The sequence below is a fragment of the Rattus norvegicus genome, chromosome 7 (genome assembly GCF_036323735.1).
Source record: "Rattus norvegicus strain BN/NHsdMcwi chromosome 7, GRCr8, whole genome shotgun sequence".
NCBI lineage: Eukaryota > Metazoa > Chordata > Mammalia > Rodentia > Muridae > Rattus > Rattus norvegicus.
This window is the reverse complement of record NC_086025.1, coordinates 136,116,942-136,177,889: the sequence shown is the minus strand read 5'-3', so window position 1 is coordinate 136,177,889 and position 60,948 is coordinate 136,116,942. Positions and strand designations below refer to the sequence as shown.

General features: G+C 50.1%; 1 protein-coding gene and 3 long non-coding RNA genes across 8 annotated transcripts; 2 read left to right on the top strand and 2 right to left on the bottom strand.

The window, feature by feature from the left end:
* Nucleotides 1-216: 216 nt before the first annotated feature.
* Nucleotides 217-11,733, top strand: Smug1 (single-strand-selective monofunctional uracil-DNA glycosylase 1). Of its 4 annotated transcripts, none has more exons than XM_008765749.4 (5): nucleotides 221-427; nucleotides 2,070-2,234; nucleotides 7,240-7,341; nucleotides 7,546-7,841; nucleotides 8,806-11,733. In XM_008765749.4, the coding sequence occupies exons 4-5, from the start codon at nucleotides 7,557-7,559 to the stop codon at nucleotides 9,355-9,357; spliced, it is 837 nt and encodes a 278-aa protein (XP_008763971.1). In that variant the 5' UTR covers nucleotides 221-427; nucleotides 2,070-2,234; nucleotides 7,240-7,341; nucleotides 7,546-7,556; the 3' UTR covers nucleotides 9,358-11,733.
* A 6,147-nt stretch (nucleotides 11,734-17,880) lies between these two features.
* Nucleotides 17,881-39,910, top strand: LOC120093746 (uncharacterized). Its single transcript, XR_005487437.2, has 3 exons — nucleotides 17,881-19,111; nucleotides 19,572-19,742; nucleotides 35,728-39,910. It is a non-coding gene; the product is annotated as an uncharacterized LOC120093746 (long non-coding RNA).
* LOC103692988 (uncharacterized) lies at nucleotides 22,799-28,157 on the bottom strand. The gene is made up of 3 exons (XR_593737.3): nucleotides 27,643-28,157; nucleotides 26,827-26,895; nucleotides 22,799-23,682 (listed from the first exon to the last, which is right to left on the bottom strand). It is a non-coding gene; the product is annotated as an uncharacterized LOC103692988 (long non-coding RNA).
* A 15,854-nt stretch (nucleotides 39,911-55,764) lies between the features above and the next one.
* LOC102547478 (uncharacterized) lies at nucleotides 55,765-60,721 on the bottom strand. Of its 2 annotated transcripts, none has more exons than XR_005487430.1 (3): nucleotides 60,583-60,721; nucleotides 58,222-58,487; nucleotides 55,765-56,582 (listed from the first exon to the last, which is right to left on the bottom strand). It is a non-coding gene; the product is annotated as an uncharacterized LOC102547478 (long non-coding RNA). The 2 variants fall into 2 exon arrangements; XR_010053539.1 differs by having other exon boundaries at nucleotides 58,222-58,470; nucleotides 60,583-60,716.
* Between the last annotated feature and the right edge of the window lie 227 nt (nucleotides 60,722-60,948).

Sequence of the window (60,948 nt, the reverse complement as noted above, 5' to 3'; positions counted from 1 at the left end):
CATCAAATAGTGACAATCTGTCCGTTGGAAACATCTGGAGGGTCTGGAGACTAGGGAAGGGCAATGCCCACCTCTCACCTCTGGGTCTCATTTCTAAGAATCTTTAGCAGAGCTCCTGCCCACAGAGAGAAGGCAGATGCTGAGGGGGTATAAAGACTAAATGGTGGTGGGCCTTTAATTCTAGCAGATCTCTGTGAGCTCAGTCTGGTTTAGGCTGTGAGTTAGGCAGCCAAGATGAGACCTTGTTTCAAAACAACAACCACCTTCTAGCTTATTTTTGTTTGGAGACAGGAAAATGGCAGATAACAGAGACAGGGAGTCCTGTTCTAGAAGTTTACTTTTATTCATTGCAGAGGAAGTAGAGACATTGAGGTACACCCAGGGGAAGACAGAGGCACCTGGAGACAGAAAGCAAGCTATGGAAGAGGTGAGTGACAAACTGTACAGAAAGAAAACAGTGACTTGGAGAGATGGCTCAGTGGTTAGGAGCACGGACTGCTCTTCCAGAGGTCCTGAGTTCAATTCCCAGCAACCACATGGTGGCTCACAACCATCTGTAATGAGATCTGATGCCCTCTTCTGGTGTGTCTGAAGACAGCTACAGTGTACTCATACATAATAAATAAATAAATCTTTCAAAAAAAGAAAGTGGCAAGACACCTAGGGAAGAGGCTGTTGAGTACTACAGCTCAGCAAATAATGGGCAGTCTGACAGGAATGCTGGAGGGTCACTCCTCACGATGGCTGCAACCACTGCTTTTGTCTGGATGCAGGAGCTTAGGAAAGGGGTTGTGTTCTGAGTTCACTGCTCTTCTTAGCACCCACTGGGGACTTTGCTTTGGTGATGAGAGAGCCCTGGCTCGCTCAGGCATGAGTGTTGCGGGAGGCAAGGGACCCAGAAGATACCATGGAAGATTCCAGTTGGGTGAAAAGTCACGCAGAAATGCTTAGTTAGACAGGAACAAAGCAGGGGTCGAATGGCTTTGGAAGTCGGTTCTGAGGGGATAGGCAGGCACAACTGGGGATTAGGATTTGTTGGGGGAAAGCTTCCTGGGCAGACTCTTCTAGGAGAGTTTGGAAAGATAGAATGTGTTATTTTTATATGTCTACTTATGTGGGCCAGGGGACACCCATAGAGTTAGTAAGCAAACAAAAATCTAAGGTGTGAAAGGGCAGACCAAATCAGGAAGATTCTCCTTACCAACCTGGGTGGGCACCACCAACTTGTTCAGAGTCCAGTGCAACAAATGACTGAGGAAGAGCTCTCTCTCCAGGGTCTCACTGTGTAGCTGAAGGCCAGTGTGGCCTTCAACTGATGGTCCTGCTTCAGCCACCCAAATGGTTAGATTGCAGGTTTATACAACCATACAGGACATACTAGCCTCCAATTCTGCCTCTGTGGACTGGGCCATCTACTCTCTCCCTTCAGACAACATTCGAGCCTTGTCTGGAGGCCTTGGTTCTCAGATCTTTCCATTTCTGAGGCTTCTATTAGAAGCGGATCTATAGAAACACTTTGGACTCAGACCGAACTACACAGAGGGCTTTCCTGGTTCTCCAGCTTACAGACAGCAGGTTAAATAGGACTGTGAGCATATTTCCACAATACATCTCACATAGATAAAAGGATGGTTTTGATTTTGCTTCTCTGGAGAAACCCAATCCAGGATACAGGCTGGCAGATGTCAAAGGAAGAGAGAAATAGATTAAAGTGGTGAGGCTGTGGATTTGGATGCTAATGTTAACGGGGATGTTCACTGTCCAAGAGTTGGGTGCTGAGAGAAATGCCTTCATGGATATTTGTTTGGTTGTTTTGTTTTGTTGAGACAGGGTTTCTCTGTGTAGCCCTGGCTGCCCTGGTACTCACTCTATAGATCTGCCACAAGTACCCGGTTGCCTCCGCAGATGTTATGCACACAGTTAATGGCCCTTGGAGGGCTGCAAAGATGATGTCTTATAACTTGGGGCAGCAGGAGGTCTGGGAAAGGTCTCTGGTGGGTGAAGGCTGGATGAATCCAGATTGCTGTGACGTCTTGAGGTAAATCATAATATTAAACTACAATCCCCAGCGACCCATGGAGCTCTTTTCGCAAGCTTTCCGGGATTTGGCATTTCCGGCGGAAGCGGACGCTGCTAGCCATTCTCCTTATTCAAATGCTGTTGACTACGATTCCCAGTGTCCTCAGCGCCAGGACGAAGAAAGGAAGCGGAAGCTGCATGGGGAGCTCATGCAGGTGAGGGAGTAGTGGGCTGGATCTCTGCACAGGGCGGTGGGGGCTTGCGGGACCCTGGAGGGGTTGCCGCGCTGTGACGCCAAGGCCCACAAGGGGCCCCTATGAGCCCTGCAGCTCTGTTTTGATTTAAATCCTGTGGTTTACGGTCTACAAGGGACAGCAGCAGCTAGAGGCTTGGATTCTTAATTTTATTTTAGGTTTATTTATTTATGCTATTTTATACATATGGGTGTTTTGTCTACGCACCAGAAGAGGGCATTGGATCCTATAGGACTACAGTTTGACTGTTGCAAGCCGCTTTATGGGTGCTGGGAATTAAACTCAGGACCATTGGAAAAGTAGCCAGTGCTCTTACCTAAGGAGCCTCTATTCCACTGTGGCCTGGATGCACCTCAGGATTGTCCTTTGCTTTTAAATGTAATCTTAAATGCGTGACATGTTTCTTAAACTTCTTGGTGTTTGCTTTTTGAGGGAAAAAATTGCACATAGTCCAAGTTGCCTTCACCTTTGCTATGGATGGACAAACGCCCCTGATTTCATCTTTCTGCCCGAGTGCTGAGTTTATAGGCATGTGCTTCCATACCTGGTTTATGGTGCTGGGGATTGAACCCAAGGCTTCATTCATCTTTGGTAAACACGTTACTGAGTTGCAGCATCAGGCATTAAGCTTATGACTGTTGATGACTTTAGGGAGGACTGTCAGACTTACCGTTAGGGCTCCTTTCGCGTTTCGTCTGAGATAGTAATGCTCAGATTACATTGTATTTCTGCATTGTATTTCTGTATGTTTACCTCTCCCCCTAGCTCTTCATGGCTTACCCAAAGCCTGTCTTACATTTTATTTATTTAGGAGTTATTCCCCCATGCAAGAAAGGACTCATAAATATTTAAGAAATAAACAACTGCTGGTGGTAGGTCAATGAACTATGTGGTTCCTAGAGAGAAGAATCTTAAAAATGACGTGTGCAAGAGAACCTTCTGTGATGTTTTGGCTGATAGGGCTCTTGCCACCAAACCTGATGACCTCTATGTACTCCTCAGAGCCTTGGCAGTAGAGGAAAACCAGCTCTCAGAAGTTATCCCTTGCCACATGAGTGCTAAGGCATGCTTGCTCTCCCTACTTAAGAAAAAAAAATGTTAAGAGAAAGAACATTTTAAGAGAGAAAAAAACCAGGACTAGCATTCAAGTCAGCTGACTTAGCCTGTGGTACTTGCTATCAGGTGAACGGTGAAAGCAGGCTCTTGTCACTTCTGTGCATGTCCATCCTTGCTGTCTTTAGCCCAGAGCAGACCCATCTTAGACCTGAGAGAGATCACTGTGCTGCTTTTTCTAGCAAGTACAAAGCAAGGTTCCGGAAAACCCAGTTCACCACACCATCCTCAGCTTTCAGAGCGTCCTGGGAGCCCATGTAGACAAACAAGCTGAAGACATATGCAGGTCCCTGCACTCGGGAGACTGAGGCAGGAAGAAGGCCACTAGTTTGAGGTTAGTCAATTGAATCTCAGGACAGGCAAGGCCATGTAGTGAGACTTTGTCTCAAAACACATAAGATAAAAAAGTCTAAAAGAAAGAAGAAGAGGAAGAAGAGGAGGAAGAAGCAGCAGAGGCAGCAGTGGCTATCGATGTGGCTTAGTGGTATATTATTATCATTCTCTCATACTGGGTGGTAGCGAGGGATCCATCAGTAATGGTTCATCAGGGCAGCTCAGTAGTAAAGTCCCTGCCTGCTTGGCTCCAGGGTTCTACCCCTAGCACAGAGAAACAAAAATGCTTTGTTTGAAAGGTAGCTGTAAGCAAGACTGCTAGAGCTGGTCAGGGGTTGGTGATAAGATCTAGGACATTATAGGTGTGGTGGGGATAGTCTAGAACCTGGCTTCGAGTCTTCTTTACTCTGACTGGGGAGACAAAGGGTGAATTTATGAAGAAGTTACTAGTTCAGGCAGTACCCAGTGACTCAGCCATCACTTGACATCTGAATCACTTTGATTGAGATACATATGTCTTGGCTTCACAGCCAACCTCCCTTTGTGTGATATGCCAGGCCGTTCTTTGCTCTGATAGATATCTGAGAAAAACAGAAATTCAGAGAGAGGAAGAGTAGAACCTGGATCACAGTTTCAGTGGTTCCAGTCCCTGGCTGTTTGACCTCATGGCTTCTGCTAAGGCTGAATATCATGGTGGAAAGGTGAGTGTAGGGAAAAGTTCTACATATGTTAGCCAGAAAGAAGAGGCTTGGGGGTGAAGGGACCAAGGCCAAGATACATCCTTCAGTGACACACCCCCAGGGACCTACTTCTTTCAATGAGACCTGACTTCCAGTAGCCTATGGGGCTAGCATCTTCATTTATCCAGACATCTCTTATAGCTGGAGACCAAGCCTTCAACATTTTATAATCCTAGCTTGTGGGGTGTGCTGGGCTCTGAGGAACGTTTCCGTATACTGAAGAGGCAAAGCTTACCAAGGAGGTGGTTTGCACTGCCATCTTGAAGGGTGAGTGGGAACTGGATGTGTTGGGTTATCCTCCTGGTTGGCTGCTGTTTGATGTCCTGGTTAACTCAAGGATCATATTTGGTTGGATTTATAGAAATGACCTGTGTAAAGTTTTGTGAGTTGGGGTAGGAGAAGCATTTTGAAAGTGAGTGGAATGGCCAGGGACAAGCACTGGGTGTGCATAGGAGTGTGAGAGAGCACAGCTGTTGGCATTTAGAAGGCTTGCTGCCGAGCTCCTTCCCCTCTCCCCTGCATAGACAGCTTTATGAAGTGGGTATTATTATCCTTAGTATTCAGATGTGAAAACCCGAGGCTCTGGCCATGGTTCCGTAGCTTGTAAGAGTCTATTCAGAGACTCGTAATCATCCTACTTCCTTCTGAGGATTCTTGAGTGTGGGAAAGGGGGCTAGAGGCTTGTAGAATTAGTAGGGTGGCTCATAAAACCATCTAAGGCGGGTGGTTAAGAGCATAGTGTGATGGGTTCAAATCCCAGCTTCATTACTTGCTAACTGCAGGACCCTAGGCAACTTGCTTGATCTTGTTAAGCCTCAGTCCCCTGGCTTGTAACATGGGAGCAATAATACCCACCTCATGGGGTTGTTATGAAGATCAATGAGGTGTACCTGGCGTAGAGCAATTGCTTGCCACCTGGAAGCTGCTGTAATTAGCCTTCCCGAGTCTCTGGGCTGTGGCTGTGCACCTGCATCCCATTTGTCAGCACGGTGTTTCCAGGACACGCTCATCCTGGCTGGACTGGTTTTTATTAAGGATGACATTGGAGAGAAGGGATAACAGTAGATGTGTCCTGATAGTGTAGTCTGGCCTGCTGTAGACTGTAATCCCAGCTCTTTAGAAGTGGAGGCAGGAAGATCAGGCGTCCATGACCAACCCTATCAGCTTTCTACCAAGCTCGAGACCATTCTGGGTTGCCTGTGACCCTATAACTAAGAGAAGGGGCTAGAGATCTGACTTAGTGGTTAAGAGTGTGTACTGCTCTTGCAGAGAACCCGAGTTGAGTTCCCAGCACCCACCCTAAGCTCAACAACTTTCTGTAACTGTAGCTCCAGGGGATCCAGTGCCTTCTCTGGCCTCCTTGATCACCACAGATATTTATTGTACACACATGCACAGGTACACGCACACACATAAATAAATATAAATCTTTTTTTGTCGGGGTTGTGTTTTTTTTGAGACAGGGTCTCTCTGTGTAGCTCTGGCTATACTGGAACTCACTCTAGACCGGGCTGGCCTTGGAACTCAGGGATCCAACTGCCTCTGAAAGTGCTGGGATTAAAGGTATCATCATGATGTCTGGCACAATTTTTTTTTAAAAGAGTTGTACCCCCTCCCCCACACACAAACACAAATGAGAGAGGAAAGAAATTATGTTAAGCAAACACGCCTGCTTACGTAGGTTGTGATTCCATTTATTTCAGAGGCTGTGGCAACAGGATCACAAGTTCAGGGCCAGTCTCCAGAGTAAATTCAAGACTGGCCTGAGGAACTTAGTGAGACACTCCCTGTGCACCCCACCCCCCAACCCATCAAAATGTGGAAAGGGTTAGGACTGTGGAGCAGTTGCCTAGCATGGTCGAAAACCCAGGTTTAACTCTTAGTACTGAAGGGGAAAAACGGAGAGAGGGCAGAGAAAGAACGAAGACAGAAAAGGTTCTGTGAGTTCAGCGTGGCCTAGGAAACAGTGGCTCTGGCCTCACCTGATGGAAAGTTTGGGATGGGGTTACTGCTGTGGCTAATATCCGTGCCAACTCCACAGATCTGGGATCATTTTGAAGATGGATCTCTGGGCATGTCTGTGAGAGAGTTTCTAAATTAGGTTAATCGAGATGAGAAAACGTGAACTAAATGTGTGTGGCACCGCCCGTGAGGTGGGGTCCTGGACTGTGGTAGGGTTTCTCTTGCTGCGATAACACCATGACCAAAAGCAACTAAGGGAGGAAGGAGTTTGTTTTAGCTTGCCGTTCCACCTCGCAGTCCATTATCGAGGAAGTCAGGACAGGAGCATAGAAGCAGGAGCTGAAGCAGAAGCTGTAGAGAAGTGCTGCTTACAGGTTAGCTCCCATGGCTTGCTCAGGTGCTGTCTTAGAGCAAGCAGGCTCAGCAGCTCAGGGCTGGCCCTGCCCACAGGGAGCTCTCCCATGATAATCATCAATCAAGGAAAATGCACCATAGGCCAGTCTGGTGGGGGCGTTCTCTCAACTGAGGATCCATCTTCCAACATGGCTTTAGCTTGTTGCCATAAAAACTAGCCAGCACAGCACAAAGAGAAGAACTCTAGCCAGGGGTGATAACATGCACCGTTAATACCAGGTAGAGACATGAGTTCAAGTCTAGCCTGGCCAGCATATCGAACTCCAGGCCATCCAAGGTTGCATAGTGAGAACCGGTCTAATAGAACCAAGGGGAGGTTGTTCAGAGAGAGAGATCTAGTTGGACATAGGCATCCATCACTCTGAGTTTTGACTAGGGCTGCAATGTGTTTTGCTTTCTTGCAGCCATGACCCACCATGATGAACTGTACTCTCTGAGAGCTGAGATAAACCCTTCCTTCTCCTGCCTTTACGGGTTGCGTTGTAGCCACAAGACCAGTAGCTAAGGTAGGATGCTTGGTGTATCAGAAAGAGGGAGGACTCTGGAGTTGGGAAGCAAAAACATCATTCCATACCAGGTGAGCTTGTGGTGACTGACAGGGTTTCCTGGGGTGTCTTCCGAGCCCAGGAAATGGCAGTAGGAGCTCCCAGCAAGTACAGATCCTAACGTTCTTTTGGGGTTAAAGGAAATGCTCCCCACTTCTTTTCCAGGTCACAACGGCATGGCTGTGTCCCAGACTTTCCCACCGGGGCCTGCCCATGAGCCTGCCAGTGCCCTGATGGAGCCTTGCGCTCGAAGCTTAGCTGAGGGCTTCCTGGAGGAAGAGCTTCGGCTCAATGCTGAGCTGAGCCAGCTGCAGTTTCCAGAGCCTGTGGGTGTCATCTACAACCCAGTGGATTATGCTTGGGAGCCACACCGGAACTACGTGACTCGCTACTGCCAAGGCCCCAAGGAAGTGCTGTTCCTGGGCATGAATCCAGGACCTTTTGGCATGGCCCAAACTGGGGTAAAGGCCTGGCTTCCTGTGTGGATGTGTGCCTGGGTGTGCTGTAGAGGAGGAGTATGTAATTGGCTGGGACACGGGTGGGTCCCCCTGCCCCATCCCCTACAGGACGCACACTGGCTCCTGTGGTCTCAAGCACTTCTCCCCTCATAGTTAACCAAGCACATTAACAGTAGTTCCATTTCCCCTGTGAGCTTTCCACTAATTGCCTCTGAGAGCCCTTCCTTCCGTCCTCCTGCCCTGTGCCTTACCTTGCCGGATCTCCCTTGTCCCTTGAGTGTGGCTGGCGTCAGGAGAAGGGCTGGGACTCCTGGGAGCCGAGAAAGACTGGCTGGGGGTGGGGGGGTGAGATGGGTGTACAGGAACTGCAGGGCACTCTTCTGGCAAGTCCCCGGGTCTCCAAAAGGTTTAGAGCGAGGCGGGCTTAGGGCTGCCTGCTCTCCCTGAGGGATCCGGATGAATGACTGCTGTTCAGCTGGGGTTCGTTGCAGATGGGGGAGGCAAAGAAGCCTCAGGGCAGGAGGCTCAATCGCTTTTATTGACCCCAACTGAGTGATGAAAGGTGATCAATGGTGGTCGATGGAAATGACAGCCTGATGCCTGGGGCAGGGAGGGTACCCAGAGATCAGTGGCCAGCCTGTCCCATCTCCTTTTACCCTAGCGTTCTGTCTGTCCACCAGTATTAGAATCATCACTCCCTCTGTAGGGCCAAATGCCCCAGTGTCGTTCCTGCCAGTGTTTGACCCCTGTGCCTGGAGAAAGTGGAGGCACAATTTCTGCTGGTCATGGTCCATGGTGGGAAAAACTGGAGGGAAATGGACAGAGGCAAACCACAGGGCGGAGAGTCCTTAACAGATCGTCGGTTGACTGTGGGGGCAGTTGAGATCGTCATGGTAGGTGGAAAGGTAGGTAGAAAGGCTCAGGTCTCCAGCCTGAAGCGCCTTGTGTCTCTCTCCTTCTCCCACAGGTACCTTTTGGGGAAGTGAATGTGGTCCGGGACTGGTTGGGCATTGGGGGCTCTGTGCTGTCCCCTCCCCAAGAGCACCCTAAGCGACCAGTGTTGGGACTGGAGTGCCCGCAGTCAGAGGTGAGCGGAGCCCGATTCTGGGGCTTTTTTCGGACCCTCTGCGGACAGCCTCAAGTCTTCTTCCGGCACTGCTTTGTCCACAATCTGTGTCCTCTACTCTTCTTGGCTCCCAGCGGGCGAAACCTTACCCCGGCTGATCTGCCCGCCAAGCACCGGGAGCAGCTACTGTCGATCTGCGACGCCGCCCTCTGCCGGCAGGTGCAGCTGCTAGGGGTGCGGCTGGTAGTGGGAGTGGGGCGGCTGGCAGAGCAGAGAGCTCGAAGAGCTCTAGCAGGGCTGACCCCGGAGGTGCAGGTGGAGGGGCTCCTGCATCCATCTCCTCGAAGCCCGCAGGCCAACAAAGGCTGGGAAACAGCAGCCAGGGAAAGACTCCAAGAGTTGGGGCTGCTGCCTCTGCTAACGGATGAGGGTTCAGTCAGGCCTACACCATAGAGACCCAGTCAGTGTTGCACAGCTGATGACTGCACAGGTCTTGCTGGGCTCCATGCTGCATTCAGCTTACTGGGCCATCCTCTAATGGCCCAGAGTGGGCAGCTCTCCTGCTGTCTTCCCCTTCCCTCGAGCCTCACCCTCTTGTCTCCAGTGCCTGGTCATGCACAGCATCGGCAGAGGGTTGGGCTTGTGCACTCCACCTACCACACATCCTTGCCTGGGGATCCCCCTGTGTGCAGAAGGTCCCAGATCAGGATGTCTGAAGTCATAGTCACAGTTTTGGAGGAAAGAGAGTTTTCGTTTTAATCTTTCCTGTTTTGCTTTTTATTGGCATTATGTTTGGCATTGAGTCATGCACACTAGGGAAGTTCTCCAATGCTGATCTACCTCAGCCTTTTTTTGACACTAATTGTGCATACTAGTGGGGTTCAGTGTGATGCTTCCACACACTGATGGAGTCCAGCCTCCCTTATCAGTCCTCTTCCCCAGTCAGTGGGTGATCTTTTCAGGATCCTTACTCATCCTTACAGAGCACCTGGCAGACTCCTGTCCTTCCAGGGTCTAGGACAGACATCATGTTGAGAATGGACTTCTTAGCCAGGTGTCTGGCACACTCCTATAATCCAAGCACTCAGAGGCAGGAGGATCAGGAGTTCAAGGCCACCTCCAGCTACATATTGAGTTCAAGGCCGGCCTGGAATATATTAGTCTCTGTCTCAAAAATAAGTAAATAAGTAATAAAAAAGTGAACTTCAGGGAGACTGAAGCTGTATCTGAGGGAGACTTCTGTGTGGTGGACTAGGAAAGATCTAGATTTTCATCCCTCACCCCTTTTTCCCCTCCCTATAAGGCCTGTGAACTTTTTAAAAAAAATTATTTATTTTGGTTTTTTGACACAGGGTTTCTCTGTGTTGCCCTTGCTGTCCTAGAACTCACTTTGTAGACCAGGCTGGCCTCAAACTCAGAAAACTTATATTTTAAAAGAAGAAACAAAAAAACACAACTCCCTCTGTTTGGGTTCTGTTAATGTTGTCTGTTTGTTTTTAAATTTTGAAACAAGGTCTCATTGTGTTGGCCCTTAACTCATTATGGAGACCAGGTCCACTTTGACCTCTGCCTACCTCTGCCTCTTGAGTGCTGGGATTAAAAGGAGGTGCCGCCCTGCCTGCCCTGCTTGTGAACAACCTCTCTAAGCACCAAGATCCTTTTTTTAAAAGGGGGTGGGGGATTGTTGCTGCACTGGTGTGAGGTGAGGATCAACTGAGATAACACTGCAGAGTGCTTTGCAAAGGACTGTCTTATGGTCCTCACTACACACTCCTGCTCCCCTCCCTTTGAGGTGGGGCGTATCCGTGCTCTACAAGGGAATTCCCTGTCCATGCTGAACACCTTTGCCTATAGCCCCACTGGAGAAGGACCAACGCTATGCGAAGCTCGGCCTCTGATTTTTTTTAGACTAAGCATTAAAGACTCCTAAGCCATATGTTGGTTCTCTCTTCCTGCACTTTATTGGTGGGAGAATGATGGTTTTAGGATATTTCCTCCCTTTTCCTACCTACTCACTGCTTGCAAAAACTTTTCTCAGGTAGCTTGGGGAGGGGTGACAGAGACCTCTGTCCTAGCCAAGCTACAGGGGTTCTGGTAGTGGCCTGTCCTGAAGTTCATCAGGACACTGTTGGGCACTGTTGGGGACAGTGGGGAACCGGTGTCTCACCTGTCTCTTTGATAGTTGGTTGGATGATCTGTGATAAGGGCTGGAAAGTGAGCCACAGTGGGAGCAGGTCTTGGGACCATCTTAATGAAGACATGTTGTCTCCCTATCTCCTGGGATACAAGTCATCTCCAACATTCTAAACATTAGTATATTTCTATCTCAGCTCTAGAGAGGGAGACTAAATCTTCAAGGATTCCCCAGTGATAGAAGTGTTGTAATTATTGATGTTGGAGTCTCAGAGTGTCCCAGGATTTGTCGAGGTCTGGCTCAGGATGGAGGCCAGCCCTCCAGAAAGACCCTCCGAGTGTTGGGGCTCAGCCTGAATGCCAGGATGGGACAAGGATAGAGATTGAGTTCAGCCTCATGGCCAATGGTCTCAACCAGTTATACCTCCACAGTAACCCTGACCAGCTCTCTTCTAAGCTTGCTGGTTGGTGAGCACATGTATATGTGTTTCTTTTTGGCTATTTGGTGCTTGTTTGTGTATTCATTCATTCATTCATTCATTCATTCATTCATTCATTCATATGCTCTGTATGTCATTTTGGAATTCTGAGTATGGAGCCCAGGATTTTGCGGGTGAGTTTCTATGACTGAGCTACATTCCTTGATTTTTATTTGTAGTACATTTTAATAAATAAACATAGTGTTTTCCCCCCTGAGTTCTGTTGTGCAAATTACTGAAGCCAAAGGGTTTCTGGGAGCTCTTGGTCAGAAGTGCAGCCGGTATCTGAAGTGAAGTCGGTCATACTGGGGGCCTTCCCCAAGCTGGTAGAGTTTGTGCAGACTCCACTGTCATAACCACCTCAGGGCATCACACCATCACACAGTGGTCTCCTTGGTGTGCCTGCAGTTACCGCCAAGGATGGTCCTTGTGGTAGCATTGTGGATGCTAGAGAGGTGAAGTTGCTGCACCCTCGAATGTTTAGCTGAGGTGGTGAGGAGCTCTGGTGGGGGTAGCCTGGAAGACTGGAAGGTCAGAGCGTAGAAGGGGCATCATCACATTCAAGGGGGAAAGGCTTGGCCAGGTGGGAAAAGAAATGTAGAAGAAGTTAGAGTCCAATGAGGAGAGTCAGAATACACATGCGGAAACATCTGATAGAAGCCCACAGCTGAAGGAGCCCAAGCCAAGCTGGCAAACATCACAGAGCCACATTCCTAGTCTGGAAGGCGTACAACTTGAGCGTTCCCAACCCATGGTTGCTCATCGAGTTGCTTCTGCCCTCAGCTGCATAGTCCATCCATGTTAGATGTGCTTTGAAGAGATCCTGCTTGCATCATGGCAGAGGCGGGGGGCAGGAGTCCTACAATCCCCTCTGAGGACACACCCAGTGTCATCCTCACTTCCTCCCACTAGGGTCTGCCTCTTAAAGGTTCTACACCTCCCTGTAGGACGATAGACTAGTGGAGTCTAAAAGGCATGGGTTCTGGGGAAACACTGAAGATCCAAAGTTCAGCAAAGGGAGTGAAGTCAATAGTGGAGGTGAGGCTGCAGTAGGGAAGGTGTGGGGAAGTGAGGGGATTAGCATGTAGTGAGAATATGCAGAAGGCTGGTAGAGACCAGTGTGGTGCATAAGGCCAGCCTATGGCCCAGTCACTACATGCTCTGACTGTAGTGGGCTAATGCCCTCAATTCCTCCAGTATGACTTGTCAGAGACTGGTTAGAGTCCTGTGCCTGCTAGGGTTGTCATAATAAAAACACCCAGTCTAGATGGCTTAAACAATGGAGTTTATTTTCTCATAATTCTGGCCGCTGGAGGTGCAAGATGACAATGTTAGCTGCTCAGGCCCTGCTCAGGCCTTTCTTCATTGCAGCAGCTGGCCTCCGTATCTTTATACGCGTGGCTCCGTGGTGTCCCTCTTCTTTCCTAGAAGGATACCAATCAATGGATTATTGCTTTACCCTCCGGATTTCATTTAACCTTTCTTTAATGCTTCTTCACTTATTTAAAGGGTCTATCTCCAAACATTAGGGCTGTAGCATATGAATTCTGTGGGGGCATAATTCAGTTCATAGCAGCAAAGTCGTTTTATCTGTCACCAAGGTTAACTTCAGATAAGATAGTGCGCTCAGGAGAGAAGTGTCCCTGTCTGTCTCCCCCCCAGCCCCCCAAGCCTCCCTCCTCCTCCTCAAGCTTAGAATCTGGTCTGGGCACTTACCTAGCTGTCCAGACTTAGTTCCACCATGCCAGTTTTTATCAATTAAATCAGAGGAGGATTCCTCAGTTCAGATAAGAGTATCTTTAAGGGGAGGAGGCTAATCCCTGTGCCCTAATCCTAGTGCGGGAGACAAGATCCCTAGAGCTTGTCAGTCCACCTGGATAGCAAGCTTAAGTAAGGACAGCAATAGAAGAAGACACCTATTGACCTCCTGTCTCCACAGACATGCACACACACATGCACTTGCATGCCTTCGTTCACATACCCTCATGAATACTTACATACACCCATCTGCCCCCACACACATGCAAAACTGTGGAGGGCGGCTGAGGAAGACACCTGATGTCAACCTCCATAGGCATGTACATACATAGAGACACAGTCATTCATACACACGTACAAACACACATGCAAAACCTGTTACAGACACAGTCATGCATACACATGTACAAACACGCATGCAAACCCCGTTACCATGAGAAGTGAAGTCTTAAATCAAGCTGAGGGTTTTCCAGATGGCTCACCGGGCAAATGCACTAGCCACACAAACCCGGCAGTCTGGGTTAGAGCCCAGGACCCATGTAAAGGTGTAAGAGAAAGAATCGATTCTACAAAGTTGTCTGTTCACCTGATCGCACTCATAGGCACATATCAGTCCCATGCACACATCAGTCCCACGCACACATGTGATAATGCGTTTGTTCGTTTATTTATTTATTTATTTATTTATTTATTTATTTATTTATTTATAGACAAGGTTTCTCTGTGTGGCCCCGGGTGTCCTAGAACTCATTCTGTACACTGGGTTGGCCTTGAATTCAGAGACTGGCCTGCCTGCACCTCCTTAGTGCTGGGGTTAAAGGTGTGTGATACCATGTCTGGCCTTAAATTTTTCAAAATAAATGAAACAGGGGGCTGGAGACACGGCTCAATGGCTAAGAGTATTTGTTCTTGCGGAAGACCTGGGTTCAATTCCAGTGCCCACATGGCAGCCCCCAACCGCCTATAACTCCAGTTCTAGGGAATTCAAAGCCCTCTTTTGACCTCTTTGGGTACCAGTCATATATGTGGTGCATAAACATATAAACGCTCAAACACATAAAAATAAATGAATCTAAAAAGAACATAAGATGTGTAGAACTTAGGGTCACCTAGAATTTTGTGGTCCGATACAACAATCACAAGCCCTGTACAGCCAACTTATTTACTGATAATAAATCTCATGTGTCGTGGGCTATCCTTGAACCTGCTATGGTGCTGAGGGTTCACTCTTTGAATGCTGGGATAGCAGGTATGTGCTTCCACGTCTGGTCTTTTATAGTACCGGGAATCGAACCTACGGTCTGTGCATGCTACGCTGGCAACTTACTAAATGAACTGCATCCCCTGCCCTGCCTGCGAAGAAGCCATTTTAAATTAATAAGAATTAAGTAAAATTTCCTCCTTTAGTTCACTAGCCATATTTCAGGTGCTCACACACACATGACTGGTGGCACTGACAGGACAGATAAAGAACTTCTCCATTACTGTGGAAGTCCTGCTGGATAGCCCTAATGTAGAGGTCAACGTCTTGCAACCCTGCTGTGAATCAGAATCAGCCACGGAGGTTCAAAAAAATTCAAGTCCCTCTGCTTTACTTCGGGAGATTTTGATTTGAGAGACTCAAGGAGCCTCCTGCTGGGATTTTAACAGAGTCTAGATCTCCAGATGGGGGTTTCCCTTATACAACCCAGGTTAACTCTCCAAGGTACTCAAGAGGCCCTGAGGCCAGGGAGAAGGGCTCTTCTCCCCCTTTTCCCTGTGCTTAGCCTTAGTGCAACGTAGGTCCTCACAGGAACATGCTAGTAAGCATGAATCTAGTTTGGGAGGGTTCATGTGCCAATCCATGACCATAAGTTTATCTAGTGTCATTGTGTTTGCTCTGTGATAGGGTTTAGGTTCTGATTTTGAGGAGTGATAGAGGCTTAGAAGTTCTTACTAATTCATTCTCTCTCTCTCTCTCTCTCTCTCTCTTTCTCTCTCTCTCGGCCAAGCTGTGCTTGGTCTCTCTTCTGAGACTGAGGGGTCTCAGGAAAGAAAGAATCCACTCACTTCTTCCCGTCTTTCCCCAAACAGAATGTCTTAAAGGGAGATTGGATGAAGCCCACTGCATGGGCTCTCACTTCCCTTCTCACTTCATCAGATGTCCGTTATATGTTCTGTGTGTTATTGTGGATGCTAGGCACTGCAGGAGTGTGTGTGTGTGTGTGTGTGTGTGTGTGTGTGTGTGTGTGTGTGTGTGTGTGTGGTGGGGGTGCTGAGATGATCCTTTATCCTCGCAGTGTTCACTGTCTAGTACTGGAGATACAAGCATATACTTTATGGGACAGATCAAGCATGTTGTCGTCCACACAGTGTTCTGGGCATTCCTTAGACAGATGGGTTTGGGTGTGTGGAATGACGGGACAGGGCGGCTTAACAGTAAGAGAGACTTGGTAACTTCCCTTCTCTGTGGTCAGATACTTTTCAGCCCTGACTGCTATGGGCTAGGGGAACCGGTTGAGGGGAGGGGCTCAGAAGGAGTCAGGCAGGAGCCAAAGATTGGGCATATCTCCATGGAAGATGGGGAGAGAGTTTGCTCTCTATAAGAAGACCTTGTTCAAGTGGCTACTGGGGTGGAAAACTTCGGGACACAGTGTCAGAGAGTGTTATGGTACTAAATTAAAGGCTGGGTTGCGGTCGTAGACTGCCCCCTCAGCATGTATAAAGCCCAGGGTTCACAATCCAGCCCTCTCCAATATGTTCTGGAAATGCAGCTTGGCCATAGCTGAGGCCAAGAGCTAGTTAGTAGTAGAGGGGAAAAAGAATAGAGATTAGAGATTATGGCCTATCCCAAACCAACTCTCTGTTTTTCTAGCATTCCTATTTAGGATGTCAGTCTCCCCCAACACCCTCCACCGCCCCACTCCTGATAATTCCCCAAAGAAGTAAGTAAGTTCAACTGGAGCATAAGACATTGAGGTTAGACACATGGATAGACTGCACAGCAGTGGTCATCGGGCGAGGCAGAAATAAGTTGCTCAGGGGGAAACCGATTGCTTTCCTTTTCAGAAGCCTCATTGTCAGCCTGCCTGAGCATCATCCTGTGTGTGAGGACACTTTCTCCTCTTCCAGTGGGCCTTCATGCTCAGACAATGCAAACAGGCCAGCTGCGATAGAGTCCCACCCTCACTCCCCCATACATTTCTCCCGTTCTTCTTGTCCCCACAGCCGGCTCAGATCCTCAAGTCTCTGGCCCTGCTTGCATAAGGGATGGCGGAGAGCCCAGAATGGTCCTCTATGGGGACCTGGGCCAAGCCAGGTTGTCATTTCCATTTTCATTAATTGAAGTGGTGTAATCCTGATCATCTCAGGTCAGCAGTTAACTGTTGCTGGTTGGGAGCATGTGGAGGACATGCCCCTGCAGGACATGCTGTCCTCCCATGCACCTCGATGGTGCGGCTGACTTCTTAGCTAGCTCCCTATGGAGATGGGAGAAACCCACCTCACACACATGGCCAACCTCACCTCTTGGGGGTTCCAGCTTCTATCCTCTCAGGAAGGCCCTCCTGGTGTCTATCCACCATCCTGCTTGCTGTAATCGGGACTCGATTTTGTTTCTTTGTTCAGTTTAAAGAACTTCCTTACAAAGGCAGTTGCCTCTTGAAGCTTTGTGTGCTAGGGTTTGGGAGGACAGCATGTCACTGAACAAAAGGTTTTGTTTTCCAACCCTGAAAGGGTACAGCAAATATGTGATGGTCTGCCTGAGTGTAAGCATGAACACAGGCTTCCCTTCTTACCCAGCTTTGGGGAGGGTCTCTGCCTCATCCTATGTGGATCATGCTTTGCCATCTCCTGCCCGTGCTCGGGAATGTCGCTTTGTGGATGCCATTATCCCGGGAGAGGTTAGGTGATGTTTTGTTTTGCAGCACGAGCTCCCAGTGTGTTAATACGCACTTGTGTACTTCTGTGGTCCCGGGGACCATCTTTGTATGCCATTCTTAATCTTCCAGATGGACACTCGTATAAGTGAGTGTAGCCAATTTATGCTGCTGCTATGTCTTTGTGCGTCTTCAGGGTGTGTGTGTGTGTGTGTGTGTGTGTGTGTGTGTGTGTGTGTGTGTGTTCGTGTGGAGCCTCTGAGTTTTCAGTCTTCATAGGCTGATGTCTTTCTGAGTGTCCTCTGGCCGGGTTCAGGAGGGAGGGAGAGAAGCGTCGGAGGCAAAGGATTGGGCAGGAGGGGGTGCGTGGCAATCTGTGACTCGGAAAAACAGACGTGCAGCGCGTGCGGGGCGGAGGCGGGGGCACTCTGGCCCCCAGCTCCTCCGCAATCCAATTAAATAACATTTAAATGCATAACCAGCCCGCGCGCCGATGAGGCTGGAGATTGGAGCGGGCGCGGCGGCGGGCTGCGCGGGCGGCGTTTTGTGGAGCTCAGCGATTCTGGCGGCAATTTCCCCGCGCCGCGCGGCTTTTACGAGCCCGCTCCCGGCGCCCGCCCGCTCCGCTGAGCCCGCCGCCTCCTCCCGCCTCCGTCCGCCTCCGTCCGCCTCCGCCCGCGCAGCCCGGCAGCGCGTGGTCCTGCTGCCCGTGCCGCCCCTCCCGTTCCTCTTTTGGGATGTTCCTGGCTCCTTCCCATCCTGTGGGTCTGTCCCTCTGGACAGAGCGCCCAACCCTCAGTGCATGGCTGTTTTTCACCTGCTGCCTGCATCCACCTCTGACCTGGACTCCTTTTGGCCTGTGCAATTCCCGTCTATCTCTGGGTCACTGGCCCCACACAGCTTGTGTTTCTCTGCGTCAGTTTCCTCTCTTAAGCCTCCTGTGCCCTTTTCCCTGAGCCATTCCCTTTCCTCTTCAAGCCCACATCCTAGCATCAGAGTAAGAGGCCTGAAGGAGAGGCTGGAGGTGGTGGTAACAAGTGCATGATTGAAAAAGGTGGCTTCTCTGTATCCTCTCGGCACAGAAAGGACCGGCCTGTACATTCAGGACCATCAGACAGCTCCTGTCCGGAAATCCTGAGGTTGATAGACACGGGCCCATCAGCCTTGTGATTAGTACAGAAAAGGGTCACTTGCTGAAGAACCAAGAGCAGACCCACCCGAGATCCCTGCTTTTCTGAAGACAGTGTCCCAGGGAGACAGCAAGACAAGCCATTTCACGTCTTGTGAGGGACCCAACTCCCCTGTTTCATCTTCCCGTTCTCTCCCTAGCATATCTGTGTTCTGTCCCCCCACTCCCAACATATGGAGCCTGGCATTTACCAGATGCTGATGGCCCAGGCAGATTTAGGGGAAGATCTTTCCTGGCAGACAAACAGCAAGGGGGAATCCTCCTGCGAGCATGTCTGGCACGCTGGAGGAACTGCATTGAAGCCGATGTGACTGGAGTAGGGAAAATAAGGAAGGGAATGAGCTGTGGCTTCTTAGAGGTCACGGGAAGCTAATCACGATCGTGTTGGGGACTAATGAGTCACAGCAAAACTTCCACTCACACTCTGAATGAACAGGGAGCCATTGGAGAGTCAGGGCCTGAGAGTGATGCCGCCATGTTGAGAATGCAGTGGGGAGCGAGGACGTCCAAGAGAGCACTGTAGCAGCGAGGAGAGAGTGGGGCCTGGGCCAGGAGGATGCAGTGGAGCATCATGGAAAGCACAGTCTGGATGGATTTTGCAGAGTCAGCTGTAGGGGGGTTTGCGGTGAGTCAGATGGGAACTATGAAAGCAGTAAAGTCAAGCATAAACTAAGAGGTGTTTTGTGTTGTTTTGCTTCCCATCAGTGACCAGAATATGGAACTTGCCATCACCTGGTGTCATGGAGTACCAAGAAGCTGGCCTCAGGAGACATGCTTTGGACACATTTAGTGTGAGATGCCTGCTAAGTATCCAAGTAGAGGAGGCTCGTGGGTCTTAGATTCCTGTGAAGACCAGACTGGGGATAGAGATTCAGGAGTGTTCAGTGATGCTGGGTGAGATCCTTAAGGAGTCCAAAGACAAGAGCACAGAAACTTCAATACTGCAACAGAGTGAAAAAACAAAACACATGCTGAGAAGGATTTGGGGAAGAGATGTGGGATGAGGTCTTTTGGTCGTTCCTCATTCTGAGCAACCCTCATTGGCCCTTATCTACATGGTCCTGGCTACTTGCTGGCTCTACTTCATTCGCCTGGGAACTCCACACAACAGACACTCTGGACACCTTGTGCCGCTCACTCTTGACAGGGCCTGCAAGATTCCAGATGCTCAGCATTCTGGCCGGTGGGGGGGGGAAAGCACAGATCAATAGGGTCTGAAATCCTGCCTTCTCTTTACTGCTTTGCCAATAGGGAAACTGAGGCCTTGAGAAACGATTTGCTTGGGGACTCCTGCCAGCAAGTGACCAGGACTGACTGTTCCTCATGTACCTGCCCTGCCACAGGCAGCAGAGGGCTACTGAGCACAGGACTATGCCCATCCATGAGACAGAGGCTCGAAGGAGACAACAGAGGTACACAGAGGTGTGTCATCTACTCTTTCCTTATTTCTTTGCTTTTGTTCTTGGTGACTCTCTACCCTAAGTCCTCTGTATGCTACAAACCTTACTCTGACCAGATCTTCCGGAACCAATCCCAAGATCCTCTTGGATGGCTGATCCTGTCAGCTGGCTCAGGCCCTGAACCCAACAGCCAGCCATCTTCTTCCTTTCTCCTGAGTTCTTAATGGCCAGAATATATTTATACTGCTCAGCCCTTTTATCAAAATGTAACATGATTCTGAACCTCAGACTTCACTCTCTCCACCTGAAGAATTTCAGACAAAGCCGGTTTTGCTCACCTATGTTGCTGACTGCTGCAGACTTCTAACTGATTCCCCTTGCTGGTCCCATTCTGCATGCAGCATTTACTCTCACCCAACCCCTGAGTCTGTGTGTTCCTTACTTTTCTTCAGTGTCCTTCAACCAGTCCCAACCAGTCTCCATTGGTCTCCTATCCCGTGGTCACCCTGTTAGGTGGACCCTGCCTTCACTGTCTCAGCTTCTGGGTTAAAGAGAAACTGGCATGATGTTATCCATGGGAGGTTTCTGTCAGGAGACCGTTGTGGGAGGTCAGAGTGGCACCCTGGAGGGGTTCTAATAGAGAGGCCAAGGGCTGGGGTATAGCTCAGTGTATAGCGTCCCCTCTCAGCACTGGGGGTGGGGAAACAAGCTTTAGTGTGCCCCTGGGATGGTGGGGCACATTCAGGAGTTCCCACCTTTTGCTCAGATTCTGATTCTCACTGCTCCTAATCCTATCTCCTTTTTGATCCAAAGGGTGGATCTCATCAGCCACAGGGTTGAGACAGCCTTCCGTTAAATAAGGCCCTGTTCTGCAGAGCTGGGGTGCTGGCTAGGCTTAGACAACTAGGTGAGAACAAACCTGTTCTCTCAGCCTGGCCACACAGACCTAGGCACCCACAGGTATCTGTGTACCAGGTGACTGTCTGGTGCCCATGCAGGCTAGAAGAAGAAAGTGTAGGTTCCTCTGGGACTGAAGTAACATCGTCACGAGCTGCCATGTGGGTACTGGGAACCAACCCAGGTTCTCTAAAAGAGCATCCAGTTCTCCTATCTGCCGAGCCATCTCTCCAGCCCCCGAGTAATTCACAGTTTTATCCCCAGTGCCTGGCATCTTTCACTCAGCAGGTGCTTGTTTATCAAATAGGAGCTTTAATGAATGAATGGCTTGGGCACTCTGCCTGTGGGGGTCCCTGGTCTGCCTTTCTGGAAGTGTAGGCTACAGCTTTCAACTCTAATGTGTTCTGAATCACCTGATGATCACACGCTTTACATGGGACTGAATGGGTCCGGGGGCAGGGCCAAGAGCTTGCATTTCCAGCAGTCTTCTGGACACGCATATGCGGATGTTTCTCAGGCTCCATTTTGAGAGACCATTCTCATGCACAAGGCACCCTCAACCTAAAATTAAGAGATTACAGACTGAGGGAGAGAGGCAGTGAGAGAAGAGCCAAACAAAGAAACCCCAAAGCTCCCAAAGGTCCCCAGAAGTCCCTAGCTGGACAGTTTGAGGAAGTCCGGGAGCACCTACAGCACCCACCACATCAAAGCCTCTTTCTCCAAGGCCCTACCCACGATGGGGGACAGGGCTCTTGAAGTGACTGCCTCCCCCTAGTCTCTAGTTGGTCTCCTTACTCTGGGAACCCTGTGAGTCACAAAGAGAAAACTGAGCTGAGCCCAGATGTGCACTTTTTATTCTCAACACTCAACTGTAGGCCAAACTGCCTCTCAGACCAGGCACACTGAGGTATACACAGCTGCAATTCCAGCACTCGAGAGGCAGAGGCAGGAGGGTCAGAACTTCAAGGGTATCTGGGCTACATAGTGAGTTCTAGGGCAATCTAGGATATGTGAGATGCTGTGTGTGTGTGTGTGTGTGTGTGTGTGTGTGTGTGTGTGTGTGTGTGTGTGTGAGAGAGTTTGGAGCAGGAAACACACTGAGGAACTGGCCTTCTCCTTGGATTCAGCTTCCCTGCTCTGGGAGAGCTTTTGTGGGGCACCATGACCTCTACTTTCTCAATTTCTCTCAGACCTCAAATTCTTTCAACCCAGCCGCCCTCCAGTTCCATAACAAAGGTTCTCTGCCTCCCATCTCAAGGAAAAAAGTCTAGAATGTGTGTAGTGATGAGAACGAGCCAAATCCTTGTTATTATGATCACATTTTTTTCTTACTTATTTTTTTAATTTTGAGAGAGGTTCCTTCTGTTTAACCAGGGCTGGCTTGGATCTCACAGGAATCCTCCTGCCTCCACCACATCGAGAATCCTTTAAAATAAAAGATTTTTGATTTATTTTGGGTATGCATGTGTCTGTAGGTGGGTGTATGTATATGAATGAGGCCAGGGGAGGGACCTGAAGCTGGAGTTACAGGTGTCTTGAGTTGCCCAGCATGCTGGAAGTAGAATTCATGTCCTCTGCAAGAACAGTGGCTACCCCTCAGCTGATGAGACACGTTGCTAGCCCTTCCTTTCATTGTTCTTTAAACATTTTAAGAAGAATATTTGTTTATGTTATCTTATATGTATAAATGTTTTGCTTGAATGTATGTCTGTGTACCACACATATGCCTGGTGCCCTTGGAGGCCAGAAGAGGGTATCAGATCCCCTGAAGTTGGACTTGAACCACCACGGTTGTGAGCTACCGTGTTGGTGCTGGGAATTGAACCCAGGCTCTTCGAAAAATCAGTAAGTGCTCTAACCACTGAAAAATCTCTTCACTGTTTTGAGTGTGTTACATCGTGTACGTGTGTTCCTTTAATTTCATTTATAGGTTGAAGAGATGTCTAAGTGATTAAGAGCACTTGCAACTCTCATGGAAGACTCGATTTTGGTCCCCAGGACTGATATGGTGGCTCATAACTGTCTGTAACTCCAGTTCCAGGTGATCGGACACCCTTCTATGACCTCAATGGGTACCAGAGATGCACATGGTGTACATACATACATATATGCATACATACATACAGACAGACATACAGACACGAATATATCCGTACAAGCACTCATGCACATCAAAGTAGATACATCTTTAAAATTATTTATTTATCATTGTGTGTATATATATGTGTATATATATATAGACATACACATGTGTGTATATGCCATTGAAGGATCATTTGAAGGTCAGAGGACAATTTTATGGAACCCACTGTCTCCTTCCACCTTTACCTGGATTCGGGGATCTAACTTAGGTCTAAGTACCTATACCCATCGAGCCATCTTGCTGGCCCTGCCTGACCATGCTTTGATGGAGGGCAAGGAATTGGTGCTGGGAACGGGACTGATAAGCCTTCTGGAATGGGGGGAGACTTGTTTATCATTTGAAACAGACTCTCATGTAGCCTAGGCTATATTGGTTTATTATTTGGAACAGTCTCGTGTAGCCTAGGCTATCCCGGAACTCATTATGTATCTGGGGATGACTTTTAACTCCTGATCATCCAGATTCCATCTCCAGAATGCTAATATTGCCGGCAAACACCACCCGGTGTGGCTAGTGAGATTTTTAAAGCTGCTATCTGTTTCCCTTTATTTTTATGTTAGGAATCTGTGGATTAAGTTTCAGGTTCCTCTTCGGTAGCTGTACATTCTGGGCTTTTCTGTCCAGGAACACTTCTCATTCTGCTTCCTTATCTGTTCCGGTTCTTTCGTGGGTGGGTCTTAGATGGCAGGCCATCTCTGGTCCTCTAGGTGTGGAAACCGGGAAGACTGAGGTCCTGAAGGTGCAACGTGACAGCGGTCCCACTGTGCCGCAGCGGCTGTGTGATGTGGTTTCAGTTGAGTTGTTGCCCTTCCAGCTCATTCCCAAGTGAAGGGGCTCCAGGTTCTACGCAGCCGCACCAGATTCTGCTGCAAATGCCTGGGACGCGAACAGAAGGCCAGCTTGAGGTTTGCGACGTGGCCTACTAGGAAGAGAGAAGTGAAGATTGGACAATAGAAAGAGGGTCAAGGAAAGAGGCACAGTGGGGCAGGGGCATGGGGTCTCCTGGACTCGCACCACCAGGCCTTAGCGTGCCTCTGTGGGACAGGTATGACAGGGCTGTTTCAGGAATCAGTCAATCAATACCCATAATGTTCTGGAGTGTGTGGTGGCCATAATGAGTAAGGCAATGCTGTCTGACTCACAAGGGTTCTTTCTTGGAGGTCAACCTGCTGATGAAAGGGACCTGCCAGAAGGAGGCTGACTATCTGGGCTCTGCTCTACTTTGGGGGTCCTCTCACCCTGTGATCTGGTACCCAGAGGCCAGGCACCCCAGGATCCCTCTGGGCAGGCTTGGTGGCGGTGGAGGGAGGGAGGCCGAGGGAAGCCAAGCGAAAGATGAGCTGGGAGGAGGCCATGGAGCCAGCTTCAGATTGTGATCTGGCAGAAGCCTGGCAGCTCTGCCTTGTGGTTCCCTCCTTTGTCTTAAGCCTGTTTCCCAGTGTCTTGCTTCTCTACTATCCTGGCTTCCATTGCTCTCAGTACACCTACTCCAGCTCTAGCTCCTCTCACTTTCCCATATCATCTCCATTCTCTACCTTGCCATTTATTTCTATTGGGGTGGAGGACTGGGGGTGGGGGAGGGGAGGTCGCCTTCATCTCATCCTTGGCTTCCTCCTGTGCCTCTGGCCCATCCTTCTCTTTCTCCGCTGCGAGTCTGCCATACTTTCTATTCCTGTCCGTTCCTGTCTTCCTCTTAGGTTTCTGCCTCCTTATTGACTCTTCTAGTTATCCACACAGCCTTCCGTGTGTACCTCAGTCCTCTTGCACCTCATTATCAGTCACACCATTGGGTCCAGGGAGGCTACATTCAGAGTCCATGCTCAACCTTCACTTGCCCACCTGAGGAAGTCATAGTAACGGCGGGGCTAAATTTAATCAGTACTTACTCCAGAACTGTGTTTAATCTCGTGTAATTCTCTTGGTAACTCCGGAAAAAAGACTCTTATTGTGCCCATTTTGTAGATGAGCAGAGCAGGTCTAGAGAATCAAAATAGCTTGCTGAAAGCTTTTCAGTCAATCCCATTGGACAGGCAAATGGAGGATGCTCAATCAGAGCCCTGGGGAAGGTTGGTTTCACTCTCTCAGTGAGACTGAGAATCTCGACCTCAATAAATCAGAGTTTGCCTCTGTGTCTGTCTCTGTCTCTCTCTGTCTTTCTTGTGTGTGTGTGTGTGTGTGTGTGTGTGTGTGTGTGTGTGTGTGTGTCTGTGTGTGTCTGTGTGGAGGCTAGAGATTGGCTTCAGCTATCCTCTCACCTTGCCCTTCTCCTTAGCTTCTGAAACAGTCTCTTACTGAACCTGGAGCTTTTCAGCTAAACCGGACAGGGAGCCCTGAGATCTGCCTTTCTCCACCTTCAGCACTGGGGTTCCAGCCATGCCTGTGTTCTATATGGGTGCTGGAGATCCAAACACTTTCTCATGCTTGCAACATAAGCATTTTACTCACTGAGGTAACTTCTCAGCTCCCTCCTCTTTCTTTAAACATTCTCCTGGCCCCCCTAGAGTCTTCCAAGGGTCTGACAGCCTGGCCCCTCCTTTAACATTCCTAGCTTGGCCTCAAGAGATTGTTCTGTAACTTGAGGCACAGATGTAGGCACTATATCTCATTTAGTCACAGAGACTCTAGGAGGTCTCTGCTGGTGAGACAATGGCCCAGGGAACTTGCCTAGGGGGTCACACAGTAAGTGGCTGAGCAAGGATCTGAGCCCAGGGAATTTTGGCTGTCCAGAACCTATCCTCTCATTAGAGACTCTACTTCACACAGCCCCTCAAAACAGAGTTGTGGCATCCACTGTGACTAGCCCAATGCTTTAAGCTGTTCTTGTAGTTCTACCCCAGCCCTTGGCTACAGTCTGCTTCTTCAAGCACTGCCCGCTGTGGCATCCTCTGTGTCACCAGCACTAAAGTCTGTTGAGACTGCTCTCCCTAATGGGTGCCTGAGGGGGATTTATAGACAGGGATCCCCAGGGAGCAGGGACAAGTGTTTTCTTCTCCAGCCCCACTGTGCAGCCTCGCAGCCCAACATCTCCCTCGTTCCGGCCCATCGCAGCAGCTGATTTAACTCAGTGGCTGGGGGATTTAGCTTTAGTGCTGGTTCCTACTATAAATCCCCCGGGCAAATAACCAAGTTGTGCATCAAATCTGCCCAGGAGTGAGTAGGAGCAGATGCTTGTATGGCCATGGCACAGGGCAGGTGGGGAAGACTCCAGGCTTTACCATCCATCTCTGGCCACACCACCAGGACACAACACCTTGTTCAGGCCCACCATCCAGTCAGTCAAATCTTACCAGCCCTATGTGACATCCCTCGGGCGCAGGCTCTGGCCGGTGGCAGACTCCTATCTCTACAATTCCATTTGGAATTCGTTCACCTGATAGCCCTCCCCAACTCCAAAAAGGATAAAACTGACTACTGCTTTAGGTTCTGGTCTTGCTTCCCAGTTGGGCTTTGCTTGGCCTCTCCTGGGCTGACCAACGTAGGCTCAGTGTGAAGGGATGAGATGTAGAGACCATTAGGGCTGAGGCAAATTTGCAGGCCCGAAAGGGGTGGGAGAACCCCAGAAGGTAGAGGCATTTCCTAAGAGCAAAGGGGGAAGGGGTGGGTAGTCATAATTGGGATCCCAAACTTTCTATACTTTGGCCCATATTCAGGAAGGCAATGAGGCCTCTGAGGTCTGCATGGATCTGGGGGGCTAGGTAACATTGGGTGGGATCACATTCTGTTGCGCCTGCTGACTTCTCTGCCGCTTCCAACTCCTCTCAATTTTTCCAGTGGCTCCTCCTTGAGGCTCCCCTCCTCTCCCATCTGCTTCTGTGTTTTCTTGTTCTTTTCCCACAGCTTTCTCCCTCTAGACCTTGAAAGCACCCCTCCCTGGGCTGACAAGCTAGGGCCAATGAGCTCGAGTTGGAGCCTGGTTCTGGTTCCGCTCCCTAGAAAGCCCCTCATTCCGAGCCCGTCCCTGGTGTCTATGATATCTCCTTCCTCATCCATCTTCCCTGTCCTCCTCCCTGCCCCTGCCGACCACCTCTGCCTTGGATATTACAGACACTGAATCAGCAGCCCTTACCAGTGTTCTGCTGACAGGGAACTTTCTGCCTCTGAAGGCTCCTGGTGGGATCAGAGTCTCTCCGGGAGCCTGCAGACATGGGGTTGGGGGGGGGGGGAGGAAGGAAGAAGGAAACAGGTGGATGCAGAGGGAGAGATGAAGGGCAGATGGTAAGAGGGCAGGAGGGAACTTGGAGAAACAGAAGAAGAGCAGAGGGGACTTGGGAAAATATGGGGTGGTATAGTGGTATGGACTTAGATTCAAGCAGAGGCAGGTGGAGTTCTGTGAGTTTGAGGCCAGCCTGATCCACACATCAGAGCTACATAGCAAGACCCTGTCTTGAAAGAAAAGAAACAAACAACAACAACAGAACAAAACAGGGTTGGAGAGGTGGGTTCAGTGGTTAGAGCTGGGTTCAATTCCCAGCACCCACGTAGCAGGCTCAACCTGTCTGTAAAGTCAGTTCCAGGGATTCTGACAGCTTCGCACAGACATACATGCAGGAAATACATGCACCGATGTTTTTAGACATACATACATACATACATACATACATACATACATACATACATGCACCAATGAATATAAAATAAAAATAAATTTAAAACAATAGTGACTCCTTACCCCATTGACAGGACAGTGAAGGATAGTTTGTTTTGTTTTTTTTAAAAGAGAGACATGAAAGGTGGGAGGAACATGCAGGAAGGAAGTGAGAGGCGGAGGATGGGGAGAGAGGCAGGACGAAGGATGGAGTATATGGTAAGCTTGTCTTGCCAGTGTGTGAGCCTCCCCACTCCCACCCCAGAGCTTGCCCCAACCCTTGGGCCCAGCAGGTACCTTGGAAGCCCATGCTCCCTAGGCCTAGGTTGAGGGGTGCAGGCTGGGCCTGCTTCTCTCCCCTGCACCTCCCTCTCTCCCTCTCACGTGGTGGTTTGCACTTCATCTTGTTTGCGGGGCGGCTGGGCCTGCTCTCGGGGTTTAATGATCTGTGCCATTATTTATAGCTTTGCACGCCGAGAAACACACTGAATTTATCGCTTGCTTCTATAAATAACCCTGGCAAACGGGTACCCAGGGATGAGGGAGGGAGGGGGGAGGAAGAAGCAAAGAAAGGAAAGGTAGGGGGTAGGGCAGGGGAGGTCTCTGTGGATTCTGTCCCTAAAACGGGGTGATATGCTTGCACAAGGATAGCAGAAGCTGGAGAGAGCGTGGGTGTGTGTTTAAGAACAAGTTAATATGAGCAGGGTGGCCTGTGCCTCTGTGAGGTGAGCAGATGCTCCTGTGTTTCGGAGGACGCTTGTGGGTTGACTGTTACTGCTTGTGTTTGTTTCCGGTGCCATGTTGATGACAGTGAGATTGAAACAACATAAATGAACCCCAAGAAATGGCTCATTTGTACATGGTTGCATACAAGAGCAGGGGCAGGCAAGGGAGAGTCTGACTCCCGACTCCCTTCTCTATAATTGGGGTGACAGACTGTGGAATGGGTCCCCCTTCTTCTTCTGGTGTTCAAGGGCAAAGGCAGGGAGAAATGAGGCCTTGAGGATGCATGTTAAACCAGTAAGAGGGAGGGAGCTCTCCGTGTCCTGTGGGGCAGAAACCAGGGTCATACTTCACGAAAGCCAGAAGGACCGCAGCTTTTGGGCTTGGGGGATGGAGAGATGAGGGCGTGGCGATGAGAATGGTGCACTTGGCCCCAGCGTTACTCCTGCTGGTCCTGTTCCCGACAGGAGCAGAGCTATGCTCTGTCCAGTTTGCCCAAGCGTAGCCAAATATCCTATGCAAAGCCTATAGCAGAAGCCTGCTGGTTGCTGTCCTTTGTCCCTGCCATAGGCTCCTCCCCCTTCCCCTCCCGAAGCCTGCCAGGGATCAGCCTTGGGGGATGGAAAGCCCTGGCACAACTCTTCTCCTTCCCATAGTCCCCTCTCAGCATATCTTCACAGAAACGAGGCAGCCATTAACTCAGGAAGTGTTCTGCATTGCTAATGAGAGAATTTGCATATGTAATGAAGACCCTTCACAGGTGTTGGGGAAGCCCCCCCTCCTCTCCTCCCTTTCTTCTCTCTTGCCAGCTGCCACTTTGACCTGTGGCTCTGGGGCTGAGGAGGGAGTTCCTCATCTGGTTTGGAGATGTGCCAAGGAGTTAGAGGCAAGTAAGCCGGGGTTCCCTTACCTGGGTCAGAAACAGTCAAGGTGAAGTCCATCGTGTTAGTGACAGGTCCAGGGACATGGGACCGTAAGCTTGTGCATGCTCACAGAAATAAGGTACAAGGTCATTGTGTCCAGCTCTTTCTCGTGCACTGTAGCACATTAGGTAACGTGTCCCATCAGTGCCAAGTGTTCAAAACGCATCCCGGGCTGCACCCACGCCATGTGTACAGCTGCTAGCATGCACTTCATACACACAGCCTGGCACGGCCTGGCACAGCCTGGCATGGACGTGGGCAATTGGGGATCACACCTGCATTGGCGTTTACTCCTGTCAGCTTCTTTCCCTTTTCCGCTCATGGAGGTATCAGCACCCATCTGGTTAGGCCAGAAAACTCTTCATCTCATTCAGACTAGGTAAGCATACACGAGGCCACCGTTCTTTAGAAAGAGAAAAATAATGGGCCTAAATCAATGACGTGTAAGGGCAGGAGAAAAGGCTAGAGCCAGGGAGGCGGGCCTCGGATGAGGAGCTGAAGGCAGATGGAAGGATGTCTTGGGAGACAGGGTAGAGCCAGGGGCACTAAAGTCCCTACAAGGTCATTCTTAGGTTATCCCCAACAGCCCTCAACTCTCCAGCTTCAGTCCAGCCAATCCCTAGCTCAGAGGCCTCCCCTCACCCTCCCGTTGGTCCTGCCCAGTCACGTGACTCTTCCCATCTCTGGCAGCTGCCCCTGATGATGGATGCTGCTGCTTAGCTGTACCTGTTGGGGGACAAGGACTGCACAGCTCCTAATTACCTCCTTCTAGAACGAGGACTGGGGGCTGGGCTGTGTGAGGCAGCTTTCCCTCTGGGGCCAGGGCTGCCATCCTGAGCTGGAGGCAGGTGTTCCTCCCAGTGCCCCTGGTGATGGGGTTACAGGAGCACCAGTCAGGGGTGTGAAATGAGGGGAGCTATTCTGCAAGGCTGGAAGTCTGAAAGCTTTTCAAAGCCACGGTGCCAGTGGCCTGGCATATTGGCATAGGACTTAAAAACAGATGGCCTTTTCCTCGTGTCCTTCTCACAGAGGGCAAGATCAAGGACAAGTGTCACAGAGAAATGCCTGGTATAGTCAGGGCTAAGGCATATTTGAACAAAAGGCAGAAGTGAGGGCCTAGAAGCACAGTGACACTTGTGAGGAGGTGGATCTCCTTCTCTTGCCCACAGACCTCAGCCTCAGAGATAGTGTGGGGTTAGAGCAGGAGGGCAGGAGAAAAAGCCTGAATCACTGTTCGGAGGGGAGGAGTGGGTGACACTGGCTGTCTGAGAAGGGTGTCTGTTATAGGCTGGTCCCGGAGGCTGGGTTGGCCTGGAGAGGGAGGCGAGACCCTCCCCAAGGATTGAAAGGTTGGTAAGCTCCTGCTGACCTTTCGCCAGGGCACCAAGGTCTTAAGGGTCAGAAGCATGTATTCAACAATTCCCCATGTCCAGAGCTTGAGAATCAAGGAAACCAAAGGACCAAGCCTGTGTCAGTTCTCTGGGTGGTGGAGGCTGCGGTGACGTAGATATGATAATTGCTAACCACTGATAATTAATGACTCATTGATAGCTCAGGGATGCCTACTGCACCAGGATCCCTATCTGTGGGGGTCTTGGGTGAAGGAGAAGGGATAAGGCCCGACCTAAGCACCTGGGCACCAGGGTCCCAAAAAAGGGCAAAAGAAACCAGTTGTCCAGAGTGGTGATGTGATCGTGTCCTCGTGACCACAGTACCTGACAATCAGCTGAGAGAAAGATTTATTTTGGCTCCTGGTCTAATCCATCATGGTGAGGGAAGCACGGTGAATCAGTTTAGTTCACAGTGGGAGGGGTGTTTGGCAGATGTCCCTCATGCCACAGCAGAGCAGGAAGCAAAGAGGAACCGGTGGTTGGGTATAAACATCCAAGATCTTCCCATTGTGACCTATTTTAACCAGGTAGGTCTACTTCCTGTACATGTGCTTGTATTCACACGTGTGCAGGTGCACGTCTATTTGTGCATGTGTATCTACATATGGAGGTGAGAGGTCAGCTTTGGGTGATTTTGTCTTCTTGAGACAGGATCTCACTGGTCAGAGGTTGACAGTCAGCCTAGGTCGGTTGACCTAGCCACAGCATCCTTCTCTCTCCGTGTTCCCATTGCTGAGGTGACAAACATGTGTCACCACACCTGGCTTTTTACTTAGTTTCTGGGGATTGATCTTAGGTCCTCACACGTGTGTGTTGAGCACTTTACCAACCTGGCCATCTTGACATCCCTGGCTAGGCTTAACCTTCTAAAGGTTCCAAAGCCTCCCAAAGTAATGCTACTAGTTGAGCAACAAGCACTTGAAATGTGAGCCTTCGAGGGACTGAGGGACGTTTCAGATTTAAACCATGCCAGTGGATCTCCCTGACCTCAGCAAGGAGAGAGAGAGAGAGAGAGAGAGAGAGAGAGAGAGAGAGAGAGAGAGAATGAGAATGTTGGGGGGAGGGACAGGAGGTCACTCATGTCCCCCACTGATTCCTCTTCTGCATAATTCCCCAACTCTATTTACGTCTTATTTCATATCTATTTCAGTTATGTCCCCACCTCAGAGTTGACATGTCCCCTGGGTTGGCCCCCATCAGCAATGCCCTTCATTTCATCCCAGCACCCGATTCTTCACTACCTTTAGGAGCTAACATCAGACTGGAAGATGGTCATTCTCCATCTCATGCTACGGTGTCAGCCACTACTGACATTAGATTTGGGAGCATTACCGGGTGGGGGAGATGCTCACTTTGTTCCCGGCTGTGTATGCGTCTGCAGGAGTAACTGCAGGAATAGACTGCAGTTAGAGTAGGTGAGGGTGGGCCTGGATACACCAGGCACCTGGGGTGGTGGTGGCAGCTGCATTCTTGCCCATCCAGGTAGTTAGGAGGATGCAATGAGGAAGGGAGGTGATGGTTCACAGTCTCCCCACCACAGCAGGCTGGGGCAGTTTGGTTGAAAACAGGCTCTCCTAGACTGAAACAGGCTCTCCTAGGTTTATGTATGTATGCATGTGTCTGTGTGTGCGAGCACACACTCACCACCAGAGACGGTATCACACCAACATGCTTGTTGCTTAAAGTTTTCTCACAGGCAGCCTGATCTGTGAGCAGCTTCCAGGGCAGATCTCTAGTCCTGTTGCACGAGGCTCCTCTCTCTCACTCCAGACAGAAGCCTTCTGTCACTCCCCAGGACTGATGAAGAGTAGTTAAGACTTCCAGCAGGAATTCACGGCTTTCTCTGATCTAGTCCCAACTTGCCTCCAGCCTTATCGCATATGAAGATAAGTCTCCAAAGAAGACTAATTATCTACATTTGCACTGCCTCTGCCTGAGTGGCCAAAGAGCCCCTCAATAGCTGCTGGTTTGTGCTTGTACCCTCCAGGAGGCATGGGGACTCGGCAGAGGAAACCTTTGGTGTTATTTCTCAGGCTACCCCCACCTTTAAAAAAATATTTCTTTTTATTTTATATGTGGATGTTTTCTTCTGCATGTTTGTCTGCTTAACATGTAGTACCTAGAGAGTCCAGAAGAGGGCGCGTGATCCTCTGAAACTGGAATTAACAAATGGTTGTGAGCTGATGTGAGGTTACTGGGAATAGAACCTGGGTCCTCTGGAAGAGCAGCAAGTGCTCTTAACTGCTAAGCCATCTCTCTAACCCCTCTCTAGCCCTGGCTGTCCTGGGACTCACTGTATAGATCATGCTGGCAACAAACTCACAGAGATCTACCTGGCTCTGCCTCTCAAGTGCTGGGGTTAAAAGCATGCTCCAACATGCTTAGCTCTCTCAGGTCCCATTTTTTGAGGCAGGGTCTTGCTGTGTAACCCAGACTTGCCATGAACTCCTGATATAGTTCCCTCCTCTTGAGTTCTGGGATTACAGAAGCTTGTCAATATACTTGGCGCAGGAGGTGGGTTTGTTTGAAAGGGTCTCATGTAGCCCAGGCTGGATTTGAACTTAATATATAACCTTAGACTCCTGTTCTGCTTTTATTTTCCAACACGTGTTTATCACTACACCTGGCTCATGCAGTGCATGCTTTTTGATTGTTCTTGTTTATATTAACTTCTTCCTTAGGACTTTGTGCTTGGCATTTGGAGAGGGTATGTCTTTTTGCAAGTCCCCCCCCCCCCCCTTGCTGGTCCTCAGAAGCAGGGTTTCTGTTAATTTCCATTTCCCTGGCCCTACCATGGTGCCTGGCATCTGTGTGTTTAAATGGGCCGAGAGCCTGGCTCCAGAGGAAAACTAGGCTTGGTGGTGCAAGCCTTTAATCCCAGCACTTGGGAAGCAGGGGGCAGGTGGATCTCTGCGAATTTGAGGTCACTCTGATTTATATAGTGAGTTCCAGGACAGCTAGAACTATGCAGAGAAACCCTATCTCAAAAAGCAGACATACAGACAAACAGGGGAGCTTAGTTCTCACACACAGTACTAGAAGGACTCCAGTACTGAGTTTTGTCTGGTCCCCTCCCTCTCATTCCCCTCATGGGGGCTCTACTCTGTTTCTCTTCCCCTTGACAACTGCTCCAGAGGATCCACACTTCCCTCCCCTAGAACCAGCCCAGTGACTTGGCATCAGGCCTTCTCGGGGTCCCCACTGGGAAGTCTGGGCTGCAGAAGCTTGGCAAATTTCCAGTGGGCGCCCCTGGTGAGGTCTCCTCTGCTACTGCTGCTACCTCAGGGACCAGAGTTTCCCATCACCCTGGGTTCCCATACTTCTGTTTTCCAGCCCATAGCCAAGATATCCTGCCTTCTATCCCTGACCCTGACCTCTGGAGCCCTTCTTAGCCTGAGAACAGGCTCCTTGTTTTATCACCCCTTCTCTGAGAATACTGAGGCTGGAATTCTAAGAGACCAGAAAACATTCTTCCAAAGTGTGAAGAAGGGGGAGGGCTCCTGAGCGGATGAGACCCTCATCTGACATTTCTGCTTCCGAGCAGCCCTCATTTTCTCACATCGCCCCTGGGAGAGGAGTTGGCGGAAGCTCCAGAGAGTACCCCCAAACTTCTGAGCTTTACATACCTTACAGACAGGAGATGTTCCTCGCAGGGAGCAAAGGGGAGTTAGTACATGTTCAAAGCACCCTAGGGTCCTGCCCCAACATCTCCCACTCTCTGTGGTCCCTAAGGATCTTGGATAAATCCAGAGACCCAGGAGCAACTGCCCCTCGGCCCTGCCCTAGAGAGAAGAGGAGAAAGGCCATGGGAAAATCCCCAGGAAAAAAAAAAAGTTAAGGAAGGGTGGTGGCTCCCTCTTCCCAGCAGCCTAATAAAATCCACCTTTGAAGACAGGCAGAGGAACCCAGGGGTGATGTAGAGGGCAGAGGAGGGTCTGTGGTTGCTGGGGGCTGAAATTGCTCTTAGTGAGTCCTGGCAAGATCCCAAAAAAGGAAAACGCCAGGGCTCTGTACATAAAATTTGGCTGTGAGCATGAATATCAGAGAATCTCATCTTGAGTAGGTGTGAGGGCCCCAGAGCCTGGAGCTGAGTCACACATTTCTTATTTTATGAGCTCTTCACTTACAGGCAAGCCAGAGAGGGAAAAGATCCAGGCAGAGTCACACAGCATTTGTGTGCTCCTCATGGTTGGCTGGGCCTGACTTTCTCCTGCTCTCATTTTTTTTCCTTTGTATAAATTAAAAAAAAATACTTCTATTCTTCATTCTTACTTTAGCAAACCCCATGCTTATTCCAAAAACCCTCTTCCTCCTCGATAGTTACCTGTGAACTTCGATCTCAGGAATCCACTTTGGGGAGAGCACTTTGAGAAAACGAGATAGATCCCCTTAACTCCCAAGGGCTTGCAGACGGCCTGCTAAATTGCCCCTTCAAAGGAAAATTAAAGCAGTGTGTTTTATGGAGTGTTTTCTTGGGCTGTAGCTAGGGTGGAGTTACAGGCTCAGGACTGAGACACGTCAGGGTGAAACACCTGGACCGGCAGAGCATTTGCTCCACTCCCCGGCCGGTACCCCACTTCCTGTCAGAGTAGAAAAGCACGAAGAACCTACCCCAGCTACCCCAGGAACTATTTCCTGGGGTCTTTCTTCTCTCACAAGGAAGCCCTGAGGAGCACATGTCCCTTCTGGGGCCCCACCTCTTGGAGCATCAGTGGTGGGAATTCTGAGACCACACTGTCAGGGTCTAAGTCTGGGATCTGTGACACCTCAGGGTTTTTATGACAGACTGCCAGGGTAGAAGGAAGAGGACCCCTCTGTTTAGGCCCCAGGCCATCTTGCTCTTGGCCCCCCGCATTGTTTTCTTCTGACAGTCAACCCAATTCTCTCTCCTCTCTCTCTCTCTCTCTCTCTCTCTCTCTCTCTCTCTCTCTCTCTCTCTCTCTCTCTTCTATTTTTGGCTGTGTGACGACAGGGTTTCATTTAACCTAGGTTGGTTTGGAATTTGATATGTAGCCAAGGATGTCCTGGAATTTCTGATTCTCCTATCTTTACTTCCTGAGTGCTGGGAGTATATGCCTATATCACCACACCCATCTTATAATGTGGTGAGGATTGAACCCGGGGCTTTGGGCGTTTTAGGCAAACACTTTACCAATTCTCCAGCTCCTTGGTCCGCTTTTGTTGTGGGATTCAGAGTGAGTCATTTTTGTTTTTCTTCTCATTCATTATTTCCAGGGAGGTCTTTTTGAAAAGAGGATCTAAAGTAACCATCCTAATAGAATGCTCACGACAGAGGAAGCCACTGCCTGCTTGTTATGGTTTTAATATGAAATATTCCCTCACAGGCTTGCATGTGGAACCAATTGGTCCCCAGCTGGGGGCGCTGTTTTAGGACGTGGTGGAAACTTTAGGAGGCGGGGCTTAGATGGAGGAGCACAACTGGGGCATACCTCTGAAGGGTCCTGTTCCTGGCGGATGTAAGGTAAGTAGCTCTGTTCCCTACCTCATCACAACTGTGATGCTCTGCTTCAGTGGACACAGTGTTGCCCCATCCATAGCTAAAGGCCTGGGACTGTGAGCAGAGACATGGCCCTTTAAGCTGTTCCTCAAGGTATGGTCACAGTGACAGGAAACCCAACACTACCCCAGATGAATTCTTCATTGTTCAACTAAGGGCGGCATGTCTCAGGGAAAAGAGCCTGGGTAAAAGAAAATCTAGGTTCTGATTCGGACGCAAGTCTCTTCTTTCTGGGCCTTAGTTTCCTCATGTGTAAGACATGGAGCTGGGATCTGTAAACTTCAAGGGTCCTTTATAATGAGTGCGAGACAGTGATAATAGCCAATGTATTTGACCCCTAGGATGTGCCGGGTGCTACGTGCTGTGCATGTTCCATAGGTTGTCCTATTTAAGATTCAACCACATGATTGCGCAGTATTGCGTAATTACATAGTGAAACTTGTTCTCCAGAAGAGACAGTCCTATGAGGAAACTAAGGCACAGAGAAGCTAAGTAACTGAGGCCTGTATGCAGCAAAGGCAGATTCAGGACCCAAGCAACTCCTATCCAGGGCTCTCAGTCACATGGGGGCTGGATCCATGTCTCTTAACCAGGGTTGAGAACCTAGCCCTGCTGTCTGTGGGCCAATATTCCACTTGGTTCAGCCACCTATTCACTCAGGACAGTGGCATCATCTAGCCTTTTGGAGGCCACTGGGGTCTGCTGAGCTCAGGCTGGATGACAGAGTGCCTTACCACATACACTTATAGAAATGGCCTTAGGGCAGCATGGGGATTCTTTTTGTTTGTTTTGTTTTGTTTTCTTATTTTGAGAGAGGGACTTGGTGTGTAGTTCAGTCTGATTTTGAACCGGAGATCCCCCTGCTTCAGCCTCCTGAGTCCTGGGATTGCAGGCACATGCTGCCATGTGAGGCCAAAACATGGCTTCTTGGAGGAGGCCTTGGAAAACTGAGAAGAGGTTTAACTTTGCAGAGAGGGGCTCGGGAAGCTCTGAGGGTTCTTGGCCAGAGCATCACATGTATAATACTGTAGAAAAATCTCTTCCCTGGGTTGGGGATGTGGCTGCATGGTAGAACACTTCCCAAGCAACAGTGAGGTTCAACTCCAAGAACTGGAAAAAAAAAAAAAAAAGCTGGCTTTTTAGCCAGGTGCAGTAACACACGTCTCTAATCCTAGTGCTTGGAGTCTTAGGCAAGAGGATTGTGGGTTTGAGGCTGGACTGTGTTACACAGTGAGACTTGTTCTCCAGAAGAAAAAGTCCAAAGCCCTTGTCTGTCTCTCATCTGTCCCAGGAGGCCTTGTGCCAGGAGCGGGAGTAGCCCAGCCCACAGAGCCCTGAGTGCTGCCCCTACCCCACCCCATGCCACACACAGTTCTTCCGCTCAGTATTACATCCGATTCTGCAAGGCTGTGCTGCTTGAACTCCGTGTTGGATTAGACTTCTTCCTCAGAAGACAATTTATGGCGACATGTCGGAGACTCTGTTTTAATGAAGTTGCAAAAGTAGGTTAATGGGCTGTGGGTGTTTTTCATCCCCTCCCCCTGCCCCATCTCCACCCCTGGGCAGATGAGTGATGTATCTACCAGTAAGAGGCAGAGTCGGATCCAGCCTGGACTCACAAGCTCACACATCCATCCTTGGCAGCCCCCTAGGCTCCTCAGTCTCGGTCATCTCTGCCACTAGGTAGGAGCTCAGGATGTCTAGCCCTAGTTCCTCGGATGCTTGGATGGATCTCCCTCTCCTGCATTGAGGGAGGGGTAGGCCATAAGTTGAGTGAGGATTCTGGAAAGAAGAAAGCTAGAATGCAGGAGAATGAGTGTCTTTGGACATTGGGGGCCAGGATGTATAGACCTGTGGTGAGCATGAATGCTAGTGGCCTTAAATGTCTAGGTCAGGGAATGGAGGGGGGAAACTGAGTTTCTGGAGCTCTTCCGGTGCCCTTCCTGCCTCTCAGGTTCATGTCTTTGTCTCCTGGTCCTGTGCCTGCTGTATAGCTGCTCTTACCATGAACCATAGGAACAGGAGGCTCTTTCTCTACCCCAAGTCTCAAGGGCATCCTTGCTTGTCTCTGAATGGACCTCAGTTTTCTTCTCAAAGACTGTCCCTATGCACCTCTCCACCCAGTCCCTGCCCATACATCCATCTCAGGAAGTTTGACAGGATTAAGCTGTGGAAAACGTTCCTGTTTGCTTGCCTGGATATTCAGTGAAGGTCTGTCATCCCTGGTAGTTTGGGATTTCCTGTGAGAAGGCTCCAGATCTTCCTCATGGACTCTCCCTGTGTCAGGAATACCTAAGGCAGGATTCTCAGCAAGAAAGGGAGCCCAGAGCTTGCTTGGGAACACATAAACATACCCTGCAGGATCTTGCTGGAAACCACACCCCTCTGCCTGGTCCTTCCACCCTGCAGGAAGTCTGCTCTGTAGTCACCCAGAGCAGCAAGGGTCCTTCCTGGGCTTAAGACCTTCACAGCCAACGAATGAGGCTGTGGATCACGGTTTGGATTTGGACACTGGGACAGGGTAGAACATGACTCAGCTGCCTGGCAACTTCATTTCCTACCTCTGTGGACACCTTTGTCCTCCTTCCCAAGGCCCCTCACTCTCTCCTGCCTTTACAAAACTCTTCCCCTTAGAGATCAAACACTGCCTGCAACTGAACACAGGCTGCTTTGGATGGGCTCTCCCTCCATGCACGTCTTCTCATATCCTTCCTATGCTTTCTCCCCAACTCAGACAGGTCTTCACAACTTTTCCTGGTCCTTGCTCCTACTGAGTGTTGCTAGGGGCAAGCCATGGTGTGTCCACAGAGCGCCCCTGGGCTCCTACAGGACTTAAGTTGTGACTGCAGGATCTAGTCAGTGCTTCCTTGTCAGGTGGTCCAAGTAGCGCGGCAGGAATCAACTGGGTCTGGTCGTATCTGGAGATTGGTGATGGTATGGCATCTTTCCCTGGTCCCAGTTGAGGGACTCCTTCCCTTAAGATGTCAGACAGGATTCAAGAGCAAGGCAAGTCAGATGTCTCCTGTGTATAGAATGAAACCTAGAACTATGCTTGTATTCCCTGGAGCTTCTGTGGGATTTCCCCTGATGCAGAAGGGCCAGGATTTCCATGGCCACACATGTACACATGTGGAGCTGTTGGGGTGTGGGTTTATAGGGAAGGGAGCAGTAGTGAACACATAGGTTAGGGGGAGCAGAGCCCATGTCTGGTGAAAGAAAAGAGACATCTAGGACCTGACTTAGGAATGGCTCAAGGTGTACAGGGAGAGATAGGAGAGTAGAAACAAGGGTTTTAATTCGGGAGGGTTGTGTGGAGGAGGAGAGCTGGCTTCGAATCGAAAAAGAAGACACCAACAAAGGGAATTTCTGAGATGGGGCAAGCATATGAGGCTGAGTTGGAAGACTTTGAGACCCCAGTTGACTGCTGCTTTGAGGGTTCTTTCCCCCTCGTTTGTAAAGAGGGATAAATAGCATGGGATATTCCTGATTTTATTCAAAAAGCTCTCTCTGTCTGTCTGTCTGCCTGTCTGTCTGTCTCGCTCTCTCTCAGTGTGTGTGTGTGTGTGTGTGTGTGTGTGTGTGTGTGTTTTGTCTATACGAAAACTACTCTAAAGTCTACAGGAAGCCTGGGATTTAATATAAACAAACACTGTCAGCTTCTTCCTTCATGTGACAGAGCAAGTATTAATGTAGCTAAGACAGCAGTCCAGCGTTAAGTCTGCCACCATCCAGTTTGTTCAAGAGGCCTCAGTTTCCCCTACATCAATCTCACATAATAATTTATAAAATTCAAGGTCCTAATGAGTATGGGGAAGATCATAAGTCCCAGGAGCCACCGTGGGCTCCGGGAAGGGTGAGGGCTCCTTGGTGGGAGAACCAGGGGCTTTGACATGACTGTGAGTCTCAGTCTTTCTAGGCTAGGACCCCTGGCAGGAAAATGGGCATGTAGCCCACCCCTCGAACAGCCTGTGCGCCAAGGCTACATTCCCTTCCCCCTTCCCGATCCACTCAGGATGGAGGGGGGGCAAAGGGGGTGGGAGCCCCCTCCCAAGTGGCTTTGAGCCGGAGCACAGCAATTACGCAGGAGGATTTATGTCCCTCTGCCTTTAATCGGAAACTCCGTGTCAAGAAGAAAAATCTGCACTGTCCTCTGGCCCAGCTTCCTGCTTTATCATTATTATTGCAGGAAGGTTGATTTGGAAACTTAAAGAAAAGTGGGGTTGGGGGTGGGAGCCACCCGGGAAGGGGAGGTGCGGGGCACAATGATGGCCGTCTTTGACGTGTCTGTCTCTATTTCCAGACCCTCATTGCCAACAGATGAAGCTGTGGACCATGGTTTAGACTCCAATATCAAGGCAGACTGGAACGGGGCCAGGGTGACGGCAACCTTCTTGTCCCCTTCTCCTGGACACCTCTGTCCTCCACTCTAAGCCTCCTAGCTATCTCTCACTGCTACAGACCCTTCTCCTGGGAGATCTCAAACTTTCAGAGACGAGAGACCTTTATCACGAACCCAAGCAAATAGGGGACTCTACTGCAGCCGTTTCATCCGAGCCAGGTGGTGGGGTATGCTGCGGCCTTTTAAGGCAAGACCCCAGAACATGACAAAGGACAAAGGGTAAGGCAGTATCTGGGAGTTCTGAGGGGTAGGGTAGAAACTAGAGGGGCATTAGGAAGGGCCAGGGCTAAGTGTCCCATGAGGCAGCTGGGGGGACACCGAGAGAGAGGGGCAGGGTGGGCAGTCACAAGAGACAGCTAGGGACTTGCATAGAGAATCCAAGAGAGAAGGAGAAGCCAGAGGCTGCGGGAACTCTAGGTGGGAGGGGAGGAGGTAGTTGGACCAGAGGGGGCAAATAGAGACCTATCAGGGGTGATGGTGACTGGAATCTGCCAAGGAAGGGGTATTCCGGCAAAGGTGGAGAGAGAGGGCAGAGACCAGAGGAACAGCTGGTGGATGGCTTGGGGGGCAGGGCTTGGAGTAGGGATGCTGGAACCAGTTGTTACGGTCTGTACTCCTCCCATGAAGAACTCTCCTGGCTGGTCCACTCAGCATGCACGTCTCCCATTTCTTCTGAGAGGAGCTTCGCTTCTCTCAAAGCACCTTCTACTTTGGAAGCTGTCATTTGGGTTACTGGGAGGAATGAGCCCCAGGAAAGAAGGTTCCCTTCAGCCACCCCCCCTGCCCGCCAGGATTTCATCCTGACAGATGGGAAGGGCAAGGACCACCCTTTGGAGTCAGTTCTCTGACATCGATTTCCTGTGCACACTTCTCAGGGCCCCAGGTTTTGCACCTGTGGCAGGACAATAGCAATAGTTACAAGTCAGGGTGTTACAAAGTGAGTGGGCATGATTGTATCCAGTTTGTGTGTTTGGACAGCGCCTGTGTCATACATACTAAATTTCTTTAATAGTATGCGTGAGTCTGCCTCCTCTGGTCCTCACGACAACTTCTTGAGGGGCTCAGGCAGCTGACATCCTGAATAAAGCATAGAATAGAGGAGCTGGGTGACTTGCACAAGGTCACACAGTACATCCCAGGAGCAGCCAGATGAAGCCTGGGGGCTTCATGACCTTCCTTTGGGTCACCTTCCTCCATGATGCACTGGTATATGGGGTTAATTTTGGGGTATAGGAGGATCGGAAGCTGAACCACTTCCGATCTTCCTGCAGCCTGGGCTCTGTGCCTCCTCCCCAGCTCCAAGAGGTTTTATAGCTGTTTATGAGCAATTTCTGCCCGTATATCACTGGAGATATATGGCCAGGCAAATATTAGGGACTAGAGTGGAGGTTTTAAGAGGCACATTTTATTGCTGCTGAAAGTAGGCATGATAGACAGCCCATGGAGACCCACCTTCCCTCCTGCCTGGCAGTGGCCGGGTGGTGGCAGCATGGACTGGGGTTCAGCTGAGAACCATCTGCCAGACTTGAGTATATGCTGGCACTCAGAGGTGCCCTAATCACCTCATACTCAAAGGATAAGCTGTGTCTTTCAAAGAGTCATGAAAGTAGGGGTGTGTGTGTGTGTGTGTGTGTGTGTGTGTGTGTGTGTGTGTGTGTGTGTGTGACACATGAGGTCAGAGGGCACAGCCTGTTTGACAGAACTCTCTCTTCAAACCCAAGTGGGAAGACACTGAGTTCCAGAGGATTCTATTCACAGAAATGCAAATTAAATCAGGACGAGCTTGCTGGGGTGGTGGTACAGCTTTATTCTCAGCACCAGGGAGGAGGCAAAGGCAGGCAGATCTCTGGGTTCAAGGACAGCCTAGTCTACATAGTGAATTCCAGGACAGCCAGGGCTACATAGGGAAGCTGGGTCTTGGGGGAAAAAAATTAAAACAACAACAACAACAACAACAAAAAAGACAAGCTCAAGGGAGAACCCTGACAAGGCAGGCCCTTGGGGACAAGCTGCACCTTTATCTTCTTTATCTTTGATGAGAGTCTTTAAGACTCTCAGGAAAGAGACCCCCCCCCCCCCCCGCCCCAGCCTGAGGTGGCCGGGTACCATGACCTCATCTGCTCCGGGCTCTTGTTAGGAGCCCCTGGAGGGAAATGTCTACTCAAGCAAACCTGTCCTCTTCGGCCTGCTCATGCTGGGGAGCCGCAGAGGGGCGAGGAGAGGCTTCTTGGTTTGCAGCATATGGAGAGAAGATGTTCGGGGGAATCCTCATTCCTGATTTAAGCAGCTCCGACAGCTTTATGGTGCCTCCTTGAGTGAGCCCCCAACGTTGGCCGTTTAACTTTTTAGCGTCGTTTAACGCTTAGGCTCCAGCCGACAGGCAGGCCTCTCAGCCCCAGAGGCAGATGCACTAAATCAGGACACTCTGAGGCCTCGATAAATAATTTTTACAGGGCACACAGCCCATAGATCACCAATGGGGGAGGGGGAGGCTGTGATATTTCAACCAATCGTCATATGTGACTACCCCATGCTTTGACTCCAGATTGTCCACACAGCAGCTGGCTTTATAACAGAGGATCCCCAAGAGGGACTTGGGGAGATGGGCCTTGCACAACCTATTACCCTCATGGGCCTGGGAGTAAGGTGCGTAAGTAACTCAACTTGAGGTTAGCCAATGAGCACCAGTGTCCCGAGCCTCCACCGCAATGGGACCGGGAACTTGAAGCAAAGTGCAAGAGAGGAAAAGAATAAACATCCTGCAGCCAGAATGTTGTCCTGGTCCTCTGCTACTGCGGAACCTAAGGACTCACAAGAGACCAGCACAGTGCATGCAACGGGAAATAGGGCCATGCCAGGCCTGGCAAGGTGGAAGAGTGGCACTGAGATCAGAGTGAACAGAGACCAGGCAGGCCCCTCAAGTTATTTATGTCTCTAGGAAAAGACACAATGGCAGAGATCCTGTATGGAAGAAGAGGCCAGGTAAACAGAGGGATAGAAAAATGTGTATGAGAAGAAGATATGTGAAGACTAAGACAGAAAGATGGACAAGGGGAGACCAGTTGGCTACTATGCAGGAGTTGGTCTTTCTCTAAGGCCCAGGGCCACTCAGGGAAGAGAGAACTGTATCTGAGCCAGGCTGCCCTGCTGCACCTGCCAAGGCACCTTCTGTGGTTCCAAGCTTGGGCTTCCTCATTCTGGATGTCCCTCCCTCCGGTGCCCTTGCCCTGTCCCCTCATCTGTAAGGTCCTGGGATTTGCCGGGACACTTAATCCATATGGGACTGATTCATTCCCATCTAAATCATCTCTGAGAGCTTCTCTAAGAGCCCTCTGATGTGCCAGCCACCATTGCTCTCCCGGGCAGCAGCGGGCTGGGGGCTGCCAGTAAACAAACCTCGGCCGTCATCCATCCATCCTGACTCTGGCCATCAGTCCTGCCAAGACCATTCATCTCCCCTCCTCCTCCAACCCTCCCTCTCCTGTCAGTCCCTCTCTGGGTCCCCTCCTCACCAGGCCTTGCCTAGAATTTCCACCTCTCCTCCTTGTCCCAGGAGCTGTTGGAGGGGGTCTCCCTGGACATCCCCCTTGGTGTAGCAGAAGCCTTACATTACTTCTGGTCTAGCAAGGTGAGGTTCTCCTGGTTCATTGCCTTCCAAGAAGAGAAGCATTCCAGTCTGATTTATTGTTCAGTACTGATGTTCCACGGGAGTTGTTTTTCTTCTGTCTACCTTATTGACTTGAGATTCACATGTCATCGTATGTCTGGATGGGTGTGAGAGCAGGTGATAAGGTTCCTTTCTCTCTCTCTCTCTCTCTCTCTCTCTCTCTCTCTCTCTCTCTCTTCCTTCTTTCCTTCCTTCTTTCTTCTTTTTTGGAGACAGGCATTCTCTGTGTAGCCCTGGCTGTCGTGGAACTTGCTCTGTAGATCAGGCTGGCCTCAAACTCACAGAGATCTGCCTGCCTCTGCCTCCTGAGTAAAGTCATGTGCCACCACTGCCTGGCCAAGTCGATAGGGTTCTACTAAAGTTTTGGAGCCTCTGAGATTTGCAACATGGCCCTGTATGAATTAATGTGGTATTTGGGGTACAAACCCAGTGACATAGATACCTCTCTCCCCTCTTTCCCTGACCAAAGTCCCACCCACTGCCAGAGGCACACAGTTCAGCATCTATGACCTTGTCAGTGTCCACGAGTGTAACATAGTGCTTGGGAGGTTTTCATTGGAATAAATTACTTGGGAGACCCAGTCTAGATCCCAGGAAGGGGCAGACTTCAGTATTTCTGTTCAACCAGGCCTATAGTAAATGCACAAGAAAGTCTCTTGCATTTCTGCCCTCCTTTCAACCTTCTTTCTATTTTTATTTTCTCTTTTCTATTTCTTTTCTTCTTTTGAGACAAGGTCTCATAGTATTGTCCAGGCAGGCTTTGAACTCCTGACAATCTCATGGTGACAGATCCTCTTGCCTCAGCCATCCCAAGTGCTAGGATTACGAATGTGTGCTACTATGCTCTGTTTATTTCTCTCCCTCCCCACTTCTCCTTCTCTTTGTCTCTATGGCTTCAAACATGCTAAGAAAACTCTCTACCAATGGGCTCCGGAGCCCCAAATAGCCAAGCTGCAGATGACATAGCTTATTCAAAGTACCCTGAATCCTGGTGACATAGGGTAGAGGAGGATGAACTCAGTGTGTGGAGCCTATTCTGGCTCTGAAGTAGAATGATTCCATTCTCGGGATCCCTTTATCCACCGGCACTGGTTTGTAATACACCAGCATTCACAAGGGGAGCATGGAAGGCACCCTGTTCCTGACTGGGTCCTTGCCCCTTCCCAGCTCTGCCAGGGCCTGAGTGGTAGGGGCTCTGGTAGCCCCTCAGGAAAGGAGATAAGTGGTTTTTGTAGCCTCATGGGGTTAAGCTCCAAGACCTGCAGTTCAGGAGCTAGTCTGGGTGGTGAAGGAGGCATTTCATAGATATATGTCTTTTTCTTGAGCCCCTTGTCAGTAGTAAAGGGAAGAGGCCAAGGAGAGTGAGGGACACAAAACTTTCACATGCCCCACTGGCCATCCCTGCCACAGAGACACCAGGAAGAACCCCCGCCCTGGACAATATTTCACTCTGTAGCCCAAGCTGCCTAGAACTCACTATGTGGCTTGGGCTGGCCTTGAACTCACAAGCACATTTCCTGCTTCAATTTCTGGAGTGCTGCGATGGTAGGCATGATTCACCAAACACCACTTGGCTGGGATCCTGGCCAGGCATTTGGTATGCCCCAGATCTGAGCAGGTCAGGTGGAACACTCACTGTTAGAGTCGTTCCCTCCCCCTCTGGCAGCACAGCCCCTGAAGAAGTCATGTTGAGTGCACAGAATAGGTGGGGCCTCCAGCTGTTGTCCAGCTGTGAAGGTCCCTTACAGGGCCCTTCCTTGTTCAGAGAGAAGTATGGAGGGAGAGGGGGTGGGTGAGACATGGCTTAAGAATGATGGGGTGTTTCTTAGCTCTCTGAGTTTAGGACATATGGGGTATATAAGACCAGGCACAGTGAGAATGATTGCCTACTGAAGAGGATGTGGAGGAATATGAAAACATTCAGGTAGAGGGACCCCATCCCTTCCACCCATCACTGTACCACCCAATCCATCTATACCAGGCTGGATAAGAGGGTGGTGAGGGGCCACTTGAGAACTGTTCTTCAGGACTGGTGTGATTCCAAAAATGTACCTTGTTCTGACGAGGCACAGAGCAGGATCTGTGGATTCAATAGAAATTCTCCTGTAGGAAAAAGGCATGGAGCTGGTCCCTCCTCCCTGTTTCAGTCCAGTGCCCACTTTCTTCCAACATTTGCCATGCCTGGTTTAGCACTTCACCCACCCACTGGCCTGCTGCTCAAGGTGCCCCTAGTGCCCTTTCTTCTGGAAGACTCTGGTCTATGTTTCCTTTTAACTCCTCTTCTTGTACCATACCTAGGCAAGCTCCTCTCCTCTCCCAGTGTCTCCCTTGAAAAAGTCTACTTACCAAAACTTGCATCGATGACAGGTCTTCAGGGGTACTCAGAAGCCTCTGGGATTTGTATCTGAGTTCATCATCCCCATGTCCAGTTTAGGCTGTTATATGCACAGTGCAAGTAGGAATCCTCCAGTCAACAAGGGTACCAGAGGCTTTTGAGGAGCTGAGAGGGATCCACACACTTTCCCCAGAAGCTACCTTAGACTGGACAAGCATAAGGACTAGGCTCTGGAAGGAAAGATTTCCAGGAATCTGGGGAAGTTCTTGATGGGTGGGGGAGTAGGAAGGAACTCCATCCTTTCGAACTCTGAGGTAGCAGAAAGGCTGACAGGCCTGGAAATGCTCACTTCTATCTCTGCAGAACTGACCCCAAAGAGGGACAAGCACTTGCTTGTTCAAGAGCCCGGATTCATTGGCTTTCAGTCCAATTCTGTGCAGTTTCTTATGTGATTATTTGTGTTTTGGCCAGAAATATGGCTCCTTGCCTTCCTCCCCTAGACCCCTGATCGGAGAACCGTTTTGGGGAAACACCTACAGCTCCATCTTATGGTGTTGGGAGTATAGAGGTGCAGAACAATTTCTGGACAGCAGCCCAGCAAACTAGGGGTGCCTGTTAGGGGAAGAAGCCTGATGAGCAAGCAGATTGGAGGGAGCCAGAAATTCACCCCCCCCTTCAGCACCCTCCAAGTGTGCACATGATGGAAAAGCCTTTACAGCCAAGTGCCCTCCCTCCAGGAAGAAAACCCCACAACTGGGGAACATCTGGATCAAACCGCTGCCACGAAAGCTCAACATCAAACGAGGTTTTCCAAGCGACCCTCCCACAGACCCTGCCCACAGGCCCTGGTCCAAGAAAAATTGCAGGTCTTCCTGCTTGAAGTTCCTAAGTGTCACAGAACCCCTCAAATTTGAGATCTGACCTGATTTCACCAGAGACAGATGTCCCCAATGAGCTTGCTTGGGTTTGATCACCCCAGCAGGAAAAGGTTCCTGTGTGACCCAATCCTGGCTGAGCTGGGGCTCAGGAAGCCTGGGATTTAAAGCTGTGTGGTGAAGGGCCCCAGCAGTTCAGGCACGGGGCCGGGAAGCCACAGGACAGGTGGGCCTTTTAAAACGTGCCTACATCAAAGGTTCCCTTCCCGGCTCCGGCGCCTCTGGGGGGTGGGTGGAGAGAGGAACTTGGTGAGTTCACCACATAGCTGCACGTAGGGGAGGCTGTGTGTCTGAGAACTTGTGGGGAATGTGCAGAGGGGGAGGGCGGCCTCTCCCCAGAGGGGAGGGAGGGCAAGGGGGTTTCTCATTTCCCAAATAACCTCCCCGGGCCAAGGAAAATGGGGCCATATGCTGTCTCCCTCCCTGTCTGCGCCTGGAGGAGAGCAGAAGGGGAGGGTCGAATTCTTCCAGTGTGGGGGAGGGTGGAGCAGCTGCTGCAGGAGTGTATCCCCACTCGGATGGGAGCTGGTGAAGTGTACACAAAGGCGGGAAATTAGAGGGCCGTAGAGCAAAGAGACCCTGGGAGTCAGTCAGCTCTTCCAGGGGCTCCCCCACTCTGGACATCTTGCAGGCTGATGTTGTGAAGTTCCCCAGGTCAGGCAGGAAACTCAGTTCAGATGAAATCATTTGACAGGAGCTTGGGTGAACTAGTCTGGTTGCTAGACTGTGACCCTGGTTTAAGAAGCCAGGGCTTTAGGTAGCCCTCAGCTGGGCAGATCATAGGGTGCTGTTGATGTATTCCCTTCAGGAAGTCAGCTCAGTGCTTTCCCCTCCCTCTCAGAAGTGTAGGTATGTAGCTCCCGCCCCCCCACCCTCCAACACCCCCCTGCAAACCACCATGCCTCATGTTTCTAGTTTGGGGATCTAGTTTGAGCATTGGTGGTTTCTCTTACCAAATAGGCAAACAGCGCCAACATCTCCTTTTCACTCCTAGAACTGGGTAATGCTACCCTAGTACTAGGCAGTGTCCCTGCCATACATTCTGGAGAAACAGAGAAAGCAGGCAATGACTCCTTAGCAACCTGAGGCCTTGGAGGGATGCTTTGCCTTCCAGATTGCACAGGTGGTACCCAGCTGACCTCTTCTTGGGGTCTTTGGGGTGTGGACAGACCTTTAGCCTGGCTCTGAAACTCATTTTGTAAGGATCATTCTCATTGTCTGGTTTATTGTTGAGACTTTAAATAACCTTTCTTTCTCCTTTCCCCTCCCCCACCTTCTCTTTCCTCTCCTCTCCCTTGGTCACATGAGGCCAAATGCTTGTTGGGTCCACACTGCCCCTCTTCTGTCCGACTCTGCATGAGGGAGGCACGAACAGGTGGGCTAGCTGAACTTTCCCAGAGTGCTCCATCTTTAGGCAATTTCCTGGATCTGCTCTTTGGAGTTTTCCACTCTTTGGAAGAGTAGTTTGGGGCCTATGTAATGGTTCAGTGGGTAAAGGCATTTGTCACCAAGCCTGACAACAACCCGAGTTCAATTCCTTGGACCCTTATGACATAAAGAGAACTAACTCCTGCAAGTTGTCTCCTGCCCTCCACACCTGTGTGCCACAGCATGCATGCGTGCACACACACACACACACACACACACAGAGAGAGAGAGAGAGAGAGAGAGAGACAGACAGACAGACAGACAGACAGACAGAGACAGACAGAGACAGACACAGAGATAGAGACAGAGACAGACAGAGGAGACAGAGACAGAGAGATAGAGAGAGATGTTTACGGACAGAGTCCTGTGGAGCTCTGCGGCTGAGCTTCTGTGACCTGCCAAATTAGGGTCTTATTTGGGTGACTTGGGGTTCTGTCCCAATGTGATAAGGACCCAGGGGCTTGAATGGTTCCGTAGTGAGAACCTGTGCTTGAGGGGTGATGGTGAAGTCAGAGGACAGTAGGAAAATAGGGTGACAGCTGAGAGGAGGGAAGGAAGGGTAGGGTAGAGAAAGGAGGGGATATGCAGAGTTTGGCAGACATCACAAAGGTAAAGCAACTTTGGTTGCAGGTGATGCTGCATGTGTGAGACGGGTGGGCTGGTGCGTGGGTGCCCTTGGGCAACTGTATGCATTCATCCTGAACTCACCTCTCCATCACCATGTCTATTCCTTCACTGTCCAGCTTTCCTTCGTCACCTGTTCACGCTCCCCCTCTAACTCCAGGCCCCACCTGACTGACATTTGGCAATATCACCCAACACTGAGTCTGGGTGTCACCCTGTATCCTGGAGGGCTTCTCCCAGGGCTTCCACTGCCTTTGAAGTGGATGGACTGAAGATTGGTGAGCTGTGTGCTGAGGGCAGATCTCTCCACTGTCAGTTTTGTGAGGAAGATCTCTACTTTGAGCCCTTTTTAAATGGCTGAGGTGTTGACACCTCAGTTATCAAAACTTGGGTTTTTATCCCAGAAGGTGAGGCTGACAGGTTTGCTAAGTATCTCTGGACTGCTCAGTTCTGGAGACAGGCATTGGCCTTCACTCCCAGAGCACAACTCTAGGTGGAGCCATTCACATAGAATTCCATGTGTGGATCCACCCCTCCCACCCCACCCCAGCACAGACCGGGAAAATATGGTTGGTGGGCCCTCTTAACGCTCATTTGAGAACTACCGATACTCAAATGAGACAGAAATGGACAAAATGATGGTTGAAATTAAGTCCTCGTCAGAAGTAGGCGCCAGAAAAACGGAGCTGTACCCTGGAGAAGTGTGCAGTCTAAGATTAGCAGGGAGCAGAAATGACAAAGCGCTTCCATCAGGAGGGGAAAATGCTCTTTAAAATCCCTAGATGGAAAGCTGGCAGTGGTCACACGTGGATCCTGCCATTACCTAAGCACTCAGGAGGCTGGAAGTAGTAAGGTCATGAGTTCAAGGTCATCCTGGGCTACAAAGAGAACCCTGTCTTAAACAAAATGGCAAACAACAGTCAGTCCCTAGGTACAGAAAGCTACCTCACAGGCAAGCACCCAGTGGGCTGACACACATCTGATCAGAGGTGAAGAGGAACCAGCACCTGCGAGCGTTCCAGGATTCAGGTTCTTGAGAGCAGAGTGGCTTGGCCACCACACAGGTTACACCTGTGCTTGTGAACAGGGAATTGCTGAAATCAGACGTGGAATCTTGGTCCAGATGGGGGTCAGGAATTTGTTTCCTTCCTTTTCCTCTTTCTTAGGAAAGCTCGGTTCATTGTTTAAGATGAATGAAGGGTCTTTGGGAATGATAAGTAACACCCTCCAGATGTGGCCGTTGAGCTGGGCAGGATTGGCTGTCTGGAGTGGTCATGGTGCAGCTGTAACTCCCCTTCCAGAATGTCTTTGGGATCTGTGATTCAGTTTTTGGATTGCTATTTGTGTGTGTGTGTGTGTGTGTGTGTGTGTGTGTGTGTGTGTGTGTGTGTGTATGTGTACATGGGCTCTCCCTTGCCTGAATGTGTGTATATACACCACATGTGTACAGGAACCCAATGGAGGCCAAGAGGGCATTGGATACCATGGACCTAGAGTTACAGGCAGTTATGCATGTGCTGGGAACTGAACCCAGGTCCTCTACAAGGCAGCCAGTGTTTAATGATCCACTGAGCATGTCTTTAGCTCCTAAGGCCATTTTTTTCTTGTCTGTTTATTGGTGTAGCTCTGGCTGCCCTGGAACTTGATCTGTAGACCAGGCTGGGTTTGAACTTGAAGATCTGCCTGCCTCTCTCTGCCTTCCAAGTACTGGGACTAAAGGCATGAGTTACCATGTCTGGCTTCCTAAAGCTAATTTTTAAAGATGGCATCACAGAAATATTTTTTTTTCTTTTCTTTTTTTTGGAGCTGGGGACTGAACCCAGGGCCTTATGCTTGCTAGGCAAGTGCTCTACCACTGAGCTAAATCCCCAACCCCCACAGAAATATTTTTATCAACAGAGGTGCATTTAAAAGTGCCTGCATGTCCTCCTCCCAGGACTGTTTTGAAGATCAGCCCTCCGCTGTCCTACTGCATTGGCTCAAAGATGCTGATAATAGACAAATATCCTGTATTCTGCCATAAGAGAATTACTCTGCCACCTCCCTTCCCCTACAGCAGGGACAGCAATGAGTTCTTCTTGTAGGGCACCACTCATGTTTGACTTTGACAAAGGGAAGAGGAGACAGGGTCTCATTGCTGTGCCCACAGAGCAGGTCCAAGGGAAGAAATGTGCCAGTATCTGATGAGGAGGTGGGGTCTTTATCTGCACTGTGGCAATACCCAGCTACACTGACTCTGGACTGGCTCTGTGTTCACTCTCAAGAGAACTGGCTTAGCTGGGAAAGGACTGCACAGTTCTATTTCAGGGTCCAGATTCCTTTTCTGAGATTTAGTTACTTTATATGTATGAGTGCTTTACCTGCGCGCGCGCGCGCGCGCGCGCGCGTGTGTGTGTGTGTGCATGGTGTGTGTGTGTATGTGTGTGTGGTGTGTGTGTGTGGTGTGTGTGTGTGGTGTGTGTGTGTGTGTGGTGTGTGTATGTGTGTGGTGTGTGTGTGGTGTGTGTGTGTGTGTGTGTGTGGTGTGTATGGTATGTGTGTGTGGTGTGTGTGGTGTGTGTGTGTGTGTGTGGTGTGTGTATGTGTGTGGTGTGTGTGTGGTGTGTGTGTGTGTGTGTGTGGTGTGTATGGTATGTGTGTGTGGTGTGTGTGGTGTGTGTGTGGTGTGTGTTTGTGTGTGTGTATGTATACCATGTGTAAGTATGGTGCCCAAGGAGGTCAGGAGAGGGTGTCAGATTATGGGTGGGTTGGAGTTATAGATAATTATGAGCCACAATTATAATAATTGTGGGTGCTGGGAGCCAAGAACTCCTCTTTAAGGGCAGGGAGTCCTTAACCATTGAACCATCTTTCCAGACCTACGATTCTTTTCTTTAAATTTATTTAATGGCTCATTCCTTTAATTTCAGCACTCTGGAGGCAGAGACAGGTTGATCTCTGTGAGTTCAAGGCCATCCTTATCTACCAACTGAGTTCCAGGCCAGCCAGGGCTACCTAGAGAGACCCTGCCTCACAAAACAACAACAAAATTGTTTATGGTGCTGGAGCTCAAACTGAAAACTTTACACAAGGTAGCCAAAAGCGGTACCCTTGAGTTGACTTACACTTCCTCAGCCCCGGGTTAGTCCCTTATTCATCTACAGTTCACTTGCAAAAATCAGCCCTAAGGTTTAAAAGGGGGAACCTGTCAATTCATAAATTAGGTAAACTGCATTTTTGACAGAAGCTAGCCGTGTTGGGAACCTATGATCTCAGCTTTCAAGAGGATGAGGCAGAAGGATCATCAGCTTGAGGCCAGCCCGAGTCTCATGGTAAGTCCCCTGTCAGACAATAAAATGAGAGGGGCTGTGGGACTCATAGCAAACCTAAATGAAGGGATGTAAGTGTAGAAATTTCTAGAGCATAGGAAGAAGGCAAGTCAGGGAAACCGAGGCAAGTGGGAACTCTTGCCTGCTTTGGGAAGTGGGGTGTTGTTTCTTTTGATAAGCGTCTGTGTAGGGCTTGAACCTCAGGTGGGTAAGGTGGATAGCTAGGCTGAGATCAGGAGGGGGTGACCTCCAGGAGGCCCCACCAGGCAGAAGGTTCATTGAGGCTTTGCTGCCAGCCTAATCTCCATGTAATCCAGGAAATCACTGGGAGAAGAGATCTATTTCCCAGGCCTTTATAGCCCTTATGATTCCTGAAACTCTGGCAAGGGGCTTCCTCGCGGATTTTAATTAGGCGATTAATTTTCCTATTGGGTCCCTTTGATATTTCAGAGCTGGTCCCACTCTCCCTTAGCTGTCCACCTGCCTCCCAAGTGTGAGGAACAGAGATGAGAATTGCTCCACCCTGCCCTAGCCCAGGAAGCGAGAGAGCTGGGACGTCTCTTTGTCACCTCTGGGACCAGTGACACTGTCCAAGGAGCTCTCCAGATTCTCTGGGTAATGAGTAACACGGTGTGCAGAGCATGCCTCCAGATCCCTTAGTAGCCTTTTTATGCTAAATCCTGGCTGAGCTCGAAGCTGTTTACCCTCCACCAAAGGATTAGGAACTTGTTTGAGTTAAAAGGGCAGAAAAAGGCCAGGGCTTGGCTCTGCCTCCCACCTGCTTTCAGGAGGCTTAGGCAGGGTGCTGAACCAGCAGGAGAGAGAGGGTTGGAGAGAGAGAGAGAGAGAGAGAGAGAGAGAGAGAGAGAGAGAGGTGTGTGTGAGAGAAACCTGTCTCCAATCTTTCTTCCCTATTGATCTCCTGCCTTGCAGCTGCTTGGCCAGCTTTTGAATCCTGATCCTCTCTCCACCCAGCTTCACCTCTCACCACAGCCCTTGTCAAATATCAACATGTCTTGGAAGTGCAGTGAGGAGCAAGAGAGAGGAGTGTTGTGTTGTCATTGTAGTGACTGGGATCCTATATGTGTTCTCCTAATGAGGGGGAGGTCCCCTCCGAAGATCCCTGCCCGACCTCCGACTTCATCTTGAAAGGAAGAGAAGGTTAGACTCTAGGAAGGACTTACTTTTAGCAGCAGAAGCAGCTCTTTTAGAGTTTTATGAGAACTTAAGCCCAGCACTTTATTGAGAGCAACAAGGTCTTAAAATGAAACAGAGTGAAAAGACTGTTCCCTTGGGTGTCCTGCTGGTGGGGATATTGTCACTTGCTGTTGAAGCACAGAGCTCTTCTCTGGGAACGTGTGCCTGCATGTGTGAAAACATGCATGGATGCAGGTTTGTTCACCACGGCATGCCCACAAAGTTATGTGCCACTGACACAAACATACAATCTGGCAGAGACCAACAAGTATCATCTATGGAAAGCAGAAAGTAAAGCCTCTACCCCTTAGTGGTCCAGGGTGCTGCTCAAAGAAGCCTCCGGTGACTGTCGGTGTGAGGGCTGCTCTCCCCCCATCCCCCGTCCCTCTATAGGTCTGGAGAACACAGGTTTCCTTGGGGAGCAGGTCTAGAAGAAGCAGCATATTTTCCTACCAGAGCCCCCCCAAACCACAGCAGGTTTGTCTCTGTTTGTCCAAAAGGCTCAGCAAGCAGTTCCTCCGCTGGGATTTGAGGTGCTGTGGTGCTGGCACTAAAGGGTTGACTTTCTTGGGACACAGTCCTGCTTTAATGGAGAGAAGTGCATATCTGCTAACCTGTCCACCATTCCCGAAGCTGTATAGAAGCCCAGGACAGAAAGGGTATGTGGCGGAGATGCTTTGTATCCTTGAACTGAATAAAAGCAGATTTGGAGGGAACATGGGATTAGCATAGTGCAGGACCCAAGGATCCCAAGGAGAGGGAACAAAGGGCCGAGAGAGAAGAGGAAGGCTGTGAGTGGGTGTGGAGTGTCTGTGTCCATCTGGAAGGGGAGGGAAGAGGAAGGCAGTGGTGAAAAAAAATTAAAATGAAGGCCTGAGCCTGCTAAAGAGGGCCAGATTCACGCAAAGGGTGGGAGAAGCAGTGTGTAGGCTGAGAAGGGCTAGCAGGCAGCGGGGTTCCAAGCGAAAAGCCCCAGAGAGGCAGTAGTATCTTCAGGAAAGATGGGCAGGAAGGCAGGGAGGAGAGGAGCTGTAGAGGAAGGCCCGACCCACTGGGTCTCGCAGAGGGTGATGACTGGACTTGCTTCTCTCTCTTCGGGTTCCAAGCCAGGGTTTTAGCCCCCACCAGTCTTCCTGAGCCCAGGGCTAAGACTGGCAGGGCTGCAGCTTCTCTGGGTCCTGGGTAGATTTGAATAATTAAGTCATCTGGATTCTTATGATTTACCATTTTCAATGATAAATAGACAGCGCCCAAGCCAGCCAGTTGGCAAAACTCTGGCTGCTAGTTATAATCTGTCAAGCTGCCAGCAGATTCATGTTTTATGCTAATGGAGAGAGACTCATTGACTAGGGGCGGCTGCGACCCGGTCAGCTCTTTCCTCAGGCACCCCAGAGGTCGTGAGGTCGGGGAAGAAGGGTTGAGGCTGATATGGATTTTCTGTAGGGGTCAGTGTAATTTTGTAATAATTCAGCGGTGCACACAAACTGGCACACGGAGGATCACGTATGCAGAGATATGTTCAGGCCCCATACACCCTCGTCACCCTTCACAGAGTGGCAGATGGACCTGTGCAGACCGGGGCGCCTAAGACAGGACTTGTCCACTCCTGCAACCATCTTGAACACGCACACCCTGGGTTCACCTTCAGAGGTGCGATTGTACCAAGATAAACTTATAGACGTATTCGGCAGCCTGGAGAAACAGATGACGTCACCCCCACACTCACGCACCCACACTGGGACAGAACCGGCTGCATTACAGAGCTGGGAGGTACCCAGGACTTCCATCCATCCCGTTCCCTTCACTTTAGGACGTGAAAGCACCAAGCCCAGTGCACTTTCCCGATGGGGAAAGCAGTGGGCTGTGTGTCATCTGCCAACCGAGGTGGCAGAGACAGATCTGAGAAGACAGGCGAGTTTGAGACCTGATGAATGCAAAGGTTGCGGTGAAAATCAGCTGACAGACACCAAATTCGTCTTTATTTTTTTCCCCATCTGTTTATTTGCTTATGTATCCACAACACACCGAGGTCTCAGGGTGGCAAAAAAATCTTCCAGTTCTCATGGCACTCTGAAGTAAAGGCCATGCTTTGCCCGCGATGAGTACTAGAGAAAGCATTAACAGAGCAGAGAGCTGCAGCTACTGGTTGCAAAATGGGTCAAAATGCTCATTCATTTTCCTTCCCAGGGCTCCGCCTCAACAAATGTGGAAATCATGGCTGGTTTGAGGGGTCTGAGAAGAGGTGAAGACCTCTTGTTCCTGGATGTGGAAACCCTGGCCTTTGGTGTGATAGGAAATGCTAATTCTAGACCAATTAAAACGGCCTGGTCTCTCTTCTGACCCCCAGGTGCCCTCACAACAGATCAATGTGTGCAGGGAGAATGGAGAAGGAGGCAGCCGCCCTTCTGCTGAGAAAGAGAATTTGAATTTTCTTTGATTATCAGCAGAGCTGAAAGCTGCAGGTCCTTCCTCCCGGCGGCTTTGAGGTTGACAGGAAGGGGCACAGGGAAAGATGAGCAGAGCGGGGGGTTAAACATTCATTTTCCCTTCTCCAGATTTGGGGAAGGGGTGAGGACAAACCGTACAAAACTGAGAACAGCAAGGAGCTCAAAGGAGGAATGGAGTTTTTGCCACCCAGCTTCACTCATGGTCTTTAAGTCTGTTGGGGTCCTGGCTCCTTCGAAGTGCGTGGGGTTCTCTTCTTTTTTGCAGGGTCACAGGGAGTAAGGAAGTTAGTACGGGTGTATAGTCCACATCCTTTCCACAGTCACCTGGATTGGTCCACCTTTCTTGAGAGGGGGATAGATAGTGAAAGCCATTCTTGTTCTAATGTTCAGGGGCCAGAATTCACTAGCCTCTTCACTCAAGAGAAACAAGATCCCACCCCTGCCCCAATGCACAAATAGGGACATGTGCTTTCCTTTTTAGAAAGTTTAAGGTTCTAGTTTGTGCCACTGACCCTTGCCCCCAGAGAGCAGTAGCCTTGGGGATACCAACACCTCTGTTCCAGACACAGGGATGGAGTGGAAACGGAAATGCAGGGTTGTCTACAGTGAGTTAAGGTCAAAGTCACGACTGGTACAGAAAGCAAACCAGTAAGTAGCCTGCCCCTGGTTAGCAGAGCTCGGCTTTCCACTTAGGGCCTCTTCTTGGAATCCCTGCGTTTGCATCCGCATTATGAACTCCAGAGGCATAGTGTATGCCAGCCAGCCTCAGGGTCTCAGAGCAGAGCCTGCTGAGATACAAAAAGCAAGAGTCCTGGCTTGGCATAGACAAAGGGGGAAAGAACACTAGAAACAAAGGGGGAGGGGTGTGGAGAGAAGGGGAGAAGAGGAGGGGGAGGATTGGAGGGCAGAACAAGAAGAGGGGGAACCATTCTAGGAAGTGCTGGACAGAGGTCTCCTTGAAGAGGGTGCTGTGAAGATTTCACTGATGCCTCTCTAGCTGTGGACTGGGGGTTCCTCAGCTGATGTCCAGGGGTTACACTGCTCTTTTTTTTTTTCGGGGCTGGGGACCGAACACAGGACCTTGCGCAGGAAGCGCTCTACCACTGAGCCAAATCCCCAACCCCAATACACTGCTCTTGACCTGATGACTGATCTCACCCCACTTTGGGGGAAACAAAGGAGATGTACTTTTATTTTTGTAGTGCTGAGGATTGAACTCCAGGACCTCACAAGTACTCACTCACACACGCAAATGTACAAATGTACAAATGTATACGTATCACACACACACACACACACACACACACACACACACACACACACACTGAAACCCGAGTCACAACACGGAGAAGGGGACAGTGGGGCAGCACCTGCCTAGCACGCAAGAGATAACTGAGTTTGAGTCTCAACACCAAAACAAAACAAAAGCTTGAATCTAGTTGGGCAGTTTCCACAGGAGCACTATGGTGGACAAAGCACAGGGGATGTAGTACAGGCCCAACAGGCGGCAAACACTCAAATATACGGAGTTGATTCTTCTCCAGGCAGAGTCTAAAGCCATTTTGACAACTCATCCCTTGTATGGGTCCTGTGAATCACCTTATGCACTCAAGACCTACTTGGCCCAGAGACTGTCGATATCCTCTTTCTCACACAGAATTCATTCTTTGATCCCTCCAGAGTATACAAACCTCATACCAAACTCCTCTCAAATGAATCTCACCTGTCCATTTACCTTGTAGTCTTTTGGGGTAACTGATGGAAGGGAGGGTAGCAAAGGTTTTGCTAAGGATAGAAATTTTTTCTTTAAGCAGTATATGGTGTGGCTTATGCCTGTAAATTTCAGCACTCAAAAGGGTGAGGCAGGAGGACTGCTATGAGTTCAAGGACATCATGAACTCCACAGGAAGTACCAGGCCAGCCTAGGCTTTAAAGTGAGACCTTGTCCCCAATGAAGAAAGCAAAGACCCCTCTCTCCTACCTGGTGGAACAGGCCCCATCTTCTTCCTTCTCCCCGTACCTGTTCAGGAGGCCAAACCTGCTAAGCAATCTTGCAGTGCAAAGGGCTCATCTGACAGATGATTAAACTAAGAAGCAGGGTCACGGAGGTGAAGCACCCAGAGTCCAGAGCAGGGTGGCCCGGTCTGCTGATCCCCTTTGGCAGCAGGGTCAAGACAGAGCGCTGTGGTCCTCAGGCTTTGGCCTACACTTGTGCAGCAACTCATCTTGGCTGTGGGATAGAGAGCACTGCAAGCCAGTGAGATGGGCTAGGAATCTCTCTCTCTCTCTCTCTCTCTCTCTCTCTCTCTCTCTCTCTCTCTCTCTCTCTCCTTTTACCCTCTCTTTCTGTTTTACGTCTCATTTTAACACAAAACCAAACCAAACCCAAATGAGCCAGATTCTGCCTCTCCATTCTGCCCTCTACCAATATTTCTTTTCTGTATGCTTGCCTCCTTCCTGGGGCTTCTCAGAGTCTCTTCCTCTGGCTGGGCACTTGGGTTTTTACAGGCATGCAGACACATCTTCCCCGCCCGCCCAGTCTCTTTGTTGTTCTGCATTTCCCTGGCACATCTTGCTATCTTTCTTTGTTTCTAAGTCTTCTCTCTACAGTGTACAGATGGCATAAATGGGCCTTTTCCCAGAGGAAGGCCTGGTCGGCATCCACCCACCCATCCTTCACACTGTTCTTAACTCCCCTCAGGTTGCGGCCCTATTCCTGGGTGTCCTTTTACTCTACATGTCCTGGTGGGTGGGACACACTACAGGCTTAGAAAAGCTCTCCCAAACTGCTGTCGCTCCATCAATCCTAAGAGAAAAAAAGAGGAAGAAGGGAACGCAGAGAGAAAAGGGGAGACAAGCCCACATTTCGGGGGAGCAGTGAGGAGGCAGAAGCAAAGGGAGCAGATTAATTGAAAGCTTTGGTTTTGTTTTTTTCCCCAGAGCTCTAGGATTGCAGGCATGAGGCACCATATCACACTCCTATTTGAGTACCACTGCTTTGGTGCCTGCCTCTTTTGGGTTCTTCTCAAAGGTTCAGATTCGGCCACCCATGGCAAACTTATTCTAGGCAGTGCCCCCCTCCCACGCAGCTGTTGAGAGAACCCAGTTCCTAGACAAAGCTTCCCCTCCCCGACAGATGCTCCAGGCTAAGTGGGGCCTAGCGGCCTGCAGAGCTAGAGACACCATGCACTCCAAGTGACATACACTGCCCTTCCCCAAAATTACTCCAAATGCAACTTTTAGTTTTCGCCTTTGCCCTTAGTCTGATTTCTCCAGCCTCGGGTTCCCAGAGGGCTCTGATCTAAAAACCTCAAGCACCCCAGTTAGGTGGTCATCCACTGCACCTGCGGCAGCCTGTCTGGCCCACTACTCCCTAGACCACCTGCAGTCTACTCCTGTGTCCTGTCCTCTCCTCTAGTCTGGTTCCAACATAGCTCTCTGAACTACTTCTGTTCTTAACTCCCTTTGAAAAGAGATAGGGAGCTATCTCTTCCTGTAGGGTGTCCGTCCAGGAGGGGCAATCGGCCCCCCAGAGCAGCCTGTCTCCCTGGCCTCCTTGGATTACTGGAGAAAGTAGGAAGGTTGTGGGTTGTGGAACCGGGATGGGGGTTGGGGAGGTTGGGGTAGGGAGAGAGTTGCATACTCCCTTGAGACCATTTTAGAAAGATGAGTTTCTGAGTCAAACTAGGTTAGAACAATAGTAGAGGTACTGGGAGTGTTCCTTCTTGTACCTCTCCTACATTAAAGTCAGTAGAGGCATCCCAGGGAAGGCTGGGCCTTATCCCACCTGCATCCCAGCATAGCCAGAAACTCTCTGGGGGTCCTCTCCCTTTCTGTGGACCTGTTCCTGGGGGATCTCTGAGGGTCCTAGGGCCTATTGGGGTCCTAGTAGTGTTTGGGACTACTAGGTTCTTCGGATGTACTTAGTCCAGTCCCTGGAGCCAGCAATACCTAAAACCTCAAACCCAACTCTGCTTCTTCCCCCAAGCCTTTGGCGGGGAGGGGGGTGGGGTTGAAGTTTTTTCAGGTTGCATTTGGGGAAAAGAATCCCCTGCAGACTCTGGGTCTCTCTACCCCTGTTTTCACTTTTCTTCCCCAGTCTCAGAAGCATCCCCACTCTTCCCTCCCCTGCCAGCTAACACCCTAGCGCCCAAACTCAGGAGGGAGAAGATACTCTAAGCTCAAAACTTATGATTGCCCCACTCCCAGCCCAGGTATCTCTCGGCCAAAGGCACGAAGGTCAGAATTCCCCAGCAAAGAGAGCAGGATGGAGAAAGGGAGAGAGAGAACCGGAGTCGCAAATTTCCAGACAGAAGCTTCGCGCGCTCCAGGCCCCGCTCACCTGCTCCGGACAGGCTCCAATAGATTTTCGTCCACTCAAAAGTTTGTCCCCTTCGCAAAGGATTTCCAGAAGAGGCTCACATTTGACTCTGGGGGTGGGGGCGAGGAGCCCGGGAGGGCGCAGATGCCTGATCTAAAACGGCCGTGGGAAGCGGGACGCATGTGACCATCCCAAAAGTAAGGACGAAGCGGCGATCTACAGAGCATCGGAGAGGGCCCTGGTTGCTTCGGGACAGCCCGGGCCACAGAGTGCTAACGCAGGGGTGGAGAACACCCGGCAGCTGAAAAGAAGGATAGAGCTCTGAATTCTGGCGACGTCTGTCGTGTCCTCCAATTTCTGCCCCGGCGGGTGTGCCCCAGCCCACAA

Bases quoted from the DNA above. Each gene is read 5' to 3' on its own strand.
- Smug1 (XM_039079348.2), top strand. From the start codon at position 7,557: ATGGCTGTGTCCCAGACTTTCCCACCGGGGCCTGCCCATGAGCCTGCC. The intron at 7,842-8,805 runs GTAAAGGCCTGG...CTTCTCCCACAG, and splicing joins TTGGCATGGCCCAAACTGGG to GTACCTTTTGGGGAAGTGAA.